The sequence below is a fragment of the Vicia villosa genome, unplaced genomic scaffold, assembly GCF_029867415.1.
Source record: "Vicia villosa cultivar HV-30 ecotype Madison, WI unplaced genomic scaffold, Vvil1.0 ctg.000205F_1_1, whole genome shotgun sequence".
NCBI classification, from domain to species: domain Eukaryota; kingdom Viridiplantae; phylum Streptophyta; class Magnoliopsida; order Fabales; family Fabaceae; genus Vicia; species Vicia villosa.
Genome location: NW_026705069.1, coordinates 738,000 through 810,088, shown reverse-complemented (window position 1 = coordinate 810,088; position 72,089 = coordinate 738,000). Strand labels below are relative to the sequence as shown.

General features: G+C 32.6%; 2 protein-coding genes and 2 pseudogenes across 2 annotated transcripts; all 4 read left to right on the top strand.

Moving 5' to 3' along the window:
- Positions 1 to 26,923: 26,923 nt before the first annotated feature.
- LOC131625330 (uncharacterized) lies at positions 26,924 to 31,509 on the top strand. The gene is made up of 3 exons (XM_058896197.1): positions 26,924 to 28,154; positions 28,265 to 28,761; positions 28,840 to 31,509. The coding sequence occupies exons 1-3, from the start codon at positions 26,924 to 26,926 to the stop codon at positions 31,507 to 31,509; spliced, it is 4,398 nt and encodes a 1,465-aa protein (XP_058752180.1).
- Positions 31,510 to 33,790: 2,281 nt separating this feature from the next.
- Positions 33,791 to 48,774, top strand: LOC131625329 (uncharacterized; annotated as a pseudogene).
- A 3,168-nt stretch (positions 48,775 to 51,942) lies between these two features.
- On the top strand, positions 51,943 to 52,528 carry LOC131625328 (protein LIGHT-DEPENDENT SHORT HYPOCOTYLS 3-like). The gene is made up of 2 exons (XM_058896196.1): positions 51,943 to 51,963; positions 52,066 to 52,528. Exons 1-2 carry the CDS (start codon positions 51,943 to 51,945, stop codon positions 52,486 to 52,488), a joined length of 444 nt encoding a protein of 147 aa, XP_058752179.1. The 3' UTR covers positions 52,489 to 52,528.
- A 504-nt stretch (positions 52,529 to 53,032) lies between these two features.
- On the top strand, positions 53,033 to 57,553 carry LOC131625346 (protein ACTIVITY OF BC1 COMPLEX KINASE 3, chloroplastic-like; annotated as a pseudogene).
- The last annotated feature ends 14,536 nt before the right edge of the window (positions 57,554 to 72,089 follow it).

Sequence of the window (72,089 nt, the reverse complement as noted above, 5' to 3'; positions counted from 1 at the left end):
TCCAGTCTGGATCTTCTAGAGCATGATCAACAGAAGTTGGCTCGATCAGAGATACAAGACCTAATTGACAATCTGCATTGTTCTTAAGGAATGCTCTTGTTCTGATTGGATCATCCTTCTTTCCAAGAATGACATCTTCTGAATGACCAGAGATGAGTCTGGATGATCTTCTGACAGATGGTTCTTCAGAAATACTTAGATCCTCCAGAGAAGCTGATACTTGATCTTCAGGTTCTTTGCTTCTGAGAAGCTCTGCTTCTGATGCATTGCTTCTTGGCTCAACAACTTCTGATATGTCAATATCATAACCTGCAAAATTATCAAACTGCTTTGGTTTTTCAGAACCAAGCTTATCATCAAACCTGATATTGATTGATTCTTCTACAACCAATGTTTCAGTATTGTATACTCTGTAGCCTTTTGAGCGTTCAGAATATCCAAGAAGGAAACACTTTTGAGCTTTGGAATCAAACTTACCAAGATGATCTTTAGTGTTCAGAATAAAGCATACACATCCAAAAGGATGGAAATATGAAATGTTGGGCTTTTTATTCTTCCACAATTCATAGGGAGTCTTATTTAGAATAGGTCTGATAGAGATTCTATTCTGAATATAGCATGCAGTGTTTATTGCTTCTGCCCAGAAATGCTTAGCCATATTGGTTTCATTGATCATGGTTCTGGCCATTTCTTGCAGAGTCCTATTCTTTCGTTCTACAACCCCATTTTGCTGTGGAGTTCTAGGACAAGAGAAATCATGGGCAATACCATTTTCTTTGAAGAACTCTTCAAAGGATCTGTTCTCAAATTCACCACCATGATCACTTCTGACCTTCATGATTTTACACTCTTTTTCAGATTGAATCTGAATGCAGAAATCAAAGAACACTGAATGAGTCTCATCCTTGTGTTTCAAGAATTTTACCCACGTCCAGCGACTATAATCATCTACGATGACTAATCCATATTTCTTTCCTCTGACAGATGCTGTTTTGACTGGTCCAAACAGATCAATGTGCAAGAGTTCTAATGGCCTTGAGGTAGAAACAACATTCTTAGACTTGAATGCAGGTTTGGAGAACTTGCCCTTCTGACATGCTTCACAAAGAGCATCTGATTTGAATTTCAGATTAGGGAGTCCTCTGACAAGATTCAGTTTGTTAATCTGAGAGATCTTTCTCAAACTAGCATGACCTAATCTCCTGTGCCAGACCCACTGCTCTTCAGAAACAGACATAAGACAAGTCACCTTCTGACTCATAAGATCTTGCAGATCTGTCTTATAAATGTTGTTCTTCCTCTTGCCTGTAAATAGGATTGAGCCATCCTTCTGATTTACAGCCTTGAAAGACTCTTGATTAAAGATTATATCATAACCATTGTCACTTAATTGACTGATAGATAAGAGGTTATGAGTTAATCCTTCTACAAGAAGTACATTAGAGATGGAAGGAGAGTTACCAGACTTTATAGTTCCAGAGCCAATTATCTTGCCCTTCTGATCTCCTCCGAACTTGACTTCTCCTCCAGACTTAAGCACCAGGTCTTGGAACATAGACCTTCTTCCTGTCATGTGTCGCGAGCATCCAGAGTCCAGGTACCATGACATGTTGTGCTTTGTCCTTTTTGCAGTCAAGGATATCTGCAATAGAAATAATCTTATCCTTAGGTACCCACATTTTCTTGGGTCCTTTCTTGTTAGATTTTCTCAAGTTCTGATTGAACTTGGGTTTGACATTATAAGCAATAGGAGGAACAGCATGATAATTTTTAATATGAGTTTCATGATATTTCCTAGGTTGTGTCACATGCTTCTTGGTGTGTGTTATGTGAAAACTTTGTGCATGTGAAGTGTGCCTAATATCATGAGAGTGGCCATACTTGAACTGATCATACAATGGTTTGTATGTAATTTTCATTTCATCAACAGGTTCAAGTTTGTATGTGGTTTCACCCTCATAACCAATGCCAACTCTTTTGTTTCCAGATACGGCATATATCATAGAAGCTAGCTGACTTCTGCCAATACTTCTAGATAAGAACTTCCTGAAACTTAAATCATATTCTTTCAGAATATGGTTTAGACTAGGAGTGGATTTTTCTGAATCAGAAGGAGATCCAACATTATTGGATAATTTTAAAAGTTTTTCTTTTAATTCAGAATTCTCCAACTCAAGCTTCTTTGTTTCAAATTCAAATTGCTTTTTCAGCTTTTTGTATTTGAGACTAATTTGAGACTTGAGTTCCAGAAGTTCAGTTAGACCGGAAACTAACTCATCTCTAGTAAGTTCAGAAAATACCTCTTCAGAATCTGATTCTGATGTAGATTCTGATCCGTCATCTTCTGTCGCCATCAGCGCACAGTTGGCCTGCTCATCTTCTGAATCATCTTCTGACTCATCCCAGGTTGCCATAAGACTTTTCTTCTTATGAAACTTCTTCTTGGGATTCTCCTTCTGAAGATTTGGACATTCATTCCTGAAGTGTCCTGGTTCATTGCATTCATAGCACATGACCTTCTTCTTGTCAGATCTTCTGTCATCAGAAGATTCTCCACGTTCAAATTTCTTTGAACTTCTGAAGCTTCTGAACTTCCTTTGCTTGGTCTTCCAGAGTTGATTTAGCCTTTTGGAAATTAAGGACAGTTCATCTTCTTCTTCAGATTCTGATTCTTCAGGATCTTCTTCTCTAGCCTGAAAAGCGTTAGTGCATTTCTTGATATTGGATTTTAATGCAATAGACTTACCTTTCTTTTGAGGCTCATTTGCATCCAGCTCTATTTCATGACTCCTCAAGGCACTGATAAGCTCTTCCAGAGAAACTTCATTCAGATTCTTTGCAATCTTGAATGCAGTCACCATAGGACCCCATCTTCTGGGTAAGCTTCTGATGATCTTCTTTACATGATCAGCCTTGGTGTATCCTTTGTCAAGAACTCTCAATCCAGCAGTCAGAGTTTGAAATCTCGAAAACATCTTTTCAATGTCTTCATCATCCTCCATCTTGAAGGCTTCATACTTCTGGATTAAGGCAAGAGCTTTTGTCTCCTTGACTTGAGCATTTCCTTCATGAGTCATTTTCAAGGACTCATATATGTCATAGGCCGTTTCCCTGTTAGATATCTTCTCATACTCAGCATGAGAGATAGCATTCAGCAAAACAGTTCTGCATTTATGATGATTCCTGAAAAGCTTCTTCTGATCATCATTCATTTCTTGCCTAGACAGCTTTACGCCACTAGCATTTACTGGATGTTTGTAACCATCCATCAGAAGATCCCATAGATCACCATCTAGACCCAGAAAGTAACTTTCCAGTTTATCTTTCCAGTATTCAAAGTTTTCACCATCAAATACCGGCGGTCTAGTATAACCATTGTTACCGTTGTATTGCTCAGTAGAGCCAGATGTAGATGCAGGTGTAGGTGTAGACTTTTCACTTTCATCAACCATCTTTTACTGAAGCGTTTTTCTCTTCCTGAATCTTTTCTAAACACGGTTAAGTGCTTGCACCTTAGAACCGGCGCTCTGATGCCAATTGAAGGATAGAAAAACACTTAGAAAGGGGGGGATTGAATAAGTGTGACTTTAAATCTTGGACGATAAAAATAAATTGCACAATTATTTTTATCCTGGTTCGCTGTTAACGAAGCTACTCCAGTCCACCCCCGCAGAGATGATTTACCTCAACTGAGGATTTAATCCACTAATCGCACGGATTACAATGGTTTTCCACTTAGTCCACGACTAAGTCTTCTAGAGTATTCTGATCACAACTTGATCACTCCAGGAACAACTGCTTAGTTCACTCCTAAGACTTTTCTAGAGTCTACTGATCAACACGATCACTCTAGGCTTAGTTCACTCCTAAGACTTCCCTAGAGTATTCTGATCAACCTGATCACTCTAGTTACAAACTGCTCAGCCAACTGCCAAGACTTCCTAGAGTATACTGATCACACGATCACTCTAGTTCCTTACAACTTAATGTAATCTATTCAAGAGTTTACAAATGCTTCTTAAAAGCTATAATCACAAACTGTGATATTTCTCTTACAGTTTAAGCTTAATCTCACTAAAATATTACAACAGCAATGTAGTGAGCTTTGATGAAGATGAAGATTCTGAGTTTAGATTTGAACAGCGTTTCAGCAAGTTTGATATGAGTTGTTTTGGTGCAGAATCGTTAACCTTGCTTCTCATCAGAACTTCATATTTATAGGCGTTGAGAAGATGACCGTTGAGTGCATTTAATGCTTTGCGTGTTCCGTACAGCATTGCATTTAATGTTATACGCTTTTGTCAACTACCTCGAGCCTTGTTCACGCTGTGTCTACTGACGTTGCCTTTAGTAGCTTTAACGTTCCTTTTGTCAGTCAGCGTAGTCTGCCACGTGTACTTCCTTCTGATCTGATGTTTGTGAATATAACGTTTGAATATCATCAGAGTCAAACAGCTTGGTGCACAGCATCTTCTGATCTTCTGATCTTGAAGTGCTTCTGTTGCGTGATACCATCTTCTGATGCTTCAGTGCTTCTGATCTCATGTTCTTCTGATGCTTCCATAGACCCATGTTCTGATTCTGCTTCGACCATCTTCTGATGTCTTGCCAGACCATGTTCTGATGTTGCATGCTGAACCATTTGAGACACATCTTCTGAGCGCTGAATTATGCGTACTCTTTATATATTTCCTGAAAGGGAAATTGCATTGGATTAGAGTACCATATTATCTTAAGCAAAATTCATATTATTGTTATCATCAAAACTAAGATAATTGATAAGAACAATTCTTGTTCTAACATGTGGTACCAAACATGGGATAACCCATCTCACCGATCCACCACCATAAAGATTCGGCTACTTCTCTCACTAATTCCACACAATGGGAATTAGCTACCGCTGTCCCACCACCATAAGGGATACAACCCACAACATGATTATGAAATGCATGCATTAACCACGACATGCTCATCATCAACATCCACCAACAATTCATAATCATTATTTCACAACATACAAACATAATAATATCGCAACCATTAGATATTCACCACAACATAATACATTTAATCACAACAATATATTATCATCTCAGCAATCATACTAGCTAAAACACGGCATAGCATGTTCGTACCATTACTCAATCTACTATCAAATACCAATTCACAAAACCAATAAAATGATTTTTAAATTATAATCCCCTAATATACACCATAAAATAGGGAATTAATTCATCTACCAGGTCCTCGAAACGATGTACAAAAAGGATTAACGGTTTAGAAGTTACGGATTTTTAAAATAAATATTTTTCCAAAAAGCTTCAGTGGTAACCGGTTACCTAAATGATGTAACCGGTTACATCACTGACAGTAACTTTTATTTTTCAATTTCGCCCAGTGGTAACCGGTTACCTAAATGATGTAACCGGTTACATTATCGCGAAATGCAATTCTTCGCCTATTTGAGACCATGTAATCGGTTACTTCCCTCATGTAACCAGTTACATTACTGATATAGCAGAAAAATCACTTTTCTGCAGCACTGTTTTCATCCCAAGTGCGAACCCAATCATTCCAAAACGTCCAAAATCTCATCACAGCACGAAAATGCACATTTATACATACTTCTAACAGGTATTAACATCAGTAATCAACATCAAACATCATTCACAACAACTCAATTGCATTATACATCATAATTTGAACCTAAAGTTCTACAAACCCCAAAACCCCAAACACCGACATATAATCCAATTCAGAATCCTAACATACGAATTCAATCGAATCATTCATAATACCCATAATAGAGGTTAATGAGAAGAATCCCTCCTTACCTCGATGTCAATTCTTGGATGCTCTTGCTCTTCGCACTTGCTCTTCTCCCAATTTCACGTTCAATCTTCTCTTCTCCTTTTTGGTTCTCTTTTCACAATATTTTCCTCTTTTCTATTTTATGAAAATATAACCTTAGTTTAGTAAAAGGCTTTGCAACTGACACACCCCCCAATTGCTACTTGCGACACTGACCCATTAGCCTCATCAATCCATATTTCTCAAATAATTCAATTAATTCTAATATTTAATTAAAAAATTAATTAAATTAAATAAAGAAATTTATGGGGTGTTACATTTGACACTTTACATTGGCTTTTCCTTCTTAGGGTCTTGAAATTTTTTAGTTTTAATCCTAAATTTTGTAATTTGATCAATATCATCCTTAAGTCTGCTTAGTTATCTGTTAGTCTCAATGGAAAACAAGTTGGCTTTTTCACTTGTCACAATGGTGTCAGGCAAGGTGATCCACTTTCACCTTTTTTTTTGTCTAGCTGAGGAAGTCCAGAGCAGAGGTATTTCAATACTGGTTGCTAGTGGAGAAGTCAAGCTCATTTTTAGTGTAAGAAATTATAATGTTCCTTCTCACACTCTTTTTACTAATGACATAGTGGTCTTGTACAAAGGGGGTGTCAAATCTATTAAATTTTGCAACACCTCTAAATATATAATTTATGTTGGTGTCATGAATCAAAATAGACACAAATCTCTGGTTTCAATTCTTGTATTCTCAATGGTTCATCCCCATTTTATTTATCTTGGTGTCCTCATTTTAGAGGAAGGCCTAAAGCCAAGTACTTCCAGTTTAGTGTTGACAAAATCAAAACTTAAGCTCTCTAGCTGGAAGGCCTATCTCCTTTCTATGGCAGGAAGATTTCATCTTGTCAAGTCTGTGGCTCATAGCATGATCATTCATTCCATTCATGTTTATTACTGGCCAATGAAACTTCTTAAAGATGTTGAGAGATGGATCAGAAATTTCAGGTGGAGTAGTGATGTGGAAAAAAAAAGCTTATTAATATGGCATGGCACAAGTGTTGTAAACTAGTTAGGGAAGGGGGTATTGACTTGAGATCCTTATGCATGCTCAACAAGGCTTTTAACCTATATATTGGGACTTCCTTAATACTAATAGTAATTAGTCTGATCTTCTTAAAGCTAGAGTGTTGAGGAATGCTCATTGATAATTTAGTAAATTGTTAAAAAAAAAGTTAAACTATGTTCATATTTTACTCAAGTGTGTTTTAAGAATTTTCATCTACTACTTACTTACAAAATGTAATTTTAACATATCATTCTTACATTAATTGTTGGAATACGGGAGCCTTCTAACTTAATCCTATGTGATAATTATCATATCTTAAAAAGATAATACTTTTCATCAAAATATTTTTTTTTCATTATCAAAAAGGGGAAGATTGTGGAACCAAAAGATGGTTTGAATAACAATTCTATTTAATTTTGTTCTAATGATAATAAATGTAAGAGAATAAAGCTTCAACTAAGAACAATACCCAACTCTTTGCTTAAAAGCTCGTGAGTGAGAACAATCAATCTACCTCAGCGTGTCAGAAGATACATGAGTGACATACAAAGAAAACACAAAAACCTTAAAAGACTCCCAAAACCCAAAACCCTTATTTTGCACCCACGGTTTATTGTTGTGAATGCTTGCTATTTTAGGTTTAGCAAGTCCTTATTTATAGACTCTTGCAGTATGGGCTTAGAATCTTCAATCAAATTCAATCTTCTTATTTTTAATCAGCTGCAAGATCTTCACACAAAAATAGGAAAAATCTTCAAGATTTCCTAAAAAGTATTAAAATATCCTTTTATGAAATCAAATAAAATTTGCGTTGTTCTTAATAAAATCTCCTTGATCTGCACAAATTAATGAGATATATCCAAAAGGATCTCTCAAAACAAATCAAATCTGTCAAGAGATATAACAGCTACACATGTTGTACAATAGGCCAAGATGTCAAGACATCAGACTCAACATATGTCTGAAACACATGACAGTAGAACCTGTCATGACAGTTGGTCAAGATGTTACAACATCTTGCTCAACATCATTTAAGAACCATGTTTTAGGAAAATTTATGCCAACCATAAAACCATGGATCTAACACGCACAAACTAACACGGGTCTTTTCAGCATGCTTTATCCTCACTCACACGCTTTTTGGAAAGCTTTCCAGAAGTTCACCCATCCAAATACTACTCAGTGTCAAGCACGCTTAACTATGAAGTTCTTATTTGTTAGGCTACCGAAAAGAAGATGCATCGTGTTGGTATAGGTAGTACTAATTAATTCTTATAAACCTTTCTTTAACCATGCAGTCCCATACATGAACAGCCTCAGGATCCCTCTCATTCCGATGTGAATTCGGTAACCACTCCTCGCCCTTTTCGGCCTCGAGAGTGTCTCATTGTCATGCCTCGTGCACCAATAACCACTCCCCTCCCTCGTTGGCCTCGGGTGTTACATTACCACTCATAAAGACTCCACCCACAATATAAAGAATCCACTCAACAAACACATCATCAACTGCATAATCCCTAAATTCGTGGAAAAGCCATCAAAACTAGAGTGTTACGACGTATCCGAAGACCTTGATGATCGCCTGAACACTTTACTTGATTATCACCTATCTAGGAGTGTGGTGAAATGCAAGTTTTTCAGACATTCTCTCAAGGGAGCTGCTATGACATGGTTCAAGGCTTTATAAGATAAATCCATCATATCTTGGAGGAAGTTATGCAGTGAGTTTACTTCATAGTTTACAACACATGGATGTTATCCAAAGACAATATACATTCTTAGTGGAATCCACCATAAGAAGAAGGATACACTAAGGGAGTACATTGTTAGGTTTACAAAGGTGGTGGTTGAGGTAAGAGGATATAATGACAACTTAAAGTGTTGGATATTAGAGAAAGGATTGAAACCAGACTACGTGTTTTGGGAAAATTGGGTTTGAATGGACTAGAAAGCACGAGTGACCTCCCCAATCAGGCCTAGCCATACATCAATTACGATGAGAATTATTGGCTAAACACGTTTAATGGAATAATGCCTTGATAAATTATGAAAATGGAAAACAAGGGGACAACATGTGTCATGAGAACGGAGACATAGAAAGGTAAAAGGGATCGCATGCTAGACTTTCTAAATACACTCCACTAAAAACTTTGAGAGAAATAATTTTACAAGACTGCATAAACACCAAGTTCAATTAAGTTGGGATGAATTACCCTAGAGAATGACAAGTTAAAATTCTGCATATTCCACAAGAGCCATAAGCATTCCACTGACAAAAGAGTTCATCTGAAGCATACGATTGAGTATTTGATTAAACTTCGAGAGAAATAATTTTATAGGACTACGCAAATACTGAGTTTAATGAGGCCGAGGTGAAGTACCCTCATCCAGGGAAAGAGACAGTAGAGAACGATAAGTCAAAATTCTGCATAATCCATAAAAGCCATAAGCATACCACATGCAAAAGTGTTCATGTGAAGTATGTGACTGAGCATTTGATTAAAAATGGAAACCTTGGTAGATATGTCAAGGAAGAGGCATACAAATAAAACTATAAGAGGTGTGAGGATTCCCCTAGAGATATAGAAGAGGGAGATAATCCCCATGAAGAAAAAACTTGTTAGAACATAGTTTGGTTCTAATTATATTTTAGTGTTTTGACGATAACAAGCAAACAAATTTTGTATAAAACAAACATGGTACTCTAATCATATAGTTCTAATTTCAGAAGATGTACCAGTACCAACAATCAGAACTTGAAGAATCAGAACTTAAAGCTAAAGAAACAACGCAAGTTATAAAGGAACTCCTGATACCGCATGCTGCAAACATATCTACAACAGAAGCTAAAGAGCAAGGCTGAACAGAAGATTATAAGGAATGATTCACCGCTGAAAGCAACTTATGATACCGCACGCTGTAAACATATCTACAACAGAAGTTGAAGAAGAAAGACTAAACAGAAGTTTATGCAAATTGATTCAAATTAAACCGTTGAAGACATAATCATTAGTAAAACGGCTGTAACACTCCAAAAGCATAATTTCCAAGGTTGATTGAAGAAGCTATCCACATGCAAATTCTTGGAGAAAGCAAAAGCAAAGACAACATGCAAACCATTTAATGCTGAACGCAAGCTTTGGAGATAACAGTAAAAAATTCTGAAGCTATATATACTCATGATCGTTTGAAGAATATTGAGAGGACACAACGAGCGAAAAAGAAGAAAACAAGAAAAAACACACAAGAACGCTGCAACTCTGATAAATCATCAAGTGTGAAGAAAAATTCTCTGAAGCAGAATTCTCTTATTCATATTCTGAGTTCATTATTCTGTACTTAATCTTAGTGAAATATCACAATGGTGATTACAGCTTTCTAGAAGCAAAACTATACACTATCAACAGAAGTTACGTGGTAAATAAGTCCTTGAGAGACCAGTGGGTCAAAAGTCTCAAGAAGTCTAGGACTAGTTGAGTCTTAGAAGATTGGTTAGTCACAAGTGGTTGGCTTGTGCGGAATCATTAGTCACCAGCAGTTTGGCCCATGCATTGTATTGTGAGTCACGGCAATTGGTCGTGCAATTGTAATCAGGTTCTGATTATAGTGGATTAAAACCTCTGTTGATAGAGGCAAATCACCTTGTTGAGGATGGACTGGAGGTAGCCTTAATGAGAAGGTGAACAAGGATAAAAATAACTGTGTTCTGATTATCTTTCCTTATTAAAGTTTTAAAACCCACTTATTCAACCCCCACTTCTAAGTGTTTTCTCAACCTTCAAAACTCTCCTCGCCAGGCAGAGACTTTTCCAAGGAAGGTAATTAAGGTCGTGAAAGGCACCATCAAAGATAAAGATATCATCTAAGAAGAGGCAGACAAGAATGGGACACAACCATTCATGGCCTCTATCTATGGGGCTACTATTTTACTCTGCCCCTATCATTGGAGTATTCCCCCATTCAAAGATGTTGTCTCAAGGAACTATGAAGATGAAGATTATAGAGTTGATGACAGTGGATGGAAAGGGAGAATTGTCATTAATAGAAAAGGTTGAACGACCAGTATTCAAATTCCAAATTAGGGGGACTCCCTAATGAAAGCCTTCCCTAAGTAAATATGGACACCATGAGACAATTTTATGTATTAAGGATCCTCGTTGATGAGCGAAGATCATGCGATAATTTGTACGACAAAGTTTTAAGAAGTTTGGATTGAAAGAATGAGTGATCGACGCCTTATATAAACACTGTTCTACAAGACTTCATAGAACCAGTGATCCGTCCTTGGGGGTTCATTGAGTTTATGGTGAACTTTAAAGGAGAGATACGCTGGATATCCAATTCCTTGTGTCCCTTGCAAAAGTGTGTACAATTATCTCGGGGAGACCCTTAGTAGCCACTTTTGACTTTGTCGCGTATACTGTTCACTTGAAGATAGAATATCACAATGTACATGACATATTAGTTATTATCTCTATAGACCTGATAAGAGTCATTGCAACTACTAAAGGTAGTGTTTTGACGGTATAAAATAATTTTACATCTTGATCCAATAAAAATTCATCATTCGGTTATGTCATACCACTAACTTAAAAATATCAACGTGATATGACGGAATATATGATGATCATTGATTAACACGTGTACAATTATTTTACATCGACACATATTTTATTTTCTCTTTTCTTTTTTACGTGCAATCAATACCTAAATCAATAAACTTTTTTATTTAAAATATATCATTCTTTACTTTTAATTTGTTTTTGTATTTTATTTGATCTCTGTATAATTTTATCATATTAAATCAATTACCAAATATTTGATATATTACCGTTATCATTTTAATATAAATAAAATTAGCAATAATTGAAACAAAGTAACTATAGAACAAAGAAGGGATCGATGTTTTTTTTAATTTTTATAATGACTAAAATTTAAACTCATGACAAGTAGATATTTAAATTATAAATCATAAATCATAAATCATAAATATATTAATAAAACTACATATTCATTGGGGCCACATGGGAATGTGAGAGAGGGTTTGGATTAGAAAATGGACTAATCGATGTCTCCATGACACAAAGACAGACTTTGAGATCACGAGATGATGTGTATGGAGTATTGTAATGTAATGTATTGTCCTCTATGACAAAAGACCAAAAGGAATGAAAGGAAAAAACTTTGTATTATATTATGATTGTTTTTTTGTTATAAGCTTTGAAAAATAAAAGAAAAATACTTACATAACTTTTGGTTGTTAGTAAGGGACTGGTCGAGAACTAGAGATTAGTATTTTAAGACTTAAGTCAATGAAAAAATAAAAAATAATGTAAGAGTGAAAATATTTTCGAATATTTAAAAATAATATGTTTTAACTTTTATATGATGAGAGTGGTTGAAACCATTTACGATTGCATGGACATCCATCTACATTATGAATGGAGTTCCAAATGACATAATTAGGGATGACAAAATAGATCCGACCTGTTGAATATGCCCGTTTGGTTCGTACTATTTTACAGAACAGATCGAGATTTTAAACATGCACTCTTCTTAACTATATCTGCCTCTCTCGACCATATTTTTATTTTACAGATTTTTATAAGACGAATCTAAATTGAGTTATATGCCCGTTTGTCACTCATAAAGATAATTGTCTGCTTTTGACGAAAATTGGAGAATATTTACTCTTCACATTTATTTTTGTCGCTTTACTTCTAAAGCTTTTGTTTTGAACCTTATGAGCAGTCTAGAACAATTAGTAGAGGCGAAAATTGTTAGCATTAAATATCAACTTTTTTTTTTTTAAATGATTCCAGTTAACATAAACTCGTTAATAATTTGAGTTCAATTATTTGGTTGTTGAAATTAACAAATCATAAGAAACATATACACTTTAGGACAATAAAATACTAATCCAAATATGGCATGGGATTATTGTCAACATAAGACCATGCTTTTCCATTTTATAAACATTAAGATTTTAATATTTAAAGTTAACTATGATTTGTCTAATAATTGTGTCTTTGACATTATTGTATATTTGTATGTCTTGTAATTTTTTTATAGGTTTCCTTATTTCCTTAACATGTATTATATTATAAATATAGTATAGATTAGTGTTACAATGGTTTCAAAGTTCAACGCATATACGTACATATAAAAAAAGTGGTTACTAATATATATATATATATATATATATATATATATATATATATATATATATATATATATATATATATATGACAAAAAGGAAGGTTCATACAATGACAGTGTAAAATTATTTTACACTGTCAACCAATCACAACGTTGTATCAGAATAAATCACACTTTAAATTAAAAATTCTTTTAATGACAAGACACTTTGTTAGTTTTCTATTGGATGACAGTGTAAAATAATTTTACTAATATATATATATATATATATATATATATATATATATATATATATATATATATATATATATATATATATATATATATATGTGTGTGTGTGAAAACATGAGTCTCAATGTGTGTGTGAAAACATGAGTCTCAATTATTAAAATTTAAAATAAATAATAAAAATTATGTGTCTTTTTTTTTCGTCATAATTTATTTTAATAATAAAGGTGATAGAAAAAAAAAACTAGTTTGAATCATTAAATTTTAAAATAAATTATAAAAATTAAATGTCATATTTTTTCTCCGTCATTATTTATTTTAATAATAGTGGCGATAGAAATATATATATATATATATATATATATATATATATATATATATATATATATATATATATATATATATATTTATATATATATAAAAGGTCAAGTTGTTGTGATAAGGATTTCAATAATAATTTGGGAGGTAGTTTAAAATATTGTCATACACGCAAAGTTGAGTAGTATATTACTTTTTTTTTTTTCGTTTTATTGTAATGGGCCATAACTTATTAGATTTTTCTCGAGTCAAATTATTATAATTTGTTTTTTGTTTTTTTGATCTAAAGATGAAAGAATAATAATAAAAAAAACAGAAACGTATAATGTGAGAATTTGAACTTTAATGACAATATTAAGTCTAATAATATTTTTTTTTCAATTGAACGGTATTTTTGGGTTAAATCTTTATGCCTAAATTATAATTTTTTTCATATGTAAAAGAATAACATTAATGGATTGATTTTTTTTAAGAAAAACTTGTTAAAAATAATAATAGCATTATATTAAAGATATTATATTTAATTTTAACTATTTTGTTATCAAAATTTTATAATTTTCAAAACATAGTTCTTCTTATATATTGAAAAGAAATAATAATGGGAATCACGTTTTGTCAAAAAAGAGAAAAAAGATGGGTCAAGTTTGACTTTCTATGTGTTATGGAATTATTGAAATAAGAAAAACTCCACAACAGATTTCGACCCAATCATGATATGCCCCCTTTGTAAGATGTTATAGCATATTTAATTGTTACTATTGGTATTTGATTAATTTATTTAGATTGATGGAAGATCATGTTAATAGGGTTTTTATTTTGAAATTTAAAATAAATTTTAAATTATTCATCTCTCTTCATGATTTTTAAAAATGAGTTGTGACTATTGAAATAAAATATTTATAAAATAGACATTTTGGAAAGCAACATAATAATTTTTTTCATTTCTTCTCATTTCTCATAAACACACAAAATTATGTTCATCAATATACATAAGGAAGAAGGAAGAGGGGAGAGAACAATTGAAATAAAAAATCGAGAACTGGACAAGAATCGACATCATGGATCCAGATACGTTTTTTTAATTTTTCATAAATTTTAGAATAGTATAAAAATTATAATATCAAAATCGTAAATGTGAAATTTATTAACAATTAGGGGCCTAAATCTATTAAAAACTAATGTATTTGGATCTAAAATGTATAAATGGTGTATTTTTTTTGCCAGATCTAAAGCAAGAGTTTTAGTTGTCTTATCGTTTCATTAGACCTAAAGTGATAAATGGATAACAAAATAACTAATGCGAGATTCAATTCTTTGACCATCTCTTTACTTTTAAGTGCATCAATACAAGTTTATATACAAGAGTGTATAACTAAATCTACTAATTCTATAAGCTACCTAACTGATAATCGAACATAATCGTCAATAAATGAATATAACAAACTCTGATAGTTGCTGAGAGGTTTACTTGAAGACTTTCATAACAATTTCTCTAACATTTCTCCTCAAGTACAAGGGGAACTCGCAAAATTGACCTTAAGTTTGGAATTCAATTTTACTAGACGAAGGCAACGATCCAGAAGGTGAATAGATCCCCAATAAAATTTTCTTTGATTAAAAATTATATTTTTAAAATGTATTTTCTATGGCAAACAAAAGCGACTATGGATCAACACTCGTCTATCCCAAACCGTTATCGGAAGAATAATATATGCGTATTAAACTGTAATGTTATGATATTAGCGTACCACAATGATAAGAAAACAAATCAATAAGTTTTTTAAAAATATGTTTGAATAATTTTACACTTTGATAATAAATTTCCAATGAATTAAGAAACAAAAATTTACTAAGACAATTTATCAAATACTTTGTGTGCAATAAACACCAAACTTATTTTTCCTTTGTGTTGTTGATGTACAAATCCAATTGCAAGTTTATAAATTGCAATTATCTTAGCACAAATAGTTTGAAATATATCAACACCAAAGAAATTATCTATATTTGGAATTTGCACACAAAATGAATTCACAAATTACACACGCACACACAGAGGGAGGGAGGGAGGGAGAGAGAGAGAGAGAGAGAGAGAGAGAGAGAATAGTTTGTTTAGGCAGTTCCCCAATTGACCTTACTATCGGTACGTCTACCCCCAATTCCAAAAGGAATAGAGATATTCAATAATATTTGCAAAAAGTTAATTGCAAGAGAGAAGTAGAAATTTAAACCCCCAAATCTCAAATTTGATGTTGATTCTATCTTATTCTCTTCCCTTAATATTAAGCTGGATCAAGTGTCCCAAGATCTTCAATTTGATCCTTTGGTTACTGCTACTTCTTTGAAAGAAACCCCATTCTTCAATGCTTTCACTCGGCCGAATCTCAATTGCAAGATCTTGTCCCAAAAACCTCTTTTCATTCTCTGATTACCGTTACTTCTTTGACATAACCCCTTTATTAATAGCTTTCACTCGACTGAATCCAAATTGCAAGTTCTTGTGCCAAAACCCCCAAATCAACCTTGATCTTGAAGGGAAAGCCCCAACTGATTTTATCAATGAAACCCCCAAAGAATTTTCAACCCAATTTTATTTATAATTTCTTAATTGGAAATTATCAACCTAAATCTAGATAGCACCCAACAAAAATGATTATGTTTAATTGTTGTGTGTATGCATAGAGAGGTTGAAGATGATGAAAATATTTTTGTATACTCTTTAATTTCACCTTTGTAAAAGATGCATGAATGTGTGTGTGTGTGTGTATATATATATATATATATATATATATATATATATATATATATATATATATATATATATATATATATATATATATATATATATATATATATATATATATATATGAGTGTGTCTAAATGAGAATATAATTGAAAAACCATACTTAGAAAATTTTACAAGTTGTTGGAATTATGCACAGGATGTGTTGACCTCAGTATGCACAGGATGTGCTGACCTCTAGACCCTATGTGTTGACATGTGTTGTCTATATGTCAACCTGAAATTCATATGTGTTGATATGTGTTGTCTATGTGTCAACCTGAAATTGGTATGTGTTAACCTATGTTGTCTATGTGTCGAGCTATGCTGACCAAAAAGTTAGATTTTGTAAAAAGAAACTCAGGATAGGTCAACCTATAAGCTGGATGTGTCGACCTATAATGACCAGAAATTTTGGTTATGCAAAATTCGTACCATGTGTCGACATGTATAAGCACCCGTCGACATATGCACTAGTTTTTCACATGAAAACTTAATTTTAACTTGTACAACATTTCCAGACTTATTTTAAGTGTCTTAAGGTTAAAATGCACATCTAGACACATGGAATAAGGTTAAATACACACAAATACTAAGTTTCATAGTTTTGACATCATTCAAAATATTTCTACAAAGAAAGTGCACTCACAAATTCTTAAAAGACAGATATACCAGTGACTTGGGTAGTGTGTTTGTTATTTGAGCACCAACTGGAACATGTTGAATATGAAACTTCTTGGATACAACCCTCTCTCCAACATAGTGAAGAGCTTCATGAACATAGAAAAGAGGTTTGACATTACAGAGTGATGGTGACGAAACTGCAATTGAATCTTTGAGAAGAAGCCATGGAGTTATTCAGATTTAGGAAAGTGTGGGTGATCGTAACTTGTGATTGATACCATGATAGAGTTGAAAATTAGCTAAAAAGAATTATGCAATAGTATGAGAGTTTGACAGAGAAGCTTTTGAATTTCAGTCATTCAATCGTTGAATCTACAGATGCGTCAATACATAATAATATACAAGTCTTATAGCTTTAAAAAATAAGCCAAGAGCGCATAACTAATGTTGTCAGCTATCTAACTGCTAATAAATGAACATAACTAACTTTGTTAGTTGTTGAGAGAGGAATATCTTTCATTTTTCTTCTGCACCCCAAATTTATGATGTTGTAAGTGTCTTAATTAGTGATGAGTCATGTTTTCATCGGTTTTAGCCCAATTAAATCTATTGTTTATTATCTACTATTGTTTAGTTTTGTTTCTGTTTTACTTGCATTTTCTAATTTTCATTATATTTTAGGTGTTTGAAAAGAATCAAAGAATCAAAACCATGTTCAAATGAAAGAAGAGCTAAACAGAAAGATGCATGAAGATGTCGAGAAGACTGCAGAAAAAAAGAAGAGATTTTGACATGAGACAAAGGGTGTTACAACCATTCATTACGGTCGTAATGACCTTAAGATTTTCCAATTACTATTAACACAATTTTGGCACTAGGCAGTAGCCAAAATTATGTAATATCATGAGCGAGTAGTTTCATTGCAATCTTAGAAACCTCATCTAATCTCTTAGGTTAAACTTTATTATGAAAATTTATCATTTATTTGATTTAGTAGTTTATCACATATATCTCTACAAAAGCAGAGATAACTGAAAGGTAAAGACTGATATTTGAGTAAAAATATTAGCCTTCTAAATCAAGACATGAAAGTGTCTCTGATTTAACCAATAAAATTATGCATGTTTAAATAAAAAATTGTCCTAAAAGGATCCTTAACGAATGAATTGTTTCTACTAAAGTAGGTGATTCAACGGCTCAGGATATGATCATATGCTCTAAAAGAAGATATGATTATATTTATCTATCTTATTTCTGCAATGTTGTAATTTCATACCAGAACAAAAATAAAGGTTTTACATGAGTAAGTCATAGATAAATAATCACAATTATAAGATTATTTTTTATATAATTTTTAATCAATTAAAATATCGCAAATCAAATTATCATCATTTTAGCTAATCACCAAATTTAAAAAAATCAATAATTCTAATAGTTATTATCGAAACGAGATTTTAATATGTTGATCGGACTATCTTTCGATTTAGAATTGATGTTAAAACTATAATTATAAGAATATTCATTGAAAACTCATTAATCTTTTTGGTTTTGAGTGATTATTACTGAGAGGCTTAAATATGATTTTTGTACACAGAAGAGATTAGTTTTGTGTAGAGTGAAGGGTGTTCAACTGCACATATGTAGAATAGAAAGAATCATAGTAATTCTTCAAATTATAAAAATGGTCTAAATCAATCATATTGAGGATTCAAGGTTGAAGATTTTAAGATTGAATTTATAAATGTTCTAGTTGAAGAACAATACAAAAATTTGAAGGGTTTCAATTTTTTTTATTCCACAAAAGTTGAAGGCATTGAATTAGAAGAGTTTGGTATTATAGAGATGAAGGAAGGGTTGCAAGAAGTGCAGAGGGGCAAATAGAAAGTCTTGGGATAGAGAAAGAAGGGTTAGCCCATTAAGGAAAGTGGGCCTGGCCCAATGAAAATAATGCCAAAAGTTAGAAGGTTTTAATTTGTCAACTTCAAATTGAATCTAACTCCGAGCAATTCTTGCATGGACACGACCCTAAATCCACATTCTTAGGCACAGCCAATAAGAAAGAATCTTTTTTAAATTTATTTTAATTTTAATTTTGGTTTTAATTGGATTCATGGGGTGATTGAGATTATGAAGGAGAGAGAAAAATCAGTATTTATTTTTTAATTAATTAAAATTATGTGATTGGTTGTGTGTAAAACAATTTCTTAGGTATGTGTCCACCTAAGAATTTTCCTCTAAATCCTCTTTTTGTTTAATTTCTGAATTGGCCATGAATAAATTTGGGAGACATCAAGAATAAAATTTCTGGTAACATACTAAATTTTTAATATGAAGTTTTTCAAAAAAGAATTTGTATATACTAATGGATATTTTAAAATTTCCGATAGTGCTGTAATTTATCTGAAATTGAAAAAATTTGGGTAGTAAAAAAATTTAAGGTAAAAAATGAGCTACCGAATATTTTGAAAATTTCGATAATTATTTTGAAATTTTCAAAAATTTCAGATATTTTCTTAAATTTTTTATAAACGCAAAAATAAATTTCAAAATAAATTTGTACGAATATAAGAGTCATAATATCCATTATTAAAGAGTGTCAGGTTTAATTTTTTAATTTTTAAGGTGAGGTTAAATTTTCCAAAATTAAAAATTTAAAAACTATTTATTCAGTTTCAAAACATTTTTATTATTAAATTTATTCCAATACATATTAAAATATTATTCCCATGATAATAGTACTTCAAAACTAACTTCCCACAAACATAAAGTAAAAAAGTAGTGGAAATTCAATATTATCCGAAATATGTTATGAGCATTGCAAGATAACAGTGTTAAAGCAATTAATAATTAGAAAAAAAAAAGAACACTTAAAAGATAAATACTTTAAATATAGAAAAAGTAATCCGAAAAGTAAATCATGATAGAGTTTAATGGTAGAGCACCGTCAATGTAAAGAAGCATTACACAAACATTCAATCAGATTATTTTAAAGTAGGGGTGATCAAAACCAAACCAACCCAATAGAAAACCGTAAACCAAACCAAACCAAACTGAAACCGCAAAAAACCGCATTTGGTTCGGATTAGTTTGGGTCATCTTTTAACAAAACCGCACGGTTTGGTTCGGTTTGCGGTTTGTATTTTGTAAACCGAACCAAACCGAATCAAACCGCATTATGTTACAACTTGAATTTTACTTAACTCACATCCAACCAAAAATTAAACCTATTATACCTTAGCCTTATGATTACCAACAATTTTCTCATCCTTACACATATAATTTTAGTCCCGATCTTCTCAAATGTCTAATAACATGATCGCACATTCTTTGCCACATACATCTTCCTTCTTCTTCTATAATCTCTACTCTCTTATATTCTTTCTTTTTCACCTTCTATTTTTATGTAAATGTTCCGTATTTCAGTTTCATTTTTATCGCACATTTTCTTCTCTAATCTCTCAACACTTTTTTTTTCTTTTTCACCTTCACTAATCTCTCGTCTTTATATTATTTTGTTTCATTATAATATTTTTTTATATTGTTTTATGTTATTATTTTATATTTAATATTCCATTTTTTTCTAATTTAATTTTTACATATTAAATGGAAAATTGTTGTCAAAATATGACGAGTTTTGTTGTTAATTGATAGTGTATGAATGTATAAATACAAAATTATGTTGTCATCTATATGTGTATTATGGCTTAATAAAATATTTGTAAAAAACCGAACCAACCGAACCGAACCAAACCGCATTAGTTTGGTTTGGTTTGGTTCGGATTTTTTTTAAAAGCCAACCGAACCAAACCAAATCACATGATTTTTTCTCTTGCGGTTCGGATGATTTTTTTCGTCAAAACCGCCCAAACCGCACCGCGAGCACCCCTATTTTAAAGTGCCAAATCATTACAGTAATTTAAAATTTTAATGATGACTTGGTAAAATATATGGCTGTCATTGGTGGACAGTGAAAATAATTTACACTGTACATCTCCTTTTTTCATCATGATAATCAATAAGAAAAACAAAAATATAATATTAAAAAGTTAAAAAAGTGGTTGAGTTGGATTTGTGGGTTGTGTTTTGAATAAAAAACAATTTTTTTCAATTATAAAAAATTATTATATAATTTAATACAATTTCATTTATTTTTAACAATGATAAAACATATTATATAATGTCTAATAAAATTCATCAACACGACAAAATAGTTGATAATAGTAGAAAATTCGACAAGACACTTTATTTCTATACAATGCTAAGTTTGAAATTATACAAAAGAAAATAAAAAACAACATTTAATCTTAGACTTACGTACACTCATTGATACAATAGTAGCATTGGTGATGTATAATTTTGTTGACAAAAATATGGTTAGTAGTGAGATATTAATTTTATATTGTCATTTAAAATAATAATAAAATAAAAAATTACTAATGGATAAACGGATCTGCAGAGAAACTCAAATCCGATATCCGAATCAAAACTATATAGATTATTGTGAGTTGGATTGAGTATAATTATAAATAAATGAGTTTGAATAATTTAAAAGGTTTGATTTTAGTTGGGAGATTTGCGAATAGAAAATACACAATTTTTAAAATTTTGCTATCATATGAATTTTCGCTTCCAAATCTTCCAATCTCTCTAATTATAATTTACCAAGTAAAACTCACATCTTAGCATTTTGATATCACATTTTAATATTATAGAAGATGCACTTCACATTGAAAGAACTCACATTTTCTATATAACTCTGGATGTATGCTATTTTTGATTTTTTTTAATATTTATTAGATTTTATCATGCGATGATGATGCGTATCATGCACATCGTTTCTCACAATTAAACTATTAGTTTTACGTATCTCACACACACAATGAAAGTAATATGGTTATGTCCACTAACATAATTGTTCTTTCAAGTCATGTTAAATCTTTTATACTAAAACGAAGAAGATTCATGCTTTTTCAAGCTTGATCTTCACAATTGTCCTTGTTTGATGTCGTTTTTGTTAAGAAAAAGTAAGTGTGAGTTAAGAACTTTGGGAAGCAAAGGGTGGATAAGTCTCATATTGATTTAAAAAGTGAAGAATTGAACATTTATAAGTGGGAGAATTCACTCACCTATCACTTTAAGATTTTGGGTGAATAAGTGGTGTGTCTCTCACAAATGTGTGTTACTCAAAAGGAAGTCCCATATTGTATCAATGCCCCATAGTGAAAAAACTCCCCTAACAAATGGTATCAGAGTCTGGTTCGAGTGAATGGACCGACTCACTTGTATTGAAAGTATCCCCACATGGTCATGGGTAGAAGTGTCATGTTAAGGTGTAGGTGTTGGATAGTACGACACATCACATCTGTTGCCTATAGCTTGCAACATTATCATGAGATTATGGGAGACAACTTTTGTGAATAGTACACACGCTTTTGTTATAGTGGAATTGTTGAGCATACTGTTGTACTATAATCTTCTTGAGAAAGTTTCTTGATCTTATATTTCAAAGATGTACTTTTGATATGAAGTAATAAGCTTAGATATCAACTTCTTGTCTTCGTTCTTCTGACATATTTTCTAATGAGTAGTTCAGAAACTACTTTGTTATGATAGCATAAAAACATCAGGATTGTTAGAATCAGAACCTTGCCTTTCAAAAATGGTAGCAACAACTTTTTTGAAATACGAAGCTTGCCTTTCGATCGGGAACGAAACTTTATCTAGAAAGTATATAAGATATCTGATCTGAGAAATGAGAAAGAGTCTAGATGATGTTTCATACATTAGTGTTAGAGTCATTCAGAATTAGAACATTGTCTTCAGATATACAAAGCAACAACTTATCTGAGGAACAAGTCTTTGTCAGTAGGTGAAAGCTTTTCTGATTCACAAGTCTTAATTTCTGAGTTTTGAGTCTTGACTTATGCTATGCGTATATGATGTCTGATATCTAAATTTTTGATCTTGATCTTTATCAGCTACATCTTGATTTTGTCTTAAGAGTTAGAAGCAACAACTTCTCTGGCGAACAAATATTGACTTCTGATCTCTTGATGCAAAAGCTTGTTTTTGGTGCAATTTTATTTTCTGGTCTTGGAGCAAAAACTCTAACATACTTCTTTCTTCTATAGACACTTGTGACTTCTGAAGCACCAGCTTATTGAGAAGTACACATGAGATCTTTTTTCTCGTGAACATTCAACACTCTTCATAACTACTAATGTTTCTTTAGAAAAGGATGCAGATAGTCTTTCTAGCGTGCTACGCATATTTCTGATGAATCTTCTGACAACATTCGTGAATCAATAATAGCTTCGAATATGCACACTCAAGAAACTATTAAAAACAAAATTGTTTACATATAAAATATATGTGTCGTTATCACCAAAACTTAGAGCTTGAATGCTGAACCAAATCTTCTTCTAACAATGTATGTGTGGTTGGCTTACTTGATTATGCGTGGAGACGACGAGTAGTCGATTGAGTCGTTTACCTGTTTATTTGCGCTTTTCAATAAAAAAGGCATAACATTGTATTGATAATTAGCTTGTTCAGCCAAGAAGGCTATCTTCTTCCTATCAGGTTCGAACTTAGGTATCTGCTTGTACTCGAGATAAGCATCCATGAGTGATAGAAACTTGTATACCCCAGAGTTATCTACCAGTTTTTCGATATTGGGCAGAAAATAAGAGTATTTCAGACATGCTCTATTGAGGTTAATATAGTTTGCACACATCCTCCACTTACCATAAGCTTTCTTCACCAGTACGACATTAGAAAGCCACTACGTGTATTTCACTTTAGAAATAAAGATGACATCTAGCAGTCATTTGACCGTGTTGGCTGTAGAGTTATCTACCAGTTTGTCGATATTAGAAAATAAATAGGAGTCTCTCGGGCATGCTCTATTAAGGTTAATATAGTCTACACACATTATCCAATTACCAGAGGCTTTCCTCACTAGTACGAAATTAGAGAGCCACTCTATGTATTTCGATTTAGAAATAAAGATGGGACCAAGTAATCCTTCGACCGTGCTGGATGTAGCCCCGACTTTCTCTAGAAAATGCCTTCTTCTTCGCTGCGAGATGTACCCAACTCTAGAATCAATGTTCCATAGATGGCATACTACAATAGGGTCGAGGCCAGACATTTCAAGTGGAGAAATAGCAAAGAGATCTGAATTATCCCGAAGACACTTAATTAGTGTGTTATTTACCTTGGAAGGGATCCCGGCTACCATCTTCGTAGATATGGTCGGATTATCATCAAGCAAAATAATTTTGAAATCACTGTTTGAAATTGGTCCAACTTTCTTTTGTGCACGTCGGAGTCGAACCTATAGTCTTTTTCAGAACCTTCGTTTTTTGTTTGGTTTATCCTCCTCCAAGCGATAGTGGTAGATATGTCATTCTACAAGGTATTTTTTTACCTTTTGGCGTTGATTGATGGTAAGCAAATTATGGAATAGTCGAAATCCAAAAGATTTGTACTATTGCATAGTTTCAGACCTAACTGACGAGGTCCCAGCTGCTCGAATGTGTCGTCATAGAGGACGTTACACAAACTTTCACCGTCTATGAGGAATCCTACTACCGTGCAATATGTGACAATGACTTTTAATAGTGACGGTAACTCTGCATTTGAGACTCCATAAACCTTTTCACAATCACGAAAACCTAAAATTGACTTTTCCTTACTTTGTGATTTTGTATCGCTGTTGCTTGAATGAGGTTCTCCACTGACGAGTCTCTTCTATTGCTTTCGTGCATATCTTATCGATGACGTAGAACTGAAGTGGTGTAAGATCAGAGAATTCAACAGAATTCTATGGTGTGATACATGGGGTTCTTCTCTCCATCTTACGATAATATTGGTAGAGATTTGGATTGTGATCGAGAATGACCAGTTAGTGGAATTTGATCGTGGAATTTCGTGGGAATTCAATGTCGTTTCCTACAAATGACGCCACAGTTCCATTGTGGAACAATAATTGGTGTTAATTGATGATGCAAGACTCTGGAATCAGTGATGCTGATCTCCGGTGCAGTGGCTTAGGATGGAGCTGTAAGGTTAACACTCTAACACTCAAGTCAGTTACATAGTCTTAGATGAGTATAGTGAAAAGTGGAGATTAAAAAAGTGTACCTTAAATCTCATGTGTGCTGACTATATACGTTAGATAATCTTGATTGGAGTTATGCATGATTGAGCTCTTGTATTTGGCCTTTAGCCAACCCAGAACAATGTATGTAATGTGTTAGTGTAATAATCACATGATTATATAAATTCAAAATTCTTTCAAAATACAAGATAAAATATGATTCATAATCATATAAAACATGTATTCCTACAAAAAAGAATAATTGTTTCTTAAGCGACTCATATACCACTAAAATGAAATCTAAAATAAAAAATTAGTAAGCATAACAAAAAATATTTATATGTCTCTTTCGATTGATCCTTACAAATGTTCATGAATTAGGGATTGATTTATTATCTTGTGTAGTCTAAAATTTTTGCTTATCGAAATTGGATTGATCACGAGCGTCATACAAACAAGAGTACCTCTAGTTGGTCCATACAAATAGATTATGGAAGGAGAAAACATTCCATCTATAATGATAGATATGAGAGAACACAAGTATCGCAAGAAAGCGAACTCACAATCCTAATGGAGCTAGGGTTTTATGAATACATGTATGACTAACTACTACATCAACATAATAATTTTATTTATAGAACCACTTATGTACACCGTAACTTATGATTTATCACATTTCTCTAATTTTTCACTAATACATTATAAAAGTGCAACCACTGAATCTTATTCATTTATTTGATATATATTTTATTTGTTCTTATGTGAATATCTAGCAACACATAATTGATACACAAGTGACGAAAATTATCATATATTTAATATTGATAATGATATTAAATCACCTATTTAATATTATCAATAGTCAGTGATATCTATCAACCAATAACTTGTACGCAAATGATGAAAGTTATCGCATAAAGGTTACATAAGCCCACATAACATTTTTATCGTTCATGTAATAATGATGTATTGATAGATACTACTGATCACTTTTATAAAATAAAAAAAATATGATTTAATATTCTTGTCAAAGATATGAGAACCTTACATAAAAAATAGAAAAAAAATTAAATTAATGAATAAGATTCATTGATGATTCAGAGTGTGATCTTACGATGCTTCAATATGAATTAAATAAATACGAAACACTGTAAATTACAATGCACATAAGTAGTTCTACAAGGTTTTGTTTTTAACTCGTAAATTTTTGACATGTAAGAGAATTTGACATTATAAGTATAATTAAAATATTCTCAATCGCTGCCTTTATTTCTTTTTAAAATGATGTTGGATGGGAGACTTCTAAAATATGAATTTTTATAATAAAATAATTATGCTGCTAGGAGAAAAATGTCCAAGCTAAAATTTGAATCTACGAGGATCAACTCATGCGTGAATGAGTGTACATTATATTACACTAATTAATTTGATACCAAATGATGACACAATGGCACAATGCAAATTTTACTAAGCATCGATTATTGTGTATGCAATACTAGGTCAAATAAACGCAAACCATCTACTTAATATAAATGTAAAGATGTTATGATGGCAACCCTAGCCACATGTCATCCTTACAACAATCTAAACCACGTGTCATCATGAGAATAAAACTTTAATTATTCAATAAATCAATAAATAATAATAATAATAATAATAATAATAATAATAATAATAATAATAATAATAATTATTCAATAAATCAATAAATAATAATAATAATAATAATAATAATTTATGAGAATAAAACTTTAATTATACAAACCTAATAATAATAATAATAAACAATAAATAATAATAATAATAATAATAATAATAAACGATTCCTTCGTTGATGGCGGGAACAGGCTCACGCGTGAAACGGGGAAGGGGGAGGCCGCCAAAAGCGGTGCCGCCGTCACCGGAGAACCACCCTTCACCATCGTCACCGGTGAAGGAGAAGATGACTACTCAACCTATAACTGCTAGCAAGATGGACACAGAGAAGATTGAAGAGGAGAAGATTGAAGAGGAAATAAGCAAAGATGAAACCCTAATTTTGGGGATGAAGAAGAATGTGTCGCTACCAGAATCAAGAAAAGTTGAAGAACACAAATTGTGGGTTGATATTCTCACTGAGAATCGGAATCCAACAAAAGGTCTATCGATGCAATATGTAGCACCAAACGTCACCAACGAAGGAATCGTGATTGAAATTGAAGAAGATGACATTGTGTCGGAAGTCAAGTATTGGGAAACAGCCTTAATCTTGTATGCGATGGGTGAGGAATTAAGCATGAACATGGTGAAGAACTTCATGGAGAAGGTATGGAATTTTGTCAAACTCCCTGATCTGTTCTACCATGAGGAAGGGTATTTTATCCTTAGATTCCATTCTCATGATGATATGGATGCAGTGCTAATAAGAGGCCCTTATACATTAAGGAATATCTCTTTGATGCTAAGGGAGTGGAAGCCTGATTTCAACCTAAAAAGGGATATGTTGAGAACAGTGCCTCTATGGGTGAAACTTCCCAAACTGCCACTACACCTATGGGGGGAGAAAAGCCTAAGCAAAATAGGAAGTGCCATAGGCGTGCCGTTGGTAACAGATGAATGCACGGCCAATAAGCTGAGGGTATCATACGCACGTATTCTGGTTGAAGTGGATATCACAAGAGAAATGATCAAAGAGATAGCCATAAAGGACTGTGAAGGAAGAATAATGAAGCAGCCGGTGGAGTACGAATGGAAGCCATTATTCTGTGATAGATGCCAAAGTATAGGGCACAAATGTAAGGAATTTGTGAAAAGGCAATGGAAACCTAAAGCTAAACCTGTAGATACTGAACAGGGCTGCAGCCAGGCTATTGCTACTGAGACAGATTTAAAGAAAAAAAGGGAAGCAGATCATGAAGAACAGAAGGATGACATAGAGGAAAATAACTGGACAGTGGTTGGATCAGCCATCAAAGGTAAAGGTAAGAGAACTCCAACTGATTCTTCAACTGAAATTAGATGTGTTAATGGATTTGAGGCTCTAGGGATTTTGAATGATCTCATAGAGACCTTGGATGGAGATCCATGTTAGTCTCCTGGAATGTAAGGGGACTCAACAAGTCAGGAAAGATTAAAGAGATTAGTTCCCGTCTCAATAATATTAAACCTGACATTTTGATACTAATTGAAACTAGAGTCAAGGCTGATAAGGCTAAGAAGATCAGAGAGAAACTCAGCATCCATGACAATTACTTAGATAACTATCTGAATCATGATAATGGGAGAATTTGGGTATCATGGAGTGATAGGAATTTGGAGGTTAAGATGATAAAAAGCTCTGCCCAGTTCATTCATTGTGGAGTTTATGGTGTTATGGGAGACTTTAGATTCTGGCTGACAGCTCTGTATGGAATGAATAAACTAGAACAGAGGAAGAACCTTTGGAAGGATCTCAGTCTATTGAAGCCTAGTAGTAATGATCCTTGGTGCATTATTGGAGACTTCAATAATGTCACCAAAGCTCAGGACAGAATAGGTGGTAGAATGGTTTCAGAAGCTGAGTATACTGACTTGCAAGAAATGATGATAAATAATGGCTCGAGTGAAATGGATAGTTGTGGTGACTACTTCACCTGGTGCAATAGACATACAGTTGATCCTATTCACTCTAGGATTGATAGGCTCATTGGTAATGTGACTTGGTTCCAAAAGTATGGTGATCTGACTCTCTCTGTGCTACCCCCCAATGTTTCTGACCATGCTCTTTTATAGGTGGCCAAAGACAAGCAAAAGGGCCACAAATCAAGGAGATTCAAGTTCTACAATTGCTTGACTAAGCTGCCAGGTTATGAGGAGACTATTAGGGCTAGCTGGAATAAACCTATTGAAGGTAGCCCTATGTACATCCTTTGGAGGAAGCTGCAGCGTCTAAAGCCTGACTTACAACAGCTTAGTAAGAACATAATCAATATGAAGCATAACTTGGAGGCTGCTAGGAAAGATCTGGATTTGGCGCAGAGAGACTTAGCTAATAACAGAATGGACAGTAGCAGAATTTCCAGGGTCAAAATTTGCACTGATGAGGTGATTAGGCTGCACGAACTGGAGGAACATATGCTAATTCAGAAGTCCAAGATTGATTGGCTGAGACTGGCAGATGACAATAATGCATTCTTTCATGCCTCTATTAAAGCAAAACATAAGAGTAAGAGTATGAAGATCCTTAAGACAACTGATGGTAATTCTGTTACTGATCAGAATAGTATTATGGAAGAGGTTATGAAATTCTATAAAAGTCTTATGGGGACAAAGGAGGACAATGTGAAACATGTGGATATTGAAGCTATGAGAAGTGGGAAACAAGTTAGCATCGGCCAAAGGGATGCCCTGATTCGGCCAGTTACTGAGGATGAGATTTTGGAAGCTTTGAAAGCTATTGGTGATCTCAAAGCACCTGGAATTGATGGTTATGGATCCTACTTTTTTAAATCAAGCTGGAATATTGTTAAGTGGGATGTTATAGCAGCCGTCCAGGAGTTTTTTGTCAAAGGTAACCTCCTTAAAGCCTTCAACAGTACCATTGTGACTCTTATTCCTAAACATGAGAATGCTAGTGAAGTGAAGGACTTTCGACCTATTGTTGGCTGCACCACGTTCTACAAAATTATCTCTAAAGTCCTCACAAACAGATTGGGTATGGTGTTACCAGAGGTAATTCACAAGAGCCAAGTTGCATTCTTAAAGGGACAGGTTATTCAGAATCATATACTGCTTGCCTTTGAATTGATGAAAGGATATAGTAGGAAGGGTGGCACACCTAGAAGCATGATCCAAGTTGACTTGCAGAAAGCGTATGATATGATGGACTGGAACTCTTTGGAAACAGTGCTAAATGAGATAGGTTTGCCCAGCCAATTCATTAAGTGGATCATGTTAGTTACTACTACTGTTAGCTACAGATTTAATGTGAATGGGGAATATACTACGATCATGGAGGCTAGAAGAGGTATTCGACAGGGGGACCCAATCTCTCCACTCCTATTTGTTATAATGATGGAATACATAAATAGGGTTATGATAAAGATGACTAGGAATGCAGACTTCAAATTTCATAGCAAGTGTAAAGCCCTGAAGATTACTCATTTAACTTTTGCTGATGATGTGCTTCTCTTCAGTAGAGGAGATAAAAAATCTATTGAAATTTTACTTGCAGCTTTCAACAGTTTCTCAGCTTCAACTGGCCTTAGAGTGAACCCGAGAAAATGTTATGCTTTCTATGGTGGAATGGACACTGCAGCTAAAGAGGAGATTGGTAGGATCACTGGTTATGCAGAGGGTCAACTGCCTATCAGGTATCTTGGCATACCACTTGCTAGTAAAAAACTTAATGTGAGTCACTATCTTCCTCTTATAGATAGGGTTATGAGTAGAATTAGACATTGGTCTGCCCACTTACTCAGCACTGCAGGTAGGATTCAACTAGTGAAAAGCACTATATCTGCCACTGTACAATACTGGATGACCTGTTTGCCTTTACCTGATTTTGTTATTAGAAAGTTGGATAGCCTGTGCAGGTCTTACATTTGGTCTGGAAAAGCTACAATTTCTAAGAAAAGCCCGGTGGCTTGGAAGAGAGTTTGTTGTCCAGTCAAGCAAGGTGGGCTCAATGTGATAAATCTGAGCGTTTGGAACCATGTGGCTTTGCTCAAATGCTTATGGAATATTAGCATGGAGTTAGACAATCTCTGGGTGAAGTGGATACACACGTACTACTTAAAAGGTAGGGATTTTCTGGCTGAGAATCAGGGTAACAACTGTACCTGGATTCTTAAACATATCCTGGCAAGTAAGGCTGACATAGGTAGAATCGATAACTGTTGGAATAGCATGAGGAACCAGAGGCAGTTTAGTATGATGAAGATCTATAATATTTTGATTGAGGATAATGTGAGAGTTGAATGGTACCATATGATGACACATAACTTTGCTAGACCAAGAGCAAAGGTGATACTTTGGTTAATATGCCAGAACCGGCTGTTTACCAAAACAAGGATGGCGAAAATGGGCATGCTGCAGAATACGTTATGCGACTTGTGTAAAGAGGACAATGAAGATCTTGACCATCTCTTGTTCAAGTGTAAAAGTACTTTCGTCATTTGGCAAGGGATTTTCAAATGGATGGATATGAAGCTAGAAAGCAACCTTGATATGGCTTGGATTAAAAGGAAATCCAAAGGTAAAGGCTGGCCTAATATTCTTCTAAAAGCTGCTGCTACTGAAGTTTTCTATGGCATTTGGATGTATAGGAATTCTATGATATTTGGTAGTAAAGGGTCCTATAGGGATACTCATAGTGTTATTAGATCTATTATAGATTCTTTAGTCTATAGAGGGTGGATGAAACCCAAGTATAGAAATCATTTAGTTAATATTCTCATGTAAATAAGTTCAAGTTATATGGGCTTTAGCCTTGCTTGTAATAGTTCTTTGAAATGAATAAAATTCTTTTATTTCAAAAAATAAATAATAATAATAATAATAATAATAATTTATGAGAATAAAACTTTAATTATACAATAATAATAATAATAATAATAATAATAATAATAATAATAATAATATTAATAAAATATTATGGTTGCTGAGACAAAAATCCAGGCAGAGACTCAAAGGCTAGCATTACGACTGCTGTAGATGAAATTGAGGACAATCTATATTACTTTAGTGATGTGATCTCTCCGGGAATTCATGATGTTGAAAGGGTAATAACAGACACCATTCTGACGCTTCTGATTTTTCCAGTACTTCTTCCTTCTCTAAGGATAGATTTCATAGGATTCACAGTACCAACAACTATTATCTTCCTTTGATTCGAATCAATGAAAATAGATTTCACTCCTGATTTCAAAACATTCACACTTCAATAAAATTAAATATTAAAAAAAATACTAAACCAAATATGTGAAAACAAAAGGGAAACTCCCGTGGTTGAAAGCACCTTCGGAGTAATACTGTCAAAATTGTTCCCAGATCGTACTTGAAGAAGAACTAACTTCAGCCCCTATTATGATTGACCAAACACTCAGTGGGCGCCGCCAAGAATACCATCAGATAGAGAGAGGGTTGAAACAAACGTTTCTTCCACTTGACCCAACACTCAGTGGGCGCCGCCAAGAATACCATCAGATAGAGAGAGGGTTGAAACAAACGCTTCTTCCACTTCACAATCTGAAACGAGACCCAGTCACGCCGTGAAAGCTAAACCATAAAAAAAATAAAATTCAGAATAATAACAACTCTGAAAAATAAAAGCAAACCTGTGAAAACAAAAGGAAAACAAAAATAAAATTCAGAATAATAACACATTAAATTGATAATTATTTTTATATAAATTGTTTATAAAATCAACACATTAAATTAAGAATGATATTTAAAAACCAACGCATTAAATTGACAATAATTTTTTTAGTATAAAAATATAAAAATTATTGTAATAAATAAAATAAATTTAAGTTTAAGATGAATGACTATGAGTAATGGTAACAAAATAATGAGTAAATAAATTTCATAAATGTTAATATAAATAATAAATTAATGAAGAATTATCATATAGAATGATGGTCATGAGTAACGGTGACCAACATAATGAGTAAGTAAATAATTGAGAAGTCAATATAATAACTGAAAATATAATCAATATTTTTTTGGTATAGATTGATGGTCATGAGTAACGGTGACCAACATAATGAGTAAGCAAATAATTGAGAAGTCAATATAATAACTGAAAACACAATCAATATTTTTTTTGTATATTTTTACTAAAAAATTTAATAACTGAAAAGGAAAAATTAAAAAATAATAATATGTTAAAAATCATGATAAATGATATATAGTTTTGATTTAATTTAATAAATCTATTTAATTATAAATTTTTCTTACGTATGAAATATTATTAAATTACTTTATTTTTTATTTAGCACTAAGAAAATTTATTTTAATATACAAAAATTATAATAATGTTAATAATAATATTTATATATATAATGTAATAATATGTTAAAAATCCTTATAAATAATATATAGTTTTTATTTAATTTAATAAATCTATTTAATTACAAATTTTTCTTATGTATGTAATATTAATACATTATTTTATTTTTATTTAGATTTAAGAAAATTTATTTTCATATACAAAAATAATAATAATGTTAATAATAACATTTATATAAATAATATTATTTTTAATTATAATAGTTGAATATTATTATTATTTGTATAAAATAAACACATTAAATTGATAATTATTTTTATATAAATTGTTTATAAAATCAAAACATTAAATTAGGAATGATATTTAAAAACCAACGCATTAAATTGACAAAATTTTTTTTAGTATAAAATTAAAGCATTAAATTAGCAATCTTACAAATTCAATTTAAGAAATTCAATTTAAGGCATTCAATTTGTTTAAGGCATTCAATTTGTTTTTTACCGTAAAAAACAAACTTGCAAATTCAAAACTTATAAATTTCAGTTACTATTATAATTATTTTCTTATTTCAGTTACTAAACATAGAATTAGTAACAATTATTATTATATTTCATTTCTTTTATAATATAAGCAACTTAAAATTCTTTAAAAAACAAATCAAAATCTCTTTTTTCAATAACAACACGTACTACTAATTCTTCACTCTTCATTCTCTATAATACCAAATTTGATATGGGTATATACATGCACTACTATTAAAAAGATATTGTCACTTTACTATATTTTATAATTTTTTAACTGATTAAATTTATGTTTTTTGTTTGTAGATATCCCTTCCATGATAACTCCTGTAGCTCAAATTTGTGGTGGCAAAATTGAAATTAATTTGAAGGTTAGAGTAATTCATCTTTGGATTATACCGGATCGCATAAATTCAGCAGAGAATGGAAGTCTCCATATGCTCTTATTGGATGAAAAGGTATTATTTGAATTACTCTATATGATCTAAATTTTTTTTAATTATATATATAGATACTAACATGTTTATTTTTCCTTTTATTTATCAATAGTGTGGAAAAATTCATGCAACAATTCGAAAAAATCTCATGCCACAATTTAAGGATAAAATTTTAGAAGGTTCTACGTATGTTTTTGAAAAAATTTTGGTTGCTCTGAATGATGTTTCATTCAGAACCACAAACCATAAGTATAAGCTCAATTTTATGGGATCTACAAATTTATTCAAAGTGAATGCCCCGGAGATACCTATTCATCATTTTGAATTTATGTCATTTCTTGATATCCTGTCTTCAACAAAAGAGGATAAATTACTCGGTGAGATTTATTAGTGTCTGTGTGATATAATATTTTCATATCTTTAAATTATAAATTATATTAATTTTTTAAAAATTGTTTATTAGATATTATTGGCCATGTCGTAGAGAAAAACAATATCAAAGAAATCGAAAAAAATGGCACCAAAGTTATGGATATTACACTTGAAGATTTGGAGTGAGTTTTTTATATGTAGAATAACTAATTATTTTTTTTTTTATTATCATGTATTATAACCATGTAAAATAATATAATTTCATTCATATATAATGCAGTAACAATAGAATTCATTGTACTTTATGGAGTGAATTTGCTGAAATGATGAAACAATTTTTGGAAAAACATGACTTTCACACAGTGTCATCATCATACTGCAAATATGCAAGTTGAAGAAGTATTACGGTACGACTATAAATATATATTTGCTATTTAATACATTTCAACTTTATATATACACTACGCCGTACAAGGGCTTTCACAGCGCTTTTTTTGGCCTTTAACAGCGCTTTAAAGCGCTGCCAAAGCCAGCGCTGGCGTAGGCTACGAAAGCGCTTTTAAAAGCGCTCTGGTAGACCCCCCCTTTAAGAGCGCTTTCCTGGAAAAAGCGCTCTTGTAGGACCCCCTATAAGAGCGCTTTCCTGGAAAAAGCGCTCTGGTAGACCCCCCTTTAAGAGCGCTTCTTAGTAAAAGCGCTGGCAAAGACCAGTAAAAAAGCAAAAAAAATTAAAAAATTACGCAGCATACAAAAGCGCTTTTGGAAAAGCGCTCTGGTAGGCCCCCCTATGAGAGCGCTTTTTCCAGAAAAAGCGCTCTCATAGGGGGGCCTACCAGAGCGCTTTTCCAAAAGCGCTTTTGTATGCTGCGTAATTTTTTAATTTTTTTTGCTTTTTTACTGGTCTTTGCCAGCGCTTTTACTAAGAAGCGCTCTAGTATGTGGACCTTTAAGAGCGCTTTTTAGAAGCGCTGTAGTTGCTAAATGAGGTATTTTTATGTGCAGCCTATAATTTAATCCTCCCAGTCGACCTGTAATGTTTTCGACCTGTAATATTTTCGACCTGTAATATATTTTCGACCTGTAATATATTTTCGACTATATTATTTCAGCCATCAGTAAGACAATATATATACTAATATATACCATTATAATATCCAAAATTATATATATACATCATTACAAAATTATATATATACATCATTACAAAATCAACAATATTATAGTTCAAATCTGCATGAAAAATAGCTTAATATAAAATTGACACAATTCCTCTTTGATTTCTTCTAACTTTAGCTTCGAGTACCCAGCAGCACGGAATTCGTCAAGGTACTATAAAACAAAAACATAATATGAATAATATATTTAGGTAAATGTAATAAATTATATGAAATTATCTTAAGTTATAACTTTATACCGTGGGAGGAATCTCTAATTGATTCGCCTGAATGATTTCTTTCATAAACCTCAATACAAAGTATCCGCAGTCTGAACTGTTACGCTGTAGCGGACACTACATAGAAAAACAAATAAGATTCTATATAAGTTGTCTTGTTTTACCAAGTAGCATAAATATTATAAGCAAATTTGTGAAAAGTAATGTACCTGCACTTCGATCCAGGTGATGTTGTTTGATTTAGTCCGGGATACCTGTGCGTCCCGTTGACTACGGAATACTTGTATTGATCTAATTAACAAATATATAAAAGCATATGTTTAGATCAATCCCACAAATAAGTAAATATATAAATATACACGAATATATATTTAGAACGATCCCACTTACAAATCAACGATTTCCTTCATGGCCGGATAATTGGTCCATTCACCCTTTACCGAATTCAGATAATACACGACTTCCCTTATCGGGTTGATAGCAAGCAGCAACCAGTGTGCTCTATAAATTAAAACAATAGGTTATATGAAAATATTGCTATACACTAAAGAAACAGAGATTAGATGAATAAAGAATGAGAAACTAACCCTACTGGTCGGGTATTATACGCCCAAAGATGCAGACATTCTGTATTGCCGGTGGACATGAATCTATCGACTAAGCGCTGTCTAACAGATTCCGGATCCGAAACAATTTCCATTCCGCTGCAATGGGCGGAAGACACGAACCGGAATCTGTTAGACAATGCAGTCCCGCGCAACACTCTGTCATACAACAACCTTAAATAAAAACATAATAAACATTAGATTCTTTTCATTGAAAAGTGTAAATAAATTATATTGTGGGACTAATTAAATAATATATCGGATGAGTGAATATTACCGGATGTATGAATGCATATTACTGACGCCTAGTTGATCTTGGTTAAAAATCTCTTGCAAGTCATCAATTGTAATATGTGACTTGAACTCAATACCGAAGACACTTTCATCCATATCGATTTCCCGTAAAGCACCATCCTTCATATCGGACATATCAACCATTGTTGCGAGTGTCGCCCGGTATCGAGGCACAAAAGCACCGCCTTTTCTTGCCGCTTGCTTCGGAGGACCACTGGGTGGTACGCTACGAACCTGCTGCGTCACTTGTTGTGACTCCCGAGCGGATGCCTAAAAATCATATAAGTTAGGTAAAATATAAAATCATGCATATTTTGATTCAGATTATATATTAACACTTTAAATGTACCTCTTTTAGCGATGCAACAGACTCCTCCTCCTGTAAAATCCCTTTACCCTTAATTGCGGGTTTTATAGGAGCAGTCTAAAAATAAAATGTAAAACATAATTAATAAACGGTTTAGAATTGACATTCGAAAACTAAATGATTCATAATCGTTTTCAATTTACCTCATCACTAATGGTAATGAGCTCCGAGGGCCATGCAACAAACGATCCTATTGCATCTCGCAGCAATGTCGTCTCTGAGACCATGTCAGGTACCGGTAGAATCGCATCACGATCTAATACAACATCCACCGATACTTTCAGGTGTCCATCCGGGAGCGGTCTGTGGTGAAGTAAATCTCCCGAAGTGTTGTGCACTTTTCCCTTGCCAACTAGTCGATAATTCGGTTCCGATAAGTATAGTTGGCAAGATGAAATGCCCTAAACCAAAAGTAAATATAAAGTCATTATCATTAATAAAATAGAACAATTTAAAAGGAAAAAAAATTATAATTACCTCGGGAAATTTCCTTTGATAGTTGATACTAGCCTTATCACTAGTTTCTTTCACCGATGAAGTGTTGCACTTTTCTCTCATATACACTTCTTTATCTCTTTGCAATTCAGAGACTTGTGCTTGCAATTCCGCCAACTTTTGCAACACTTCTTCATTTGAAGGATTTCTTCTCCTAGGACTCTTGTAAAAAGAGGTTGGAGTCACACCATGACCCTTACCCCTCACCCGACCGGGATACTCGGGAGCATCTAGTACTCTACTAAGTACGCTCTCCTCACCGGTGGATGCCGATTGCGACAAGGTCTCCTGTAATTCATTTACATTTAAATAATTATTAGTGGAGATAAAAAGTCATTTATATATTAAAAAACATTTGATTTAATTAAAGACACAGTATTATACTTACACATTCAGTATAAACTCTCTGAACATCGGGATCGACAGCGTGATTCTTGCCCACACGAGCTTCCTTCCACAACACATGTACAGGAAGTGAAGCTTCCTCACTTTTAGTCTCCTCCAACTATGCATTGACACAAACGATAAAATCGTCAATTAAAACATGCACATGTAGACAATTAATTAAATCGAATTTCTATTTACTTACAATTTTATCCTCTAAGCGTGCATATCCCAAACGCCCTTTTTTGTATGGATACGCGGGTTTGGATGCTCTCTCCCTATTCGTGGCACTCTTTTTCTGAAAAGCTTCATCTCTTTGCTTTACAAACTCAGCCCAATCTGCTTCATCAATGAAGGTCGCATACTTTGTTGGCCGTCCCGGTGCATCTTCAAGAAATTTTCCATCTTTATCCTTAAGATAGGTGTTTGTCAAAAAACTTTTCCACCCTCTATATCTCTTGCCGGCCAAACTAAGTATGTAGCTTTTACGTTCATCTGGTATCTCAAAAGTCCTCTGCAAAAAAACGTACGCATAGTGTGTTAGTATAAATAATTTAAACAATTTATCGTCAAGATAATAACAACAATTAACCATATATGATATATACCTGAAGCTCTTCCCAAATCGCTTGTTTTTTCTCCTCCAATTCTAAATTTTTCGTTTTCGATTTCCAGGTAGCTATGGAGACCGGAATATGCATACGGACAAGTGTACCAATATAACTTGTCAACTTTGCAGAATTAGGACCAATTGGTTGTTTATCAGAATTCCATTCCAATCGGTATACTAATCCTTGGTCTCTATGTCGTATGATACTCCTCATAATAGTGATGCCTCGTGCAACCTCTTTTGCTTCAGTATCAGGTGGAGCATTTGTATCCGAAGCAACTCTTTCTTGTGAGTTTTCTTGTAAGTTTTCAGGTGGGTTTTCAGGTGGAGCATCTCTATCTGAAGCCATTGAAGTACCAGAGTCAATGATACGAGCTCCAAAGAGATCCAAAGTTATCAATCCAGTCAGACCTATACAAGAAATTCAATTCAATGTATGATTATAATAAGAATGGGTGAATAGCTCATGATGCAGTTAATTAAATACACCACTACTAACACTACTAACACAAGACACACGATGCAGTTAATTAAATACACCACTACTAACACGAAGCTATAAAACTTTTTGCTCAAAAGCAAACCTTATGAATCATCCTTGTCTATATACATTAACTCACTCTTGTTTCATTCTTTACCTTCTCTCTTCCTCATTAATTCAACTCTCATAAGGTATATATTATTACTATTATTATATATTATTTATTATTTAATTTTCTCTATGTGCTGTCATTCTCATACTTTACAGTACTTGGCATCCTTGAACAAGCCAATTTATTGTACAATATATATATACCATCACTCTCAATCTCATACACACACAACATATATATCATAGAGTTATTATATATAAATAAAAGTATATAATATATATTTTATCAAATTCCAAAATCTATATAGCTATGTATGTACTAGCTAGGGTTATTGTTGTTGTTATTATATAATTTATATTCAGTTTTATGCCCAAATATATGATGGGCATCGGTTATGCCACTAGCTAGTTATATACCTTTACACGTATGTATATACCGACATGCCTCAAAATCCACTACATATATCATCATTGGTAGAGAAATATTGCACCTCCTCCACTATCTTATACAACAGTCAAGAAACTTTACTCACAATTTCAATTCTACTAAGATAACAAGAGACTCACAATTTCAATTGTACTAAGATAAGAAGAGGCTAAGGACATAAATGGAGACCACAAATTAAGAATAAGAGCCTCTCTATGGAACAGAACTCAAAAGATAAGAAGAGGTTAAATTTATATTTTGTGAAAACCATACAAGCAGACCCCAAACAATCCAACAGCCACCATTTCACAGTTCAACAGAACTCAAAACCCTATCAAAGGCCTTAAGAAAAGAGCATTCCATCAAATTCAGAATCACAAGGATACATTGATACATCTAGGGTTTTGTTAAAAGCTATGAGAAGTGTGATACCTGGGTGGCGCAAAGCAAGTTGCTACCAGAGGAGAAGTGACGGAGACGAAACGATGGTGGTGGACGGAGGAGAAGAAGTTCGCGCGATGGTGGTTGACGGAGGACCGACGACGGTGAGGGGTACTGGGGTTTCTGGTTCGCGTGCAGAGAGAAAAAGAAAGAGAGAAAGTGAGAAACAGTAGAAGCGTGTTTTTGGTTTTAATTTTAGTAATAAGGCTACTAAAGCGCTTCTGGAAAGCGCTCTCATAGCCTGGGCTATACCAGCGCTTTTGACAAAAAGCGCTCTCATTAAACACCCCTACCAGAGCGCTTTTGAAAAGCGCTTTCGTTCCCCCCACGTTCCCCCCACCTACCAGAGCGCTTTTGTAAAGCGCTTTCGTACCCCCCCCTACCAGAGCGCTTTTGAAAAGCGCTCTCATAACCCCCCCCCCCTACCAGAGCGCTTCTTAAAAGCGCTTTCATACCCCCCACTATTAGAGCGCTTTTTTAGCGTGTTTTTTAATTTTGTCTTTAGCGAAGCCTATGCCAGCGCTTTTCCTAAAAGCGCTTTCGTAGGGGTGCTGCTAAAAGCCAAATTTGGCGTAGTGATAAATGAATAATATAATAAGTGATATTATTATTTTAACATAGGCAAAATGGGTGTGTCTAACTCATTTTTTGGAACAAAAATGTTTTTGAATGTTGATATACCTGCTATTAACGACTATAAATTGAGGTAAATTTGTTTTTCAATTCACCTGTCATTTATTATTCTTTGCTTTATAAGTAGATATTTAACAATTTAATTCAATAGGATGACTGAGGAAAATGTGGATTTGACTCAAGGTGTTAGTCAAATGACGGACCAACCATAATTCCATTGGCAGATGATTTACTCCAAACCAAAAAAATGACTATTGAAGATTTGATTGAATCTACAGAAGTAATTGTTTATTAATTTTAGAAAATATTCATATTTTATGATAACTCTGACAGTAATTAATGGTAATTTTTTCATTTAAATGTGACAGAAATGTTTTGGCTCTGTCTTAGTAAGAACATGTGAGCTTGATACTGATGCAGGATGGTTCTATCAAGCATGCTTCAAATGTGCCTCAAAAATTAATATAATTGAAGGAAAGCTATATTGTGACAGATGCAAGATGCCAAAAACTGCCGTTCCTAGGTACGTAAAATAATATTTTAGAATAAATTACTTTGAATTACTATGATACATGTTAATGACAAATATTATGTTTCTTTAAATATACAGGTTTAAGGTTCATATACAAGTCATAGATAAGACCGGATCAACAACTTTTATTTTGTTTGATCGCATTGTGTCTCAAGTGCTGGGCAGAAATGTACAAGATCTGCTTGATTCTATGGGTCAGGTTGGATAATTGGAATATATATATATATATATATATATATATATATATATATATATATATATATATATATATATATATATATATATATATATATATATATATATATATATATATATATATATATATATATATATATATATATATATATGAATTCACTACAAATGAAACAATATTTTATATCATTTATGTACCTGCAGGGGAGTAAAGCTAATGCTTATCCATCAGACTTGGATACATTTCTGGACAAACAAATATTATTCAAAGTTGAAGTTAGTGATGGAAACATATTTCAAAATTGGCGTAGCTATACTGTCAAAAAACTTACCGAAGACACTGATATAATCAAACAATTCATATCTATTAATGGGATTAAGGTATGAATACAAAATTATGTAATTTAATTTATCAATAATTATTTATAACTAATAATTGAATTATGATTTATCAAAGATAACTAATAATGAAGAGAAAGCTGAACATGTCGAAGAAGTAACTAGACTTGCTGATGAGAAACCGGTGGTATAATTTTTTCCTTTATAACAAATATCCATTATCATTTGCATATTTTTATTTTATCTAACAATAAATATTAACACCCTTATTTTTAAAATTTAATTTAGTCATTGATGTGAAAAAAATATATTTAATTAATAAAAAAAGCTGCAAATTCAAAACTTATAAACTGTAAAAAATAATAAAATTAATTATTTATATATTTCAGTTACTATTATAATTATTTTCTTATTTCAGTTACTAAACATAAAATTAGTAACAATTATTACTATATTTCATTTCTTTTATAATATAAGCAACTTAAAATTCTTTAAAAAACAAATCAAAATCTCTTTTTTCAATAACAACACGTACTACTAATTCTTCACTCTTCATTCTCTATAATACCAAATTTGATATGGGTATATACATGCAATACTATTAAATTTAACAGCTTTCCATTTTACAACACTTTATTTTATAAATATTTTTATAATATTAATTATATCATCACATTTTTAATATATTTATATTTTATATTTGTTTTAACTTTTAAACTGAGTTATTTTCCACTCTAAAACAGAAAAGCAACTTGGAGTGGCAGAAATTCAACGTCTCAATCGACTCAAAAGGAAGCAACAACTTGATTTGAAACGTATTAAAAAAAACACATTTCAAAAGATGGGTAAATTTAAATATTCAAAAATATATTAAAATATGTAAAATTAACAACACTTTATTTTATAAATATTTTTTATTTTTTAAAATATTAATTATATCATCACATTTTTAATTTACATTTTATATTTTTTTTAAATAGATAAAGTGTGTTATTTTCTACTCTAAAACAGAAAATCAACATGGAAAAAATAAGGAAGAAATTCAACGTCTCAATCGGCTCAAAAGGAAGCAACAACTTTTCAGACATTGATTCTTTTATTGAAAATCATAATGAGTACAACAACATGGTACCCATCACAAATGGAGAAGAATCAGATATACCTTCTAATTCAGGTATTTTTTTTATATGAAAAATATTTATTTAAAGGATATATATTTTAAACATTTAAAAAAATATATAAAAATAGTCTAATATTGTATTTTATATAAAAAAAATTATAGATTCAACATATTAAATTAACAAATTTATTTGAAAAATCAAACGTATTAAATTGACAATAAATTGTTGTTTATAAAATCAAAGCATTAAATTAGCAATTGTATTAAGTTATTTAACATTCAAAAATAGGTAAATTTAAATATTCAAGAATATAATAAAATCTGTAAAAATAACAGCACTTTATTTTATAAATATTTTTTATAATATTAATTATATTATTACATCTTTAATATCTTTATATCTTTATATTTGTTTTAAGTTGATAAAGTGTCTTATTTCCCGCTATAAAACAGAAAAGCAACATGGAAAAAATGATGCAGAAATTCAACGTTTCAATCGGCTCAAAAGGAAGCAACAACTTGATTTGAAACGTATTAAAAAAATCACGTTACAAAATATGGGTAAATTTAAATATTATAAACTATATTCAAATCTTAAAATACATAATTTTGAATGTAATTAAGAATAATTCACCTTTTATCTTTCAGAAATTGATTCTTCTATTGAAAATCATAATGAGTACAACAACATGGTATCCATCACAAATGGAGAAGAGTCGGATATACCTTCTAATTCAGGTATTTTTATATAAAAATATTTATTTAAAGGATATATATTTTTAACATTTAAAAATATATATTTACATAGTCTAATATTGTATTTTATTTTCTTCTAAGAATTCTTTTTCAATTACAAATTGTCAATGATATTGTATTTATTTACACAAATTGGATTAGTATCATTTTGTAGAATATTTTACTCTTATTGAACTTAATTAATTAAAACGAATTTACCTTTTAGCTTTCAGACATTATGTCAATGGTGGAAAATGACAATGAGTTAAACACCATGGTATGCATGACAAATGGAGAAGAGTCAAATGTACCTTCTAATTCAGGTAATTTAATCAAAATATTTATTTAAAGTAATATTACAATATTCTCAAATCTATGATTTAAAAACCTATTATATGTATATTTAACATTGTAAAAATATGTTTACTTCTTTTAGGGATTCAATTTCCGTTACAAATTGACAATGAACAATTAGATGATACTGCTAAGTCAGGTTCAAAATTTTATATCTACGTAATATTTCTACATTATATTGTTAAAGATATCTTGCCAATATTAAAATTGACTATTTGGCAAATAAAATTGTTAATTTGTTGTTTTGTATAAATTGTAGATTCCCAATATTTAAATATGGGTCACCCAATATGTGTTTGTGAATTCTGTGGTGCATTGATGTGGTATGAAGAACGCGTTCAAAAACAGTATAGACCACTGACACCAAAATTTTCAATGTGTTGCATGCAAGGCAAGATTCTAATTGCTCCATACCCCAGTCTTCCTCAATCTTTGCATGATTTGTATCACAAACATGACAGAAGGAGTAAATTCTTTTTGGAAAATATTAGATCTTTCAATAGTATGTTTGCTTTCACCTCTATGGGAGGAAAAATAAATAAGGAAATAAATAATGGTAATGCACCACCAATATTTGTGATGAATGGTGAAAACTTTCATCAAATTGGAAGTTTGTTGCCTTTACCAGGGAACCAACCAAAATTTTCTCAACTATACATCTACGACACTGATAATGAAATAGTTAACAAAATGGCCGTTGTCAGGTAATTACACTCATTTGTATAGTTTCATAGTCATAATTATCATATCGAACCTTGAGCTTATTATATTTTTGTTTTAAGATTATTGATAAACACTACTTCAATTACATATAACCACCAATTATTTTTTCATATATTACAGAATGGATGGTGAAGACTTTGAGTTGAAATCAACAATTGTTAGCGATATAAGGGAAGTTCTTGATAATTTCAATCCCTATGTCAAAACATATAGAATAATTCGAGACACCATAACAAAACAAAATGCTCCAACTATGAAGTTAAGAATATTAAGAAAGAGAGGTTGTGATGGTCGACGATACAATCTTCCAACAGCTTTAGAGGTGGCAGCATTGGTCGTTGGTGATTTTGATTCAGTAGACTTTGATAGGGATGTTGTTGTTGAGACTCAATCTGGATTGTTGCAACGTATTTCTGTATTTGAGCCAGCATATTTACCATTACAATATCCACTTCTATTTCCTAGAGGAGAAGACGGGTTTCGAAAAGATATTCCATATAATGAAGATACTAATACGTCCACTTCAAAAAGGAAGTTTGTCACACAAAAAGAATGGGTTGCCTACAAAATTCAACAAAGAGATACAAATCAGTCAACATTATTGTTTTCTAAAAGATTATTTCAACAATTTTTGGTGGATTCATTTAGTGCAATAGAGTCTTCGCGCTTGAAGTGGATTAGAGATCATCAAAAAGACTTAAGAGCAGAAATCTACAAGGGGTTAACCGAGGCCATTCTTAGAGGAGAGACTAATCCAACTTCATCAGGAAAAAGAATTGTGTTGCCGTCTACATTTGTTGGTGGAGCAAGATATATGATATAAAATTATCAGGATGCCATGGCAATTTGTGGTTGGACAGGATATCCTGACTTATTTATCACTTTCACATGTAACCATAAATGGCCTGAATTGGTTGATTTTTTTGAAAACATATCACCTAAAGCCAGAGGATAGGCCCGATTTAGTGAGTCGACTTTTCAAAATTAAACTTGATCAGTTAATAAAAGACATCAAGAAAGGCACTATTTTTGGAAAAGTCAAATCAGGTAACCTTATATGTACTTTCATTCCTCATCTAATATTTTTTATATAATTATTACTCAAATGTATTTTTATCTAACATTTAATAATAATTGAACTTATTTACTTCAAACTTGCAGTAATATACACTATTGAGTTTCAAAAGCGTGGACTCCCACATGCTCACATATTGGTTTTCCTTGAGACTAATTATAAGTGTGTCTGTCCTAATGATATTGACAAAATAATATCTGCCGAGATTCCAGATAAAGATAAAGAGCCTGAGTTGTTTAAAGTGGTATCTTCATTGATGATTCATGGTCCATGCGGCGCTCAAAATAAAAAATCTCCATGCATGCATAATGGAAAGTGTTCAAAACATTTTCCAAAAAAATTTGCTGATTCTACCGTTATTGATGAAGATGGATATCCGGTATACAAAAGGAGAGACAATGATGTGTTTATTCAAAAAGGTGACTCATTTGTAGATAATAGGTTTGTGGTTCCTTATAATAAACATTTATTATTGAAGTATAATGCTCATATAAATGTGGAGTGGTGCAATCAGTCACGGTCAATTAAATATCTTTTTAAATATGTCAACAAAGGGCATGATCGTGTCACTGTTGCCTTTTATAGCAGTGGAAATGAGCAAAATAAATCTGATTGTTTGGATGAAATAAAGATGTACTACGACTGTAGATATTTGTCAGCATGTGAAGCTGTTTGGAGAATATTTTCTTTTGATATTAATTATAGAGAACCATCAGTGAAACGACTAAATTTTCATTTAAAGAATGAGCAACATGTGATATATGATGATTATGCTGACATTCAGGATGTTGTGAACAAAAAATATGTTCATTGTACAAAATTTTTGGCATGGATAGATGCCAACAAAATATATCCTGAAGCAAAAAATCTTACATACAGTCAATTTCCAACAAAGTTTGTGTGGAAAGTTGAAGAACATAAATGGGCTCCACGAAAACAAGGAGTTGCAATTGGAAGACTTCATTTTGTTCCCCCTGGATCTAGTGAGATATTTTATTTGAGAACTTTGCTAAATTATGTGAAGGGTCCTACATCTTTCGAAGAAATAAAAACAGTTAATAATGATACAAAGAAGACTTTTAAGGAGGCTTGCTATGCATTGGGATTTTTGGATGATGATAAGGAATACATAGATGCAATTGTGGAGGCAAGCCAATGGGGTACAGGAGAATATTTGCGCCTATTGTTTGCAACTTTATTATTTTCAAAGCAAATATCTCGCCCAGATTTTGTTTGGAATAACACTTGGGAGTATTTGTGTGATGATATCTTACATAAGCAACGACGCCTTTTTCACATTGAAGGTAATTTGCATATTAATTTAAACTGCATTTTTTATTTTTGTATGTATTATGTATTGTGCTTAATAATTAATTTCTTTAATTAATTACATATTCCATTAAAATTATAGATTTGGTCTTGACTCCCGATCAACTGAAAAGCTACGCTTTAGCTGAAATAGAGACATTCTTACAAAGTAATAACAAGAGTTTAGAAGATTATCCTGAAATGCCTCAAGCAGATGTGTCATTAATACCCAAGAGAAATAATACATTGATTTATGATGAGTTGAACTATGACAGAAAATCTTTGGTTGAGGAGCATCGTAGATTAATGTCAACAATGACTGTTGAACAAAAAGGAATATATGATCGTATCATGAAAAGGGTAAATGAAAATAAACCAGGATTTTTTTTCCTTTATGGATATGGAGGAACTGGAAAAACTTATATTTGGAGATCAATGTCAGCAGCATTAAGATCAAAGGGTGAGATTGTTATAACAGTAGCTTCAAGTGGGATAGCTGCATTGCTTATTCCAGGAGGGAGAACAGCACACTCAAGGTTTTGCATACCTATAAATGTTAATGAATGCTCAACATGCGAAATAGCTCCAAAAAGTGATTTGGCCGATTTAATAGCCAAGGCAAAGATGATCATATGGGATGAAGCACCAATGATGCATAAGCATTGTTTTGAAGCTGTTGATCGCACTTTAAGGGATATTCTTCGATCTTATAATAATGGAAGTTTAGATATCCCATTTGGTGGAAAAGTAGTTGTTTTGGGTGGAGATTTTCGCCAAATCCTTCCTGTCATAACTAAAGGAACTAGACAAGACGTTGTTCATGCTACTATCAATTCTTCCTATCTTTGGAATTTTTGTGAAGTTCTTACATTAACTACAAACATGAGACTTCTAACAGGAAGTTCAACGTCTGATATTGAAGAAAGAACGGAATTTTCTCGGTGGATTTTGGGAATTGGTGATGGAAGTATTGGAGAAACTAATGATGAAGATATCACAATCAATATACCAAACAATTTTCTAATTCCAAGTTTTGGTGATCCACTTGCCGCTATTGTTCAAAACACATATCCAAATCTTTTCCAAAATATGGGTGACCAGACATTTTTTCAAGATAGGGCTATATTAGCTCCTAAGAATACAATTGTTGACTCAATCAATGATTACATGCTGGATTTAATAAGTGGAAAAGAAATAATATATTTGAGTTTTGATTCTCCGTATTATAAAAACTCAGATGTGGACATCCCAAATGATATACACACTCCTGAATTTTTGAACACAATTATTTCTTCTGGACTTCCAAATCACAAGTTAAGATTAAAAGTTGGAGTACCAGTAATGTTATTGAGAAATATTGAACAATCTTTAGGTTTGTGTAATGGAACACGATTAATAATTACAAAAATGGGAAAATATGTCGTTGAAGCAAAGGTCATTTCAGGAAGCAATATTGGTCAAAAAGTTTATATTCCAAGGTTATCATTGACTCCTTCTGATAAGAGAATCCCTTTCAAATTCCAACGACGGCAATTTCCTTTAGCTGTTTCATTTGCAATGACTATCAATAAAAGTCAAGGACAATCACTCAAACATGTTGGAGTATATCTACCACAACCAATTTTCTCTCATGGACAACTATATGTTGCCATATCACGGGTTACTTCAAAAAAAGGGTTGAAGATATTGGTGACTAATGATGAATGTGAAGATATAGATACAACATCCAATGTAGTTTACAAAGAAATATTTAATAATAGTCTTTAGTTACTTAATTTTTCTTTCTTCTAATGTATACATTCTAAATAATTAATAGTATAATTGCAAATATAATCTATATGGAGTATAAAATAATTTTTATGCAAATAACAAATAAATATCAACTATTATTAAATAATTATTTCTAACATACCGCACAGGTCGGTAATCTAGTTTTCACTAAATACAATGTTCTGCTTTGAATAATTACGAGCTTGTGGAGAATATTTCCATCAATCTAAATTCTATGTCAACCGATGTTGCACTATGATCATAGATGAGACTCAAATATGTTGTTAGAGTAATTTCTAATTTTTGAAAAGAATGTATACTATGAAGGTGCAACAATCAGACTTGTTGATCAAGTAATTTTTAATTTCTAAAAAGTGTATAAAGTATGTCACACACAACATTGAGACGTCTAGATCAAGTAATTTCTAAACACTAAAATGCATGTAAGTGTAAAGTATGTCAAGACACAATATTAAAGCGTGTTGAGCAAATTATTTTTAATTTTTAAAAAGAATATAAAAATATGTTAAGACGCAACACACAACTTATCTTACATTTCATAAACACATAAAAGATTCTAATATATCGCATAATATGCAACCCATGATATATTCATAAACTCGCAAAAGTATTATATTTTAACATAATGCGAAATATGCAAGTCATGATATATTCATAAACACACAACTCATAATACATTTCACGGAGTCATAATTTTTTTAAAATATGATGCTTAATATGCAACTCATCAAATATTCATAAACATGTTATTTTATTTATTTTAAATTTAGTATTATTATCATTATGATTACTTTATTAATTTTGGTTTTTTTATCAATGGTTATTTTTTTTTGCTAATAGGGTTGAATAAATAACCCACAATTCTTAAAAAAAAAAAAAAACTAAACATAAAACATCACCTTAAAACAAGATTTCTATTTGAGTTTGAGACAAATTCGGAATAAACAAGGTTGTCGAAAACTCCAATTTTCATGAATATTTTTTGGGTTAAATATGTTTTTGGTCCCTATAAATAAGTCAAAATCCAGTTTTAGTCCCTATAAAATTTTCTTTCAAAGAATGGTCCTCTTAAATTTTTCCGTCTCCATTTTTAGTCCTTGCAGTCTATTTGCTCTAACGGAAGCAGACGTGGCACGCCACGTGTTACGCCACGTCACTAAAAGTCAACACTGTAAAAAATATGTTAGATTGCGGGGGTTTTAAACCTCCCTAAATTTGATAGTTTTTTTGAAAATTGTTACATTCCAATTTTTTCTTACCTACAAATATCAGTATTAATTAAAGTCTTGATTCATATATTCCCCTTCTTCTTCACACTACAATAAAATAATAGATTAACTACCGAATTTTACTACAAATTATTTTTATAGTTGATTTTAAGTTAAAAAACATCTATTTAACTCTAATTATTTTTAAACTTGAAATAAAATAGATTATTATTGTATATTGTTTTGGTATTGATAAACATCTAAAATGGGCACAAAATATTAACTATTGTATTTTACTATAACTATGAGTAGCTTTTGGTTCTGCTGCAGCCATACACCATGACACCATTGTTCTTGATTGAACCAATACACTTTCTTAACCACCAATACACTCCCCACATTCTGATATTGGTTTTTTCACCAAGTGATGTTCATTGCTTCACGATGCTCTTTATTATATTCTTTTAAGAGTAATATGTGTCATCAAAATTTACATGATTCTTATATTGCTCGTAAGAAATTGTTGGTGGTACAATGCTACCTACACTTGTGGATAGGTTGATGGAGTTGCATTGTTTCATCAATTGTGAATTTTCAAATCCAGCCAAAGATATAAAGTGGTAGAATTTGCAGTGTCCTTCCTGCTGCCTATATATCTTTAATGTGCTCATTTCAAAGAGATCACTCACTTCCACAGATGGAAAAAACAAAAGTATTTAACTGTTTTATATACTTTAAGAACAATGAAGAGAAAGAAACAAATTTACCTATTGATTGTTTGTTTACTATAATGGGAGTTTGCATTAAAAATTCAATATTTTTTTCAACAGAGTGGGTGGCAAAAAGGAAATCGTAAAAGTAGTGAACACTGCCAGAACACTACTGTCAGCGAAACAGATTCATATTTTTCCTTTTTGGTATGAAAGAGTAAACATAAGACAATTTGTGTTTTACACTGATCACCAGCCTTGAAAGGCAAGAATCAAACTCCAAAAGTGGATTGGAGTGAAGTAAACCTCTCAGTATGGTTATGTTATCCTTGCTAAATGATTTCATTTTGCTTCATGTGCTAAATTTGCTTTGGTTTGGTTTTGTCCTTGTTAGCTATAGTTTTTAACCAGAGTTTTGTGCCAAAGTTTAGTTGACATTCATCCAAGTTCCATTCTTTACATATATTTTTACAATAATCAGTAAATTCTTCATCCATTTTCATTAGCCGTTAATTCTGTTCTATAATTAAAACTTTGCTCTATCAAGATCATTCTTGAATGAGAATAACTACTCAAGAAAGGAACAGATTAACTCATTGAATATGAGAATAAGAGAATGATCAATCCTTAACTAACTGCATGAAACTCAGTGATATAAAAATTACAATACACATGCCTACTGTAATCACCACGGCGGATAAATGATTTCTACACGTCCTGTATCTTTTGGGGAGATTAAAGCAATGCTACAACCTTCAGCAGAAGCTCTAGCTGTTCTTCCAGTTCTATGAAATAAGTTTTATAAATGTACATACTTATGCGTATGTATGTGTATGAATAATAAATATATGGATGGAAGAAGCAAGGAGTTGGCTTACCTCTGCTGAATGTGGAAGCTGATAATGGACAACAGTTTTAATACTGGGTATATCAAGACCTCTTGCAGCAACATCTGTTGCAACAAGTATGCCATTTTCCTTTTCACGAAAGCGGTCCATGGCCTGCATTAAACAAGGTAGGAAACAACAATAAAATGACGGAACATTTACCTTCCTTCATAAATTCATCTCTTATTCTTTGATAAAAAAAACTAGTTTATACTCATGCAATTTTTTCTCTTATTCTTTGATAAAAAAACATAATATTTTCTTCAAACTAGGGTATGATCTTTCGTTGTTTATGAAGCTTCTTCTATACATGCCATTTTTTTCAACTAGTTTATACTCATGCAACTTCTACTTCAAGGAGTATTCAAGAAGAATGAACTGAGAAATTGAAAGAGATCTAGCCTCTAGGGTTATTGAAATATGTTGATTTTTTTGGTTGAATTTGTTAATATTTTGATGCAGGTACTTGGATCAATTTGGCAAAACAAAAGTGCACACACCAATTTGTCCATTCTATGGCCACCCAAACCCCCAGCACCATGTCCATGTCCATTAAGACAAGCTTGGGGAAGCCTTGATGCACTGATAGGTCGATTAAGAGCAGCTTTTGAAGAGAATGGAGGAAAACCAGACACAAATCCATTTGGTGCAAGAGCTGTTAGGCTTTACCTTCGCGAAGTTCGTGATCTTCAATCGAAAGCAAGAGGTATAAGCTACAAGAAGAAGAAAAGAAAGCGCCCACCACAACAGCAACAACATCATCAGCATCAGCAGCAACAACAGCATCAGCATCAGCATCAACAGCTTCAACAATTGCCAATGCAATTGCCGCTTCATCTTTGTCACCATCAACACCAGCTTCCACCCCCAGGTGCAACTCAATAATTATGAATGTCTCTTCTCATATCATATTCCATGGAAAAAAGTTTCATGAATATTTATTTTCTAATTAATTTAAGTACTAGTAGGTTTAGGGTTTTATTATTTGATATTTAATTCGAGTTAAATAGATGTTTTTTAACTTAAAATCAACTATAAAAATAATTTGTAGTAAAATTTGGTAGTTAATCTATTATTTTATTGTAGTGTGAAGAAGAACGGGAATATATGAATCAAGACTTTAATTAATACTGATATTTGTAGGTAAGAAAAAATTGGAATGTAACAATTTTAAAAAAAATATCAAATTTAGGGAGGTTTAAACCCCCGCAATCTAACATTTTTTTATAGTGTTGACTTTTAGTGACGTGGCGTAACACGTGGCGTGCCACGTCTGCTTCCGTTAGAGCAAATAGACGGCAAGGACTAAAAATGGGGACGAAAAATTTAAGAGGACCATTCTTTGAATGAAAATTTTATAGGGACTAAAATTGAATTTTGACTTATTTATAGGGACAAAAAACATATTTAACCCATATTTTTTTTACCATTTTTTTCTATTAACAATTTCCAATTTTATCTCACAAACTTCATCATTTTTTCTCTCTTCTTCAACTAACCAACCAACCATAACTACAATGGTAGCTGTAGCTATGTTACCTTCTTCCACCATACCTTCATGGCCTCCTCGTAGCTCAATTCCCATTTCACTCTCTTTCAAATCAAGATTAACCTCATTGAATCCACAGTTTCGTGCTGCTTTGGTTGAAGCCAAACCATCACCAAATTCCCTCGAGGTTCCTTCTCTTCCAATTGATCGTGCTGATGACATTCAAGCTGAGACAAAAGCCATGGCTCGTGCTGTTAATGCTTCTGTTTACACTCCCGAACTTGTTGCCTCAAGATATGGTTCAAAACCCTTCAAGGTTTTGTTCTAATTTTGCCAAAGTTTGAATCTTTTTGTGGTTATCTTTTGTGGGTTTGCTTTGTTTTTGTGAATTGATTTGACCCTCTTTTGGTTTTTGTTGGGTTTGTTGTGTAGGTTGTTGGAAGGGCATTTGAGATTGTGTTTAGTTTGGGGTCTTTTGGGTTGAAGCTATTGTGGGAGCAAAGGAATGGAGTTGGTGATAAGAATAAGAGGGTTCGTGCTATTGAGCTTAGGACTATTTTCACTAAGCTTGGACCAACTTTTGTCAAATTGGGTCAAGGGTTGTCTACTAGACCTGATATTTGTCCAATTGAGTATCTTGAGGAGCTTTCAGAACTTCAAGTATTGAATTCTTTCCCTTTTGGTTTATTTTTATTTGATTAGATTAGAGTGTATGTTTGGTTTCATGTTTGGAGCCTCCAAAATTGATTCTGGACGAGTAGAATTGATTTTGACATGTTTGGTTGTTCTCGAGTAGAAATTATGTCTTTTAGAATTGAGCCTCTGTTTGGTATTAAGTAGAAATCACGGTGTGACCGTGCGGTAGGTTGAAGCTAGCATTAGCAGCTTCACGAAAACACGGTGTAAAGTACTCTGAATGGAAGGTAGCGGTGACTCACTGCTTTGCCAAACACAGACTGATTCTACTTGAAGCTAGGATTTTGAATTTTGAGTTTAAATGTGATATTTCCACTGAAATTTCCTGTTCAGGTGACTTTTGCAATAATTTATCCAAATATAAATCACATTATCTTCAACTCACTTTTAGTTAGAATCAATTTTATAGAATCAATTCACTCAAAATCAGTTGTCTTCACCGCAAAACCAAACACACACTAGTGTTGTTTTTAGATTCTACTGTAATGTGAAGGACTTTCCGCAATCTGGACTTCTCATCTTTCACTTTCGGAGAAGGAAAAACTGATTCCAGATGTGTAGAGTTTTTGATATGTTTGAATGTTCGCGAGGATTATTGATTCTAACTTGAAGCTAAAATTTGGAGTTTTTGCCTCTGCAATTGAATTTTAGCATCAAATTTATCGTTCAAGCCTTTCTTACATGAATGTATCAAACATAAATCACTTTACAGTCAACTCTATTTCAATTACAATCAATTTTTATAGAGTTAATTCATTTAAAATCAATTTTTGTTAACGCAGAACCAAACACACACCAAGGTTTTGAGTAGAAACTTTATCGGTTCAGTAACTGGTTTTGGTTTTGATATGCAGTATAAGATTAGCGAGCCCTTGACTTGACTATTTAATTTATGTGTTTTATCTTTACCAGGATGGTTTGCCGACATTTCCCGATGACGACGCCTTTGAATGCATTGAGAGGGAATTAGGATTATCTCTCGACTCAATTTTTTCTACGATATCTCCTTCGCCTATAGCCGCTGCTAGTTTAGGTCAGGTTTATAAAGCTCAGTTAAAGAACTCTGGCAAAGTTGTTGCGGTCAAGGTGCAACGCCCGGGGATTGAAGAAGCTATTGGATTGGACTTCTACCTTATAAGAGGTTTAGGGTTTCTAATAAATAAATACGTGGACCGAATCACAACTGATGTTGTTGCACTTATCGACGAGTTTGCTTGTCGAGTCTTTCAAGAGCTCAACTATGTGCAGGTTAGTTCTTTTGTCAAATGCCGAAATCTTTATTCTTTTCATGTGTTATTCAAATCTTCCCTGGGTGATGTGTGCCTCGCTATGAAGCACAGACACTGGAAACACGACACTGATACTGTCACTTCGACACCGGTAATCACAAGTGTCACTGTCGCTTTTGGACACTGATACAGACACACCTTGTTTCAGAGGTGTTGGTGCTACGGAGGTGCCTTGTATGTTGATGAATAAAGCTACATATTTTTGAATTTATTTAAGATTTTTCTTTTGGGGATTGAATGTTAATTTTGACAGGTTCCTGCAGGAGGGAAAAAATGCGAAGAGATTCAAAAAATTGTATGCCGACAAGGAAGAAATTTAAGTTCCCGATGTTTTCTGGGACTATACGAGTGCGAAGGTGCTAACGATCGATTGGGTTGATGGTGTAAAACTTAACGAGCAAGAAGCAATTGAGAGGCAGGGACTAAATGTGTTGGATCTGGTAAACACCGGCATACAGTGCAGTCTCAGACAACTTCTCGAGTACGGGTATTTCCATGCGGATCCTCATCCTGGTAATCTTTTGGCTACACCTGAGGGAAAACTTGCTTTTCTTGATTTCGGGATGATGAGTGAGACTCCAGAAGAAGCAAGATATGCGATAATTGGTCACGTTGTTCACTTGGTTAATCGAGATTACGAAGCTATGGCTCAAGACTACTATGCTCTTGATTTCTTATCTAGGGATGTTGACGTGTCTCCGATTGTTCCCGCACTTCGAAACTTTTTTGACGATGCACTTGATTATACTGTTAGCGAGCTTAACTTCAAGACAATTGTGGATGGTCTCGGAAACGTTTTGTATCAATATCCATTCAATGGTAAGATAATGTTATGCTTTTCGATGACCAACCATTTTCCAATTTTTCATTTTCAATATTAGAGGACCGATGCAGTCTATACCGACACAAACATTGGAGACGGTGTCTACATCGACACATAGACATCAATAATAATTTGAGAAAAATAGAAATGATTGTATGTAACACAAGTGTCAGTGTTGGTGTCGGGCACGCCTTGAATCTTAAGTGTCAGTGTTGGTGTCCGACGACACGCCTTCAATCTGATGTGTCAGTGTTGGTGTCGGATACACCTTGATTTTGAAGTATCAATGTAACATACGATGTAGTTGTCTCGATATATTTTCTTGCAGAATCTGATTCGTTTTTTTGTTGTTATTTCCTTCTTCTGTTGACAGTTCCGGCATACTATGCATTGATATTAAGGTCTCTGACAGTTTTAGAAGGTTTAGCACTATACGCCGATCCAAATTTTAAGGTGCTTGCGGCATCATATCCATATTTTGCTAAAAGGCTCCTAACAGATCCAAATCCATATCTAAGGGATGCTCTTATTGAGTTGCTTTTCAAGGATGGCAAGTTCAGGTGGAATAGGCTCGAAAACCTTCTAGTTCAGGGAAGAAAAGATCGAGATTTCTCCGCTAAAGAAGCTTTACAACCTGCCCTGAAAGTATTGTTGAGTCCTGACGGTGAAGTTCTAAGGAATCTAGTTATCAAAGAAGCCGTTCGTGTATCCGAAGCTTTCACTCTCGGCACGATTTCCGACACATACCAGTATGTTCCCGCCTTTTTGAAGACCCTTGTCTTAAATGGTTCTGCAAAGGAGCCACTTTTGACGTCAGAAACCGAACGGCAAAACATGATAGAGCTTAGAGATCAAGTTATTAGGATATGGAGACTTTTGCAATCCTCTAATGATTTTGATCCGTCGATTTTGCTACCGCTACTTCAGGTAAGAAACAGCATTTGCGTTTTACAACATTGTAGTAGAATTGGATAGAAACTTTTTCCGCTTTGATTTTATTGAAATATTGTAAATATGAACAGGTCATTCAGCAACCCGAGGCTCGTAAACTTGGGGGTCGTGTTGTAGGCGGGATCACTCAACGACTCGCAGCGCGGTTTCTTTTGCAAGTACTCGGAGCACCAAGTTCAGCTTCTACATAGATTGTGTCACACCAACGGCTATATAAGGTACGTAATTTTGTATCGAATTTGAATTACTTTTATGATACTCAAAATGATCAATATTTCAAAACGATCATTGAAATTGCAAAATGTTAATCAAGTTCGTTGTCGTCTCTTTGAATCTATTATCAACTGCATCTCTAACATTCAGTCAATCTTATTCATTGACTGGATCATATGTCACGCGATGATGTTCTATCGTTGTTTTCTGCTAATGTTTTGCTTTTCGTTTCAGATTATTATCGACCGAATTATAAGAGTTACGAGTTAATACGAGATGAGAAAAAGTAAGAGATAATTCTTGAAAAATTATTGTATTTTATTTATTTTAGTCAAAAAACCTGTATATATATTTGATATCGCTGTCGTTATTCACGCGGTTTCGTCGCAATAAGCATCTAGATATCACAATGTAACAGTAGCAGCAATCGGTCAATTATTTTCTTACACTATACATACACATTATTGATAGCAGATGAACTTTCAGGAATCCATGGATCAAGAGGGGGAAATATCATATAAATCTGTTACATTAATTGTTCTATTATTTTTTCCTAAAAATATATTAATAGCTATAGATTTTGTTTTAAGAAATAGTTGTAGTTTTATTTATTTATTTATTTATTTATTTATTTATTTATATGGTCTAATTATACTTCTGACCCTCTATTTTATCATGCTCATGAGAATGATTCTATTTATTTAAAAATATAGTATTTTTTTTTTAATCTTTTATCACTTTTATTTCAATTTGGTCTTAATCTGATTTTTTGGCCTCAAAAAGGGATATTTATCTATAGATTAGAAATTTGGGCTCAAATTCGCCATTTTATGATAAAAGATTTGGATTGGATCAAAATTGTAACAAACATAATTGAAGGATCAAATATTTTGATTTTTCTTAAAAAAAGAGAATATTTAAGTGAATATGATAAAATATGGGTATAAAAAGTACAATGAATTCCATTTAGTTTTAAAAGTTGTAGTTTCGGACATGGCCCAAGTATAGAGGCCCAATCTTTAACTTAGCATATATTTGGATAGGCCTCAAAAAATTCAAAATCGCAGTGGAAATCACGGCAAGGTAGAAGCTACTATTAGTAACTTTTTGTTTTTACGGCCAAAGAGTCCCTAAACGCGCGTTAGAGGGTGTTGGACGTGGAATCAAACAAGGACTTAGTTTTTATCGATTTAATTTAGGTCCAACATCCCTAGAGAACTAGATGAACTCAATATGATGTAAGAGCAAAAAGATGGTCAATGTGCATTTCACATTCATAGTGTCAAGCACTACTAATGTCGTTGAGGAACCCATGTTGAAAAGACTGTATGATCACATATAAGTTCTCATAAACCATCCAAATTGGATTGTAGGAACACACTTCCATTAAGCCAAAGGTAGGTTGAAGCCAAGAAACGACACACACATGCGGTTGTAGTAGAGTTAAGAATATCATAACCTGACTTGCAAAGGAGAGCCACATTTTGGAATCTAACCATCTCAATATCAAGGCCACCAAATTTCTTATGCCCACTTTCATTAGAGCAATTCCACACAAATATATGTGGATGTGTCATGTGTGCTCTTATCTTTAGGTGTAGGACTTGCACGTTATTTTGAGTAATGTCTCTAGGATTTTAGGTTATTTTGTTTTGTGTATGTAACCCTATAGATTGGTATGAACTCATATGCACATGTTTTAAAAATGATTTTTTTTTGGCATAAAACTATCATGCAATATGAGCTTTTGAATTGACCTCAAGAAATCCTGAAAATCTAATCATGTTTAATTTATGGTCTTTGAATTGCAATGAATTGATTCAAGATTTTATGCGAGTCGAATCATGATTCACTCTTTGGTCTTTGACTTACATGAATCGATTATGGTCTTTTAGTGAATCAAATCATGATTTTTTTGTGTTAGTTCCTGACTTGAAAGAAACAAATCATGAATCAATTCAACTAACTTAATCATAATCCAGTTTGATTTGATTTCACCTGCATCTGAACACCGTTATAACTTGCATGCATCAATTCAACTAACTTAATCATGATCCGGTTTGATTTGATTCCACCTGGATCTGAACACCATTATAACTTGCATGAATCGGTTCATGAATCCGTTCGTGTGAATAGAATCATAGCTCTTCATTAAGATCATACGTTCTTGGTATTTTCATGGAAATTGATTCATTTCTCATGTGAATCAAATCATTCATAATGAGAACCAAATTTACACACTATAAATAAAATTTCATTTAGTGAGAAAGATTCCAATCATGGATTAACTGAATCGAACCTTTAACATATTTTTGAATTGTTTTCAGAAACTTTGTGTCCAACTGACACTTGTATATATATAATGATATCTCATAATTTATAATCATTGAATAACAAAACCATTCCTCTATGATTTTTTCTCTCTGAATTTTTTTAAAAGCACTCTATGAACATTTTAATTATGATATTGTTTCAAGTTTAGGGGAATGCAATATGAATTAATATGTAGGGAATTCTTTCGGAAGGAATTCAATAGGAAAATGAAATTCTAAAGGAAAATGAGTGAATATTTTCTTAAAATTTGTTGGGGTTGGTTGAAAATATATATGTTGAATAGGTCCCATATTGTTTAGTTTTATGAATGAAGATGAAGTCCAAGACTATATATAGAATTCAAGTTCTTTGTTACAAGATGCACCAGTCAAAAACACTTAAAGTTTGTAATTGACTTTCTTTGTTCTCTTATACTCTTATATTAGAGTGTTGTGAGATGTAGTTAAATATTTGTTTTGCAAGGTGTGAGTGTACTGAGGGTCTGAGTTTGTTGAGGGTATATTATGTGTTGTGATAATTTTCATATAGTGTTATTCTTTGGTTATCTATTGACAACGACCGTGATTTTTTCTCCGATTTTGAAGTTTCCACATTATGTCCTTGTGTTTCTTTTTTTCTCTATGCTTTGTTTTTTTCCTAGCAACTGGTATCATAGCTCGGTTTGATCCGAGGATAGGAGTTCTTAGTATGCTTTGTGGTTGCAGCTTTGTCTGATCTTCCACATCAAAAAAGAAAGGTGGTGTTGTGAAAGAATTGTTGAGATGCAGTTTCAATGTGCAGTCTGTGCTACAAAAAATTTGATGGAAGATTTTTTTTTTTTGACTTGTGGAAAGATCAAGTCAAAAATGTATTGATACAATCAAGTTTACAGAAGGTGTGAGATTATGTTGATGGTTGAAGAGCTTCCTACCAACATGAAAGTTGCACCATAAGTTTTCAACCTGGTTTTGTGAAAATTCTTGAAGTGATTTAACTTCAAGTGAAGTATATTCTTCTTTAGGTGGAGTATGATAGTTTTTGAAACTATGATTTTTGGTGAAGACAATGTAAAAATTCTTGGAGTGGTGTAGTTTCAAGTGACTATACTCTTTTTGATGAAGTATGATTGTCGGTGAAGACAATGAAAATTAATGTATTATTTTCAATCAAGGTGGAGATTTTTGGGGTTGGTTGAAAATATACATGTTGAATAAGTTCCGCATCGCTTAGTTTTGTGAATGAAAAGGAAGTCCAAGGCTATATATATATATATATATATATATATATATATATATATATATATATATATATATATATATATGATACAAGTTCTTTGAAGTCCTACATCGCTTAGTTTTATGAAGGAAGAGAGAGTCCAATTCTATATATAGGATTCAAGTTCTTCATTACAAGATGCATCGGTAAAAAATACTTAAAGCTTGTAATTGAATTTCTTTGTTCTCTTATACTCTTGTATTAGAGTGTCTGAGATGTAGTTAAGTACTTGTTTTGCAGGGTGTGAGTGTACTAGAGGACGTGGTTTTTTCTTTGATTTTGAATTTTTCATGTTATGTCCTCGTATTATTTTCAATCAAGGTGGAGATTGTTAGGGCTGGTTGAAAATATACATGTTGAATAAGTCCCACATCGCTTAGTTTTGTGAATGAAAAGGAAGTCCAAGGCTATATATATGATACAAGTTATTTGAAGTCCCGCATCGCTTAGTTTTATGAAGGAAGAGGGACTCCAAGTCTATATATAGGACTCAAGTTCTTCATTACAAGATGCATCGATAAAAAATACTTATAGCTTGTAATTGAATTTCTTTGTTCTCTTATAATCTTGTATTAGAGTGTTGTGAGATGTAGTTAAATACTTATTTTGCAGGGTGTGAGTGTACTGGGGGCCGTGATTTTTTCTCTGATTTTGAATTTTTCATGTTATGTCCTTGTGTTGTTATTGTGTTCCACTTTTTTCTCTATACTTTGTTTTTTCCCAACAAAAATTCCATTCTAAAAGAATCTAAAGGAGTAAGCTTAGCACATAAGAGATCTATGTATTATAGTTATAAAGGATTGCAAATTGTAGAAATAAATGTGGATTGATGATGTTTAAAATTCTAGAGGCTAGAATTTTGGGGTTTTGAGTATTTCAAATCAAGATTGTTTAAGGTTAGAAATTAAGCAAGCAATTAGTAACTGGGCAAAAATTTTGTAATCATAAACTCTGTATTGTACATCATATCATAGTGGAAGAAAGATACTTTGATGGTTATCCAACAAGTCTGGATTAGACTCATTGTGATAACAGCAAGGATTGAGGAAGTCATGTTTGAGGACAAGCATGACCCAAAGAGATTTCTCCCCATTGAGGTTAGAATGAAGATTCTATGGACAGTTCCAGATGACAAATTTATAATTATTCAACTTAACGATAATCTAACACAAACCGCGAGGATTGGGAAAAATCTCCCAAGTGTGGTTGTATGTGATATACATGCACACTTGATGATGTTGAATAAATTATAGTTAAACGACGATGACAAATAAATTAAAACAAAATCATGAACATCATCAAAGAAAGAATGTGAAACAAATCAAAAGATTTTTTGTTGGTGTGTGCAAGAATAATCAAAGGCAAAAGAACTTTGCCAAGAAACGAAGTCATTTGCTAGAAACTCTTCACTTATCGTTGTTTTATGTATTTATTAATTCTTTTATAGAATTAATTGTAAAATTAAGTGTATGCTTTCAAAGTACTAAACACACACCTACGCACGCACGCATGCATTCACACACTTAAAATGCATTTTCAAAAACTATTCTAAAACCCTTCTAAGTTTGGCAAAGCTTTTTAAAAATAAAACTTGGTTAATAGATATTGAAGTGGAAGTGCCATATCTAATCCAATATGGCATTCGCCTAATAGATTGTGATTCAAATTCAGCAAAATCTTTTCTATTTTTCTAAGTCATAATTGATTAAAGTCGCACTTCAATCAATTATGTTGCAGATCTGACCCAAAATGTTTTTCTTTCTTTGTCAATCTTTTATTATAAAAACAGGTATTGTGTTCATTTATAAACACATAAAAAATTTGAAATAATCTCACTTCTAATCACTCACGCGCTCTTCTAAATTTTTTTATTCACTTTAATACTATTTTTAGTTCTGAGAAATAAAAAACTTAAGGAGAACTGTCTTATGTCAACTGTTACTGATTTGTAACTGTATTCAAAAGAATATTGTTCCATTGACTCTGATATTTTGATATAAAGGTTGTGATTTGAATTGAAATAAAATTTTGGTGTAAGAAATTTGCGGGATGATCCTCTTGTAAAAGCTCCATAATAATAGAAATTCTTAAGGGATATTTCTTGGAGACTGAATGTAGGCCTCGTGCTTTTGAGCGAACCAAGATAAAATTCAATGTGCTCTTCTGTGTTCTTCTCTAATCTCTTAGCTATTTACTTTTTTGTTTTTATTTTTTTACCTCTCTTCATCCCGTGATCATCTTAAAATCTATCTTAAAATATTTTATATTTTTAAAGTTGCGAAATTTTTTTTATATCATAGTTTACTGTCACTTGTTTTCGAAGTCACTTGATTAACAATAAATTCTAAGGTAGAATGATTCATTAGATGCCTCAAACTCAATATCACATCCAACAATATAAATTTTCCAATAAAATGAAACTCTCACATCCGCGATGTAATATGACACAAACATGAGTCATGAGAACATACAAACGACATGAAAACTTTAACAAATTCTTAGACTTTAATCTTACATGCATTATTTGTTGTTCACAAAAAAATTTCACCTCACAAAAAAAAAAGCTTAATAATGAGGTCCAAAATAACAGGAGATGATACGTTCTCGCCTCAATATAAAAGAAAGACACAACATTTGAATATATACTAAGCACATTCAAACGAAATAAATACCACCACTTGTTTTTGATTTTTTTACAATAAAAATGTCGTGCCAATCCATTATGGATCTTAAAGATCACTTTAGTGGAAATAACAATGGGCTGAAGTGTATATGAGTCCAACAACTCTATATACCTCAAATGTATAATCATTCAAATAACTTATTACTTTCTAATTTGTATATATTTCTCCTTACTTTGATATCAAAATGTCTTTGCAAAGGCAAAGTTTTAAAAAACGGTTGCAGTCGCGACGCATAAAGGTTTTTATAATTTTGGTTGGTACAAGTGTATTGTAGTCGTCGCAGTGTGAATTAATATTAATTTGTTCTTTAATATATAAAACGGTGATAACGATATCGATATCGACATCTGCCAAAACCGTTTTGTCGCGACCGTGTTCGCAGTCGCGGACCGTTTTTTAAAACCCTACTATAATATAAAACAAATTTACATTCATGCCTTTTTTTCTTCATAAAAAAAGTATAATATAAATTTTTTTTAGTCCTTCACTATTCCCATTTAATGTCCTACACGAGAAATACTTGCATGGATACAAACCTAAATCCATACTTTTAGAAACAATCAATAAAAAGTGAAAAAATTGAAATTTATTTAAATTTAATTTCGTATTATAATTGTCTTCATAGGGGTGATTAGTTTAATGGAGGAGAGAGACTATTCTATTTCAATTTTTTAATTAACAAAAAAAATGTGATTAATGGTGTGTAAATCCATGTGTTATAGTTATCTATCCATATATAAATATTTTCCTGTCCTACACTATCTGATATAAGATTGATTCATCATTCATGATATAAATTAGAAAAACAAAGAACAGATGAACTATATGAAAGAAATGGGCTTTACTAATTTCATTCATTACATGTTTGTTCCTTTTCATATCCAGTAACTCTATCCAAAGCCATTAATAGAGATAATATATGTATAAACCGTCCAAAATTATGAAAACAAAACAAAAGTGATGTATCAGAATATATGAGAAAAAACACCTTCACCATTCCCACAAATGTAGATTTGACGGCTACACGTGTTAGTTTGAGAATGGGCCACGTGTCCTATTTGGCCGGTATTGACGGTTGAGACACTTGGTTGTGTTCCTTGATAGAGGAACACTTAGGACATCATCCCATGTATCTTTGTCTCTAGTATCTTGTTTTTCTTCCCTTTGTTCTTGCTGTTTTAAAGTTCCATGTGCCTCCTTATAACTCTCATTTATTTGTTCTAAGAGGAAAAAAGTTACCAAGCATAACTAATATCAATAAAAATAACGGTAAAAAGGAGGGACAAAATATAAATATCTTCTCCTGATCAGTTTCGCGTTCATGTTTCTAACTTTTCTTCTATCTAATGAAATAGTCTTTGAATAAAAAACTTAAGTAAATAATAAAGCCAACATTTTCTTAATAGTAGATATCACAAGACAAAATTACTATATTTAGCGTTTCACATTTTACTAACTTTATTTTAAATAAATAAAAAACTATCCATTTAAAAAAATACAAAATTAGAGATTAGGTCTGACCCAACCAAAAGAAAAGAAAACAAAAATGAAACAAAATCTTAATAGAATAAAATAAAAAAAATCCAAAAATCTACATGCAAAGTGATTTTAAGAAATTATCATAGTTAATTACTATGAAACACATACACCTTTAGGAGTAGGCGTGTCAAGGTCCGACACGCGTCGGTGTCCGACACTTGTATGACACCCGTACGGCACGTTTCGGAAAAATTAAAGAAGTGTCGAAAATGTCAGACAAGTGTCCCATAAAAAAAGGTTTTTTCTTTGCTTCGACACTCTTTTAATCAATATCCGACACTCGTATGACACTCATACCATATATGTCCGATAATTCAGACAAATGTTTCAAACAAAAATTTGTTTTTTTTCTTTGATTCAACAAACATTTACATATTTCTTGGACAAATCTCATATACATCTAAAAGGGTTAATTATGTATTGAAACAATCTTATCAATAAAGAATTAAAGATATTAAGTTTGATCAATATATGGATAAATGAAACTCAAATATTAGCTTATATGTAGCAGCGTCGGTGTCATATGTTTTCAATATTATCGATGTCGGAGTTTCCGTGTCGTATCGTGTCCCAATGTTCGTGTCGAAATCTGAGCTTCATTGATTAATTATTGATGTATTTTAAACGAGATAAATGCAAAGTAACATAATAATTAATCGACAGATGTACAAAATATTGTAGAACTTAAATTTCCATTTGCACGCCTGGATATAGGGGTGGCAAAACGGGTCCGGCCCGTTGAGCATGGCCGTTTTTCCCGCACTTTTGTGCGGGGCAGGCCAAGGTTTTAGGCCCTCACCCTATAGTGTGACCGTCCGCCCCGCCCCTTTTTTTATGCGGGCTTTTGCGAGCATCGAAATTAACATAAATTTTACATTTTTAGGCTTAAAAAGTGCGGTGCCCGCGGGCTTAGCCCGCCCCGCCTTCACTTTTTTGCGGGGCGGGCTTTCGTTTTAGGCCCGCACCCTCTACTATATATTAGGAGAGTAGTACATGATTTGGTCATTATATTTTTGCATGAGATGTATTATACCATGCATTTATAGAATTATAGATTTAAGAATGTGTAAGCATAAGTTGCCATGCACTTGAGTATAAGAATGTTGCATGGTGACATGAACTCTCCTCACATGAGCACTCCATGCATGGACCTTTATAATTTATAAGAGTATCATGCCTTGCAAACACTAACTCAAATTCAAATTCTGCATAAGTTCTAATCATAACCTGATCTTATCGAAGGTAAAGCGTCCAAAGAGCACGAAGCTTGAATTGTGCAGGACTAAGTCATGTTTATCTTACTCTTATCTATCATATTTGAATTTGTGTTGCCTCGAGTGTTTTCTTGCAAGCATGCGTTTGAAGTATGAGACAATATTCATAGGTATTTTAATGTTCATATGAGAGCACGAGTTAAGAAACTTCGTGTTGAGTTGAAACCTATGAAGAAAGGCAATAGGTCTATTACTGAATCTGTACTTCGATTTATAGCCATTGCAAATTCAATCTTACACAAAGATCATATTTGATTCAATCCTTGATGATTTTCCAAAAAGTATAACCAATTTGTCCTGCAAATGCACGACAATCCCAGGTCTCTAACACTCTTTGATGTTGAAGCACTCCTCTATGTTTAAGAAGCTCAACTTGACAAGTCCAGGAAGGAATTGGATGCGTCTACTATTTCCACAAATGTGTCTTAACACAAATCAAAAAACAGGTGATGCGCATGAAAGCTCTGCAGGAAATTGAGGCAGAGGATACATGACTTCTGGTAGAGGTCGTTCTTCTTCAAGTAATCAATTTTCTTGTTAATTGTATGGAAAATATGGTCATGCTGTTGATGAATGTTAGCTCATGTTTGATGAAACCTTCACACTTTTACGAGCTAAGTTTTACTTGACAGAAATTCAAGGCACATCCAATGAAAAACATGAAGCATCACCTGATTTATGATGACCAGTGCTCAGGAATATTATTTACCCGAGGAGCTTGAGAAACAAGCATTGTGTAGTGAGTCAGGTGCCTCTCATCATCTTACAACATGGTAAGAAATTCTATGCAGGTCAAAGTCATGTTTATGTCGCAAATGGTTTATCCTTAGACATTAACTGCGTATGGACCTTATGTGTGATTCCCAAATCCAACTATACCATTCCTTTTGTTAATGACATACTCTATGTTTTTTACATGTTAAGAATTTTGATTTCGGTCCCCAAATTCTCAAAAGACCACAAGGCTGTGTTTGAATTTATTTTTAATAAGTGTTATATTAAATCTCAAGTGGCTTGTTTTGCTATCCATAATTTCTAGTGGAACCTTCAAGGACATTTCCTCCAAGTCATAAAGGTTCATTTCCTTGGTATAAAACTGTTAATTCAATTCCATGTTTTGTTATTTTTGATGTAAATAAGCCTAGCACTAACTCTTTATGGCTATAGGCTATGCCATGCTCATTTTTCCGCAATTAGACTTTCTTTAAAATATTATAATATCAATATCTCAAATAAGAGACCTACTTTGTTTTGATAATCTTATTGCCTGTATAAATCACAAAGAATTCGTGTTCAATTATCTTCCACTATGTATAGTACTTTCTTTAAAGTTGTACTCACTGATTTTTGGGGCTCTGCACCCCAACCATCCAGTTCAGGCTTTCACTACTACATTGCCTTTGTGGATGCTCACATCAAATACACTTGGATCTATTTCTTACTTTAGAAGTAAGAGGCCATACATGCCTTTATATTACAAGGGAGATTTTAGACCTTTCACTAAGTACCTCTATGAATTAGGCACCTCACACAGGTTGACTCGCCTCCACACCTCTCATCAAAATGACATAGTTGAGTGAAAGCATATACACATTGTAGAAATTGGGCTTATTTCTTGTCCCACTCTTCCATTTCGCTCAAGTTTTGGGATCATAACTTTAATACCCCCGTTAACATCATTAACAAGCTCCCAACTGCTAGCCTGACCAAGTTCCACACCCATTTTCATGTCGTGTATCACAAGTCATCTAGCTACCAGTCTATCAAAATGTTTGTTTGTGCATGTTTTCTCTTTACAAGATCCTATGATAAATACAATCTAGAATTCAAAAGTTAAGAGTGTATATATCTCGGAGTCTCATCCTAGCATAAAGGTTTCAAGTGTCTTAGAAAATATGGGAAAATGTTCATTTCCAAAGATCTAGTTACCCACGAGTATCACTTCGTGTTTCCTCCTACATTTTAGTCTGATCCTATCTATTTAGGAACACCTAATTATTAGTCCAAGTCCCTTAATTTGCCTTAGTTGCTTATGTTTTTTATTTCTTCCAAATTTTTTTTTTTGCACTTTCAATTCCCATCAATTTAAATTAATAATATGAGTGATGTTTTTATCTTTACAAAATGCTTATTTGCCTATTTTTGCGTATTTAAATTTATCGCAATGCATTTTTACCCCCTTTTTGATTTTGACAAAGGGGTAGAAGTATACTCTCAGGGGCAATAGAGTATACTCTCTACTTAATTGAAAGGGAGTTTAATTATTCCAAATACTTTTATTTGTTTCTTTCACCACCTCCCCTGAGAAATGTGTTGTCACCATCAAAAGGGGAGAAAGTTTAAATCCTTGTTTTGCATGTTACTTCTAGGTGACATGCCTTTAGTAAGGATAACAACTTTTTATGATGATAACTAATGTCTAATGGTGACAACTAGTCATTAATGATAGGTCAAACATAAGTGGTTAAAGATGCAAACCAAAATAGTAGGGTTTTATAGAATTGATTCTGTGTAACCAAATGGAATATAACTCAAGTCTTATCTCAAGTGAACTAAAAAAAGTGTCTACAAGAAAGAAAACATTGGCCAAAACTTGAAGTATGTGAAAGCCTTCCTCGATTTTCCGGAGTGAACGTATTATAAAGCATAAGGGCATTCTCGTAAAAGTACATGGCTAAACCACACAGATACACATAAATATTTTTTTAAACTTATTTTTTTCAAGTACATTTAAAAAAAATGACTTGATGTTGTGCCAGATGAGTTAAGAGCTGTTAGAAGAGCTATGGGGGAATTTTTATCTTTTCCAATCGATTGACACTCTTCCAATCGATTGAAACAATTCAAAAATACGTCCTAAGCGATTAGGAAATCATCTTAATGATGGTTAACGACTAAATATCTTTCCCTTAATTTTTTACTTGTTAATCGATTATTTTATTCCAACCAATCGATTGGTGCATGTCGCCAATAGATTAACAAGTCATAAAAAGCCTTAAAAACTATTTTTTCTTTGTGTCAACCTCTAGACTATAAATAGAGGTTCCTTTCCACTCTTTTTAACATCGAGAAGCGTGATTTCATTTCTCATTTTTCACCCTTTCTTTAAAAAAACTTTTGTTTACTTTCTCTCGCTAAACTTTTACTCGTAGAGCTTTTCGATTAAGTCCTTTTGCGAGTGAGGAAGCTGTAATTTTGGAAGGGTAGTTTTGTAAGTTCATGAAGGATGTTTTGTTTATAACTTGGTTGAAAATCTTATCCATTTCGAGAATGTTTGTTTGGGTTAGAAACTAAACTCGTAAAAAGATTTGGTTTGGGGATTGTGTGACTAAGTCTCCATTTAGGTTTTGGTTAATCAGTGATAAAGCCAAATTTAGGTTCAATCTCAATTTGTGGTAAAAGATTAGTCCGGTTTGAGATCAGGACGATACTAATATCTCATAGGTTTGAGACGTTTGTAACAAAAAAATGACTAAGAATTAAGAATGGGAAGTCTAATCGAATCCTTAAATGAAAAGATAAGTGCCTTCATGAATTTCAGGAAAAATCAACGAAGCAGGAAATTATAGAGAAATTGAAGGAGCTAATTCAATTACTTAAAGATGAAGATACGAGCTCAAAAAATAAAGAATCATCAACTTTATGATACTCCTATCATACAACTCCAATGCAGTCCTTCGAAAGAACATACTTGATATTTGAATGATCTTCGGAAGATTCAATATCAAATGAGGGAACCACATGTTCGAGAAATTGTGAAGAAGAAGGATCTTTAAGTGAAATATTCGAAAGAAGAAAAGGAGGAGAGACATCATCCTTAGAGAGAAATATAAAAGAACCTTCTTCTAATGAAAAAGATGAAGTTTGTTTAAAAGAAACCTACGAGGTAAATACTATTCAGGTAACTAAAGCATCTTATGAACAAATGTTTAGAGCCTTTTAGAGCCTTTTTGTTTCGACAAATTGAAAAGATCTAAAGGAAACAACCTTAAATCTTGTAGAACTAATGTACCTAGACCCAAGAAGACGTGGATAACAAAGGAGAAACCTTAAGTGTTTTGCAGGTATGCATTGTAGCTCAAAGCTTTAAGAAAATTATCAATGGAGTTGTACAAGGCAAGAGTATACTTCTGAGTATACAACTTTTATAAAGTCGCCGATCCATAGATGAACGATGATTGCAAATATCAATAATAGTGAACAAAGCAAGCATTGTGAGAATATTTCAAAGTTTATGATCCTTAGTGATCAGTTTAGTGGATATGTCGGTAACAGACTTGTTCATCTAGTTGATTATACCAAATTTCGCATCCAATACTGTGTAGAGAAGGATACACCATTATATGGTGGATGTTTCCCTTTAAGGTAAGTGTTTATCAAGAATTCTTGGTAAAAGAGGTATACAATATTTTAAGGCTAAATTAATTGGATAAATCAGATTAATCCTTAAAAATAGTGAATTTAATTTTTACTCACCTTAATAAATTATTTTCTAACCCAAAAAATGAGTTTTCAAGTGTATTTATAAAAAAGAGATGCAAATAAACTTTACGGAGGCGCACAACTCAAGCACAAAACAAAATATGCTAAAAATGGACCAACCAATTGAATGACACTATAATCCAATCAATTGGAACATCTAAAGTATCAAATAGTTGGATAAGCAATAAATGCAACGATCTTGTGAAATGGATAAATCACACAATTTAAAGTTGTGAATCGATTGGCACAAAGTCCTTAGTAATTGATGGTGGTTAGGACTTGCTCACGATGGCGAGAGACCCTATTTGGTGATATTTTACGGTGGTAAGAGAGTGCCAACTCATGTGAAGTGAGAGGCTTTATGTATAAGAGTTATGCTCAGGATAAGTTATCATTCGTCCTTTGTTCCCGGGGGGCAATGTATTTATAGAGGCTCTTGAGCCTAAGATTTTCTAGGGACTAGTAACCATTCACTTGGTCAATAGTTTACTATTGAATCTCCATTTCTTAGGAGAACGTGGATCAGTCTGTTGACCTTAACTTTCCTCTAACCGAGAAATGTCTTTTTCTACGTAATTTCCTCTAATTAGCGAGCAGGTGCACTTAGGGCGATGCGGTTCCTAATGAAGGTGATATATAGGTGCAAGGCCGGTTAAGTGGCAGTGCAAAGAGACCCTTTGCACATGGCCTCATATTTAATAGGCCCCATTTTTTCATTTTATTATAGCCTATTTAATAAGCCTTTAATATGCATGAAAATAAGTAGACGGTGATATCATCATGTTCACCATCTTGGTTTCAATTGTTCAATGTTGATCATGTAGTAACCTTACTACTTTTAGAATGATTGGGATAAAATCTTGCATTATTTGAATTTCTTTTAATGGCAGCTTTTGTAAGAGGCTAGTTTTAAAATTATATATTATCAAATATTGCATTCATGTAGAAACTCCACTTGAATATGGTGTACTAAAATCATATTAAATAAAAGTACCATAAAAATAAAATCAAAAGTTATATCTCATAAATTTTGAATTAAAACCTGGTAATAAATTAGCACAGCTCTAGCCATGATATATATATATATATATATATATATATATATATATATATATATATATATATATATATATATATATATATATATATATATATATATATATATATATATATATATATATATATATATATATATATATATATATATATATATATATATATATATATATATATATGATAATAGTTTTTATTTAAAATTTTGTCATTTTTTATTAAAGATAACAAATTTTAATTTAGAACAGGGCCTCCAATTTCCTTGAGACGACCCTGTATAGGTGTCGCCCCTTCTGAGGATTACCACTCTCCCACTTTTATATAAATTATATTTAATTTACTTACTCATTTTTTTCATAAAATATATCCAATTGAAGTTGTTTTAACATTTTCTTGTAAAACATA

Coding starts and splice junctions, on each gene's coding strand:
- LOC131625330 (XM_058896197.1), top strand. CDS start 26,924: ATGGCGGGAACAGGCTCACGCGTGAAACGGGGAAGGGGGAGGCCGCCA. Junction 28,155..28,264: donor GACCTTGGATGGAGATCCAT/GTTAGTCTCCTG, acceptor TTGAAACTAGAG/TCAAGGCTGATAAGGCTAAG. Junction 28,762..28,839: donor TTGATAGGCTCATTGGTAAT/GTGACTTGGTTC, acceptor GCTCTTTTATAG/GTGGCCAAAGACAAGCAAAA.
- LOC131625328 (XM_058896196.1), top strand. CDS start 51,943: ATGCAACTTCTACTTCAAGGA. Junction 51,964..52,065: donor TGCAACTTCTACTTCAAGGA/GTATTCAAGAAG, acceptor ATTTTGATGCAG/GTACTTGGATCAATTTGGCA.